Genomic DNA, 58,963 nt, shown 5'->3' on the forward strand with positions numbered 1-58,963 from the left:
TAGATATGGCTGAAGATGAGGATATGCCACTCATTCTAGGAAGACCTTTCCTTGCAACTGACCGTGCTTTGATTGACATTGAGAAAGGAGAGCTAATGTTGAGATTTCATAAGGAGCAAGTAGTGTTTAATATATTTGAGGCCATGAAGCACACAGATGAAAATCCCAAGTGTTACCGGATTGACATTGTTGAAGAAATAGTTAAAGATGACTCTTGTGAACATCAACCAACACACCCTCTTGAACGTGCAATTGTGAATTCTATAGCAAAAGGTGAAGATGATGAAGATCTTGAAGTAAGTGATTGTGTGAAGCAACTAGCAGCAAGCAAGCAAGAGTTGGGTCCGGTAAAAATAGAAGAATTAATGGGTAAGCACTCTATGGATGCTCCTATTTTGAGTGGAGAAGGAGAGAAAAATCCAGAATTAAAAGAACTCCCTTCTCACTTGAAATATGTTTTTCTCACTAAGGATGCCTCTAAACCAGTAATCATCAGCAATACCTTGACACCTTTGGAAGAAGAAAAATTAATGAGGGTGTTAAGAGACAATCAAGGAGCTTTGGGGTGGAACATTTCTGATTTGAAGGGTATTAGTCCAGTTTATTGCATGCATAAAATACACATGGAGGCTGAATACAAACCGGTAGTTCAACCTCAAAGGAGACTTAACCCAACAATGAAGGAAGTGGTGAAGAAAGAGGTGCTGAAGTTACTAGATGCAGGTATGATCTACCCTATCTCAGATAGCTCATGGGTGAGTCCAGTTCATGTGGTACCCAAGAAAGGAGGAATGACGGTGGTAGCAAATGAAAAAAATGAATTGATACCTACCCGCACCGTCACTGGTTGGAGAATGTGTATAGACTACCGGAGGTTGAATACCGCAACAAGAAAGGACCACTTTCCATTACCATTCATGGATCAAATGATTGAGAGATTAGCTGGCCAAGCCTTTTATTGCTTCTTGGATGGGTATTCGGGGTATAATCAAATTGCAGTGGCTCCGGAAGATCAAGAAAAGACTGCCTTCACTTGTCCATTTGGAGTGTTTGCTTATCGAAGGATGCCCTTTGGGCTGTGTAATGAGCCGGCAACCTTTCAAAGGTGCATGCTTTCCATCTTCTCTGATATGATAGAGAAGAACATTGAGGTATTTATGGACGACTTTTCTGTTTTTGGTAAGTCTTTTGATCAATGCTTGTTCCATTTAAATGCTGTACTTAAAAGATGCACCGAAACTAACCTTGTTTTGAATTGGGAAAAATGTCATTTTATGGTAACTGAAGGTATAGTTTTGGGGCATAAAATAAGTGCTAAAGGCATTGAGGTAGACCAAGCCAAGATAGAGGTTATAGAGAAACTTCCTCCACCCATCAATGTTAAAGGAGTGAGGAGTTTCTTGGGGCATGCCGGTTTCTATCGGCGGTTCATAAAAGACTTTTCTAAAATTTCCAAACCCCTCTGTAACCTCTTAGTCAAAGAAAATGAGTTTAATTTTGATTCTGAATGTCTAAATGCTTTTTCTTTGATTAAAAACAAGTTGGTGACTGCACCAATAATCATTGCACCCGATTGGAATTTACCTTTTGAACTTATGTGTGATGCAAGTGATTATGCTGTTGGTGCAGTCCTAGGCCAACGCAAGAACAAATTTTTTCATGCAATTTACTATGCAAGCAAGGTTTTAAATGAAAATCAAGTTAACTATTCCACAACTGAAAAGGAGTTGCTTGCGGTAATCTTTGCATTGGAAAAATTTCGTTCTTATCTAATAGGCTCCAAAGTCATTGTTTTTACAGATCATGCAGCTCTCAAATATCTCTTAACTAAAGGGGATTCAAAGCCTCGACTGTTGAGGTGGATCCTATTATTGCAAGAATTTGATCTTGAAATTCGTGACAAGAAGGGAGTCGAGAACGTGGTAGCTGACCACCTCTCAAGGCTGGAGAATGATGAGGTAACAAAGAAGGAGAAGGCCATCAAGGCCGAGTTCCCTGATGAACAGCTGTTTGCTATTGGAGAAAGACCTTGGTTTGCTGACATGGCAAACTTTAAGGCCGGCAACATAGTTCCTGATGATCTGACCTACCCTCAGAGGAAAAAGTTCTTCAAAGATGCAAACCACTACTTGTGGGATGACCCATATCTGTTTAAGGTAGGTACTGACGGTTTGATTAGACGTTGTGTTGCAGGTGAGGAAGCACATAGTATCATGTGGCACTGCCATAGCTCAGCTTATGGAGGCCACCACATTGGAGAAAGAACAGCTGCAAAAATTTTGCAAAGTGGATTCTGGTGGCCCACCCTTTTCAAAGATTGCCACGACTTTGTCACAAGATGTGACAGATGCCAAAGGACAGGTAACATATCAAAGAGGAATGAAATGCCCCTAAAAGGAATCATTGAAGTTGAACCATTTGATTGTTGGGGTATTGATTTTATGGGACCATTCCCTTCCTCTTACTCTTATCTCCATATTCTAGTCTGTGTTGATTATGTCACAAAGTGGGTTGAAGCGATACCATGTGTTGCTAATGATGCCAAAACGGTTGTCAACTTCCTTCAAAAGAATATTTTCACTAGGTTTGGAACCCCTAGAGTATTGATCAGTGATGGGGGGAAGCATTTTTGCAATAATTTTCTTGAAAATGTGCTCAAAAAGTATAACATTAAGCACAAAGTTGCAACTCCCTATCACCCACAAACTAGTGGTCAAGCAGAGGTTTCAAACCGACAGCTGAAACAGATTCTGGAGAAGACAGTTGCGTCAAATAGGAAAGATTGGTCTAGGAAATTAGATGACGCACTGTGGGCATATAGGACAGCCTTTAAGACCCATCTTGGGTTCTCACCCTATCAGTTAGTATATGGGAAGGCATGTCATCTTCCAGTCGAGCTAGAACATAAAGCTTATTGGGCCATTAAGGCCTTAAATTTTGATCAAGTAGCCGCTGGTAAGAAAAGAATTTTGAAACTTAATGAACTTGAGGAGATGAGGCTTAGAGCGTATGAAAATGCGCTCATCTATAAAGCCAGGACAAAAAGGTATCATGACAAAAACTTAGTGCCTAGGGATATTAACTGTGGACAGCTAGTTTTGTTGTATAACTCCAGGTTGAAGCTGTTTCCTGGGAAGCTCAAATCAAAATGGTCTGGACCATTCTTGGTCAAAAGTGTGTCACCATATGGAGCTGTTGAACTAGTGACACCTGAAGGAGATCGAAGTTTCAAAGTAAATGGACAAAGAGTTAAACCATACCTAGGTGGTGACCTACCAAAAGGAAGGGTGGCACTCATTCTGAAGGACCTCTGAGAATCCTTAGCAGTCAAGCTAGTGACGATAAAGAAGCGCTGGGTGGGAGGCAACCCACTACATGTTATTTTCAGTAATTTTTCTTTTGGTGTATTTTCTTTTTATTTTCTTTTTAATGTCGAAGTCCATTGAACTTATTTCCCTATTGTAATTGCTCCTGCACTTGTTTATTATTAATGAATTTGTTTTGTTTCATGTGACCTATTCCAGTTTAGTAACAGTTGTTTGATGAAACGGTATTCCAAAAGTTCTAAAGAAGGGGTGACTTGATTCAAAGGCGAAGTGTACGGCGTTGCTAGGTAGTCACATACTCCCAGAAATCTCAGCCATAAGGTTCATTGCCAAATCTTGTTTTTCAATTTACTTATATTTAGATTAGTTTTCCATGCAACTACATTTCTAGAACTTGCATTGTTTCTCTATTATTGATTGGTCTTTGTCAATTACACACTGAGGCAAAAGTGCTTGGTCCTGTGAGCCTTTTTGAAGCCTACCCTGTTTTAATTTGTTAAATTTATCCTTTCTTAACCAATTGTGAGCCGGTAGGATTAGAACTTTTTGTTCGGTGACAAACTACATTACAAGCCTAGAGACTTTAGGACTTGTCCCTTAATGAATTTCTGAGTTAAGGCATTGTAGAATGTTGCTAAAGATTAAGTTTGGGGTTGCTATTGGAATTTGCAACCAACTAAGTTTGGGGTGGGGGTACTAGAGAATTAGAGAACAAAAATGAAATTGACATGCAAAATACACACAAAAATGGTGTATCAAAAAAAAAAAAAAGAAGAAATTGAATGATGAAAAAGGGACAAAACATCTAAAATCCGAGTAACTTCAAACTCGAGTGTCCCTAAATGTTAAAAATGTTCTCTAGTACCTTTGCATTGATTGTATTTCCACAAGGTGAATGAAGGAAGGAATGAATTTTGTGCTTTAACTTCCGTAGGAATGCCTAACTCAAATTTTTTGTAGCCTACTTATCCAAATATATCCCACCTTTCACCTAAGCCCCGTTATAACCCTAAAGACCTCAAAAGTGTGTAATGATATTGACTTTTATTGGTATTTAGAAACTTTTCAAGCGTATGGTAATATGTAGACCTGCATGTCGACTGGTAGAACCCTGTTTCAATTTGATGCGAGGAGTTGTGAATTGGTGGATGCGAACAAGTCAAACTAGCTCATCTTTAGCTAGAAGGAGAATGAACTTTTGGGTACTATCGTTTTGTCAGGTAACTGTTATTTTACTGTCGTTTGTCACTGTTGCAAGCAAATTCCTTGAGGACAAGGAATGGTTTAAGTTTGGGGTTGTGATGACATTCTGTCATTACGTAATATTAGGGACTTATTGTGACATTTTGATAGAGTTCTTATGCAATTTCTACTGTTCTGGAGTGCAAAAAGCTTAAATGTTGAAGTCTGTTCGAAGGAAATCGCGCCACGCCAATTTCAAGCCGTGCTGCGATTTTTGAAGCAAAAATACACACTTCCTGTAAAGAGGAAATCGCGGCACGCCAATATACAAGGCGCGGCGCGATTTTGATGGGTCAGGCCCATGACTTCTATAAATACTGCACTCAATCTGAAGAACAAGGGTTACGATTTTGGAGAGCAAAGTGCGATTTTGAGACATCGGAGACGGCTAAAAGGGCGATTTCTTCAACCTTTTACCAATTCATGTATGTTTTAATTATATCATTGATTATGCTATTTGTAAACTCGATTATGAGTAGCTAAATCTCTTAGAGATTAGATCCGAGATGAATCTTTGTAACCCTAATTGACACATGTTGCTGTGAAACTCTATTTTGTTTATGAATTCAATTCTAGTTTATTCAATTCAATTGTTCTTAATGCTTTTTATATCTTGATCACATATAACTTGATTTTGTGAGAACGAATGACCACTGACCATGGCTTTCGACTTAGACCTAATTGAATTGTTCTAATAAACAGGGTTAGTCTAGGAATAGATAATCGTTTGTTAGTGATAATAGGTTAACGTTCGGTAAAACCTTCAAGAATTATTAGACCACCTAAGGAATTAGGGGCTGTAGTTTAAGAAGAGGGTCCTAACTCAAGGGATTGATTAGGGCTAATTTGTTAATCATCGTAAGCTAGAAGAGGGTTCATAACAAATAGGTGCAGTAGACCAATTAGGGGAACTTAGAGGATTCGACGGATCTGATCTCATCTTTCTCTCATATTTTCTTAATCAAATCTTTATTCTCTTTTATTTGATTTCATAAAATCAAACCAAATCTTCTGCCTAGTGGCAAACTAAAAATAAACTTTACACATCCTAATTATATAACGAAATTGAATTATTGAAGTTAAAAACAGTCCTCGTGGGATCGATATTTTTACTACTTCGATAGTATTTGGTGCACTTGCCAGAGATCTATCATTTACTTTTTTTTTGCGGTAATAATGCAGCGTTTTCTTAAAAAACTAATTGCGATATACTTTTTTTTGACAAAAATACTGTATACTTTTTAGTCTAGTAAATATTTTTATTATATATGACTTTAACAAAATAACAAATTATTATTTTTTTCTCCTTCAAAAAAAAAATATTATTTTTTTCGGTACCAACCAAAATGTATCTAGTTGAAACTAACTAATACCCCTATTCAATTTAGGAAAAAAAAAAAAAAAAACTCAGTACAATTCCTCAGATGCTTTTTGTATGGTGCTTAATTAAATTCACCATGTGTACCTTAAACCTATAATTTTATCAAAGTTTGTTATATCCAATAAATTTGTACATTTAGTTCACAACCATACAAAAAGTACCTAAAGAACTATACCAAAGTTTCCAGCGGGCTTCTTCGATTTATATGGAAAAAATACATTTTTTTATAGGAATGTCTAACAAACTTGTTGTCGTCACAAAAAAATAAAAATAAACAATCTATTTAATATCCTGGTTAATAATATCTTAAACAACCATTATAAGATGGCTATTTATTCTCAATCTCCATTTATAATTGAACTTTGCATATGTTTGATGCAAGAGCAGCACACAGTTGGGTTACGTAACACGAACAACAAAAACTTTGTTGCTGGATGAGATTTAACACGAATGACAGAAACTTTGCTGCTGGATAAGAAGTGTTTTGAATTGCGGTTTTGTTGGGAGGTAAATAGAATTATCAGTAGTGGCACAAATGGCTTGTTGAATTGCATCTTTTAACCCCTAATTCTACAAGACATTGAAAGCCTACTGTCAGTTTACTTATATGGTGATATGCGTATCCATATTAATTCCTTTAATTTATTGTTTTAGATACCAGATGAGTTGATGGAGCATTACTTGGCCAAGAGTGGCTTTCAATGTCCTGGTATGAGATTCTCAGTACCTCTATTCTTTTTCGTTCACCATTTTTACCGTATCTCTACAATTTGTGTGCATATAATGCCTACCACATTTCTCGATGTAACTTATAACACTAAAGATGTTTTATTCCACTACTAATTTTAGGGAATGATCTCATATCCTTTTTACATCCACAATAGCCGCCTTTCGTTCCTTATCCATAATAACGACTACCTCATTCCCCATAATGAATCGTTTTGGAAAACCTAATTATATTACTCCCTCTGTCCCTATGTCTAAGTCCCTTTTGCATTTTTTTACATTTTTTAAGAAAAGTTGCTAGTGTAATTAATGTGTCTATTTTGTGTGTTAATATTACCAAATTGTCCTTTGTTTGTATGTGTATTAACTTTGACTTTTCATATGTCTTGATAAGTTAGTAGTATTAATTAGGGGTATATTTAGGAAAAAAATAATAAATGCATATAGTAATTTGAAAAGGGGTGTACATATGGGGACAAAAATAAAGTCAAATGAATGTATAGATATAGGAATGGAAGGAGTATTAGATAAAAAAATTATTGGTTAGACTTTACTTATCTTCCAATCAAAGTCTAAATCATTGGGATTCCCTTCTCCGAAAACTTAGAAGGCTAACATCAAAATATCTAAGCGAACGTTGATGTTGATAAAAAAAACTAATTGGTTAATGTAGGTATGTATCTATATATATTTATGTAGATGAAGTTTTAAACACTATTGAAATTCACACTTACAACGTAAAGTTGAGAAACTCTGGTATTTAAATAAATTCATTAACATTTTATCTACATATTCATTTAAAATTCAAATGATAAAAATATCAAATGTTAGTAATCCATGATAATAAATTTATGAATTGCAAATAAATATTATGATTTTCTAAAAAAAGGAAAAACTTTGATTGCATGTAACCATTGAATAATTTTTTTTAGATTTAATTAATGGAAATGAGTCAGAAAATAAGGAGTGTGATGTTTTAGTAAAATATAAAAAATGTTAGTAAAATATAAAAAATGAGCATGATGTTATTGTAAAAGGAATGTGAAGATTAAAGTTGTCAAAAGAATATAATGTAATGCAACCAAAGTCAAAGAAGAAGTTGTGTACCTTACAAAAAAAAAATTGTGTAAATATGACACAAATATTATAGTTGTCAATGTGAGTTTTGTTTTTTAAGACTATTTAAATTTAGAATTGTTTCCTTTTTTAAGAACACATTTATTACAATTTTTGATATTTTTTAATGAGTCATAAATTTTGATTAATGTAGTTTTTTTATGTGATTTCTATATGTAATTTTTTTTTGTTGAACTTATAAGGATAGTACATTTGATGTACGATTAATTTAAAACTATTACGATGAACAAACAAAAATATATAAATTTGATATATATTTTTTTAGACATATTTTATTTTTTTAACGTTTTTATATATGCTTAAAATTATGCTTTTAAAAATTTATTTAATATATACAAACTTCTCAAATAAGTTGACTATCTGGAAAAATAAAAAATAATTTACATATCATTAATGCATTAAAATCATGTGATTCTCCTTATTTTCTCCAATAAATGTATAAGATAATTTATTAATGGTTTTAAATTATTTTAATCAAAATAGTGTGATTCACGTTACCTTGAAAACTAATAATATTTCTCTGCAATTAAAATTTGTTTTTCTTTTAATTGCATAAATAGATGAGTAACAATTATAAAATAGAATATATGAGGATCATATGCGTTAACTCTCTCACCTTATAATTAAAGAAAATAATAAAAAAGTATATATTCATCCTTCAAAAAAAGTGTATAATCAAATATGTTACGTTAATAAAATCCTTTATATAATTAAGTTTGTTAATATTGAATATGCCAACTAAATAAAAATGTGCTAGAAATGGATGTCTATGACTATTTTTTGACAAAAGATGTCTATGACTATTGAATAATTAAGTTTGTTAATATCTCATCAAACTAATATCTGTATAGACCAATTCTCATTTTATATATTCATTTATGCAAAGAAAAGAGCAAGATCATTGTGTTAGAAAGGATGAAGACAATAGGAAGAAAGAAAAGAAGAAGTAGATAAGATACATCAATAATTGAAGAAAATAAATCAATAATAATGAGCAATGTCCAACTCGAATTTTCTATTCAACCCTATAAATAAATTTCTATAATATTCAATAAGATCTTATCAATATTAGAATCTTAAGAAGAAAAAATCATAATACACATATGACAGTTCTTACAACCGTTTTTTGTAGATGCACATCAAAGTTTAAAATACAAAAGAAACACCACTATTTAGAATGTCAAATATCATTTACAACACAAATTGTATCTCTAAAACTGATTAACTAATCACCTGAATAGTTGTGCAAAATAATCATCACTTAAAAAACTAATAAAGTACATTCATTATAATCAAAGTGATTAATCCAATTTCTTCATAGTCATGTCATTCGCTGATTCTTTCATCATATTCATCGTTTGAGATCCACTTCTGCAACAACTAAAGAGAGAAAAAATGTTTAATTGTTTAATTGAAAGGAAGGAAAACATTTGTTTAATTGTTCTACCAATGGAAAAATATCAGAAATTGAATCAGTTTAAGAATTAGATCTATAAAAAAACATAAGAATAAGAAGAAAAAATGAATAAAATAAAATAGTGATCTTGAGAAAATTTTCAAATTTTTTATTATGATTCTCAAAATTGTGTAAAAATGTTAAAACTAAAAAGCACGATTTCTAGCAAAATTATGTGAAAATTATGAGTTGTAACTCAAAATGGTGTGAAAAGTGTGAGCCTCAAACACAATATTTATAGCCAACATGTATGAAGCAATCAATAAACTTATTCCCTTAATTTATGGATGTAGTAATTGAAAATAAAATCATACATTAATTTTCAAAAATTTATATGATTAAAATTAGAAAGAAAAATAAAACAAATACTCATGATACATACTCATGATACATAGATATAGATTAATCCATTAATTTCGAAAATATTTGGATTTTTTTATTATAATTTTTAACTCGGTTCTGAAAAAATAGAGGTCTATGTTTTTTTTAGTTATAATTTTTAACTCGATTTTTAGATAAAAAATAAAAAGAGGTCATTTAAAAAAAATCGTATCATATTAAGATTGTTTCGATGCATATTTCTTTGACCAAATCATATCAATAATATTCTTATTCAATTTGGAAAAACTATTACCATTTTCGGTTCGTATCATATTAATAATATTATTAATTTAGAAAATCAATTTAGAATAGTTTCATAAAATAAAAGAATAAACATAAAACAAAGAATCTTCTTTGTTTTAATGAATAATTCTTTGACCAAATCATATCAATAAATTACTGATCAATTTGGAGTAGCTATTGCCATTTTCGGTTCATGTCATATTAATAGTATTTTTGAATATCATTGCGTAAATTTATTAAGAATAAAAATAAAATAATAACATTAAATGTCAAATGCATGAGAATGTTTCGATTACTCCAAATGCATGAGAATGCTTGGTTTACTCCAAGGTGCCACATGTCATAAGAATACATATACATTGAGGTAACACATGTCAAGAACAGAGGAGAAAAAAATTATTTCCATTAAGGGACATGAAATAGGTCCTAAATTTATATAATATAGATACTTCACTTCTCTAAAGAGTTTTGTTAGCTTCAAGACCCTCTTCAAGTTAATCACTTTTCAACTTTTGCTTTTGTATACTCTATTTTCTTCCCTTCATTTCTGTAAAAGTCTTTGGTGAGAAAATCTTGAAGTGTTTTCAGAGCTTTCTTGGTTTCTTCACTTCGAATTATTCTGTTGGATGATTCAGAAATTACGTCGATGTCATTATAAAGTGAAAGAATTGAGGTTTCATAATCAAGAATAGCATAAAATGCTTCCATGTCTGCATCATCCAGATTAACAATTGGTGGTGTTTCTATAAAACTTGTGACATTGGATTTTTGCTGAGCTTTTGATCGATGATCAGAAGCTATCTATCATGTTTGATCCTACATGAACAGGAGAAATTTAAAGAATAAGGATTTAATTCATATACACCTTCAAAGTACAAAAAATATCACACCGTCAATCAATCATAATTGTCAGATAATTAAAAAAGTTGGGCTTTATGCATAAGTACTCTAAAGTCATCCATGTTATTGGTTGTGATTTGGTTACAGTGTAAAAAAATATTACACTGCCAGTGTATCAAAGTTAAACTCGAAAAGTAGATGTTGTGTTTTTGGTAGAACAATGATATGCATGTGTTTCCAAATGTTGGAAATTATGCAGAAAAGAAACTCAAGTTATTCAAAGTAAGAAATTTTTTACTTACTATAAAAGGCATAGGGTTCTGACCACACTGTAAATGCTATTGAATTATTTGTATAACCATACTCTTTGTCTCATTGCACGACACATTTTCAGCCATAAATTGAGGTATCTAACAATTGGTACTGAATCACCCATGTGACTTGTACATACATGTTTTAAATTCAATTATGGATCCTGTAATGTGGTAGGGCTAGGATTCATCTGCTGCACCTGTACAATAAATCATGAACACTTGCACGTAGCATTCTCTACATTACTTACAACTTGTTTTCCTACAAACTAAACTCATCGTCAATTAACTTCCGTTCAGCATCGAACGATAGTTAAAAGTTTTGAGTTGTTCGAGGTACCGTTGAGTAAACCCTAAGTGCTTAAAGAACAGTTTTCTCTAAACACTGGCGATCATAGTAAATCAGGCGTTACACCTATCAATTGTTTCGACAATGTTCCCATTTCCCAACATAATTGTGAGGATAGAACCTTATTGTTCCGACTTAAAATCAAAGATTGGTGTTTGGAGAAAGAAAAAAAAAAGTAAATAAATGATAAGAGTCGAGGCCAAAATGGTTTAAAAAAATAAATTGAATTTCATTGTAAATGCAACATACATCGTTTTAGGCAATTTATGCCAAAAAATTTGTGCATAAAAAATGGCTCACAAACTTGCGCTCTCCATAATTTTAAATCAGTAGTATTTTTTAACAAATGTTAACGAGTGTTTTGGGGCTTTTTTACACTGTTACACTTGTTTTGAATATTAAGTACCAAAGTACCATTGTTTTCAAATTAAGTACCAAAATGCCACTCTTTTTTGTGACTTTGACAATCCTTCCACCAAATGCATGACATGTGTACTTGGCAAGTGGGAGAATAATTCTGTTTTGTCTTTTGTGTAGCTATTTCATTTGGTTTTCAAATAGTTTTTTTATTTCTTCTTTGTTCCATTTTCATTATACGTTGTTTTTTTTTTAAAAATTTTATTAATTGTTTTGTTATAATAAAAAATGTAATTAAAGTTCCTATTTTATGTAATCATTAATTGAAGTTTTTTAATTGATTAAATAATTAAACTAAATTTTAATTAAATAATTAGTTATTTAATTAGTGATATTAAAGAAAAATGGAAAATAAAATTTGACACATAAAATATATTATAGATTACAATAATTTGACACATAAAATATATTATAGATTACAATAATTTGACCTTCCAATACACTACTTATCAAAAGAAGTAATTGGTATATAACAACAGATCAATTTCTTTGAGGAACATTAGTATTGTTAGGACATTTTTTCTTGTTGTGTCCCTCATTTCGGCAGATACTACATCTCTTTGGGTGTCTACTACTCTCCCTTTGATCCATTTCAGTATGAATTTGAGCCGACTGTGGACGACCTTTCGGATCCCTCCGCATGATTGGATTGTGGCACAATTCAATTCCATCATACTCTGGCCAGTAGGATTGATGAGGAACTGGTTGAAACTCCACTTGGTAAACGTTGTAAACATATTGTAATGTGTAACAGGGAGACACATACATCATGAAGTCATGGTGAATTTTCGAACAAGCAGCTATAACATGTGAGCAAGGATAATGTAATGCCTGAAATTCACCACAATCACACCATTTTTTGTCAAGGTCTACCATGAATGTGCCTGTTGGTCGGCCGCTTGGTGGACGAACTAACTCTTGAACACTAAAAATACTTTGTCCCCGATTGTGAATGTAGACTTGATGAGTGTTTGATATTGCTCGTTCTTTGGCAAGATTATCCATGACTTTATCCGAGTAAATTTTACCAGATGCCATCATTGCTCGGGCCTCACTCCCTCTCTTTACGAAAAGTTCAGTAGACCTGTAATAGGTTGCCTGAACAATTGGACTAATTGGAAGATTGCGCACCCCTCTTAGTACATTGTTCATGTAACGCCCTCCTTTTTATTTAATTATTTTAATTAGTTTTAGAATATATTTATATGATTGGTATGATTTACATGATTTATGTGATATTTTCTTATGTTATATGTTGATATTTACTAGCATAATATAATTGTTATTTGGTGTAGAAATATATTTGTTATTTGTTATAGATATATTTGTTATTTGATGTAGAAATATATTTGTTATTTGTTATAGATATATTTGTTATTTGGTGTAGAAATATATTTGTTATTTGTTAGAGATATATTTGTTATTGGTGTATTATTATTATTAAGTGGGGGAGAGATATATTTAATTTAGAAATAAATAAGATTATGAGGAATAGAGTAGTTTTGAGGTGTAAGAGAAATAAGAAGGGGGTTAGAATAGAAAGACGAATAAGTTGTTGGGCCAAAATAGATTTAGGAAGAGCGTTTAGTATTATAAATAGAGAAGCTTAGGTTAGAAAGAGTTTACCGGAAACCGCTTTTTGGAAAAGAGGAGAACAAGAAAGAAGCGAAGATGAGAGAAAAGTCAAGAGAAGAGGAGAAGACCTTAGGAAAGAAGAACGCTGCCGCTGATTCAAGAATTAATCTAAGGTGAGGGTGAGACTATCTTGCATTAATATTAAGTTGTTAAATCATTAGATTGCATCTAACAAGTTGGGGAAAGTTTGTGAGAATTTGAGAATTAGGGTTTTAGAGAGATTTGATGATTAGATGATGAAAACTTGTTGAATTGATGTAGAAATTGTATACAGTCCTTAGATAACCCATAGGATGATTATTGGATGTAGTTTTGAGGTTAAAACCATGAAATTGGATGAGATGTTGGTGAGTTTAAGAATTAGGGTTTAATAATTGTAATAGGTTGTTAATAGATTTGAGAACCCTTTGAATTTACATACAGTAAGTTGATGAATAATTAGTGTTCTAATGATAGGGCAATCATAGAGTAATGATTAGGATCAAGTTTGGAGAGTATTGGATCGAATAAGAAGTGGAAAAGATTTTCCCAAAGCGAAATCGCAGCTGAACTGCGATTTTGCTGTCAATGTGCAAAACGCGTTTTTATTGTCTCAGTTTGACAAGTTTAAGTTCCGAACTGGGTTTAGCTGTAAACACGAAAGTTGTAGGTATGGATGTTAGCTTTCTAATGCCGTTGGTCTCACGTCAATAGGCTTTATAGAGCTTGAGTTATGGTCAAATTACTGCATGTAGGTCACAGTGAATTTTTATGGACTTTCAGCACAACTTTTCCGAATTTAAAATAAAAACTGGTATTGATCGGTACAGAATTGGTCTTAGGCGTAAACATGAAAGTTTTAGATAATTTTGTTAGCTTTCTAGTGGCTTTGGTTTTATGTGAAAATAATGTTTGGTCTTTGAGTTATGATTAAAATACTACAGGGAGGTCTTAGCGAAATTGTACGGTGACAGCATTCTCTGTTTCATGTTTTTGCGTTTTGTTCATATGTTTCTGTTTTGAATTGATCTTTGTTCTAAACATGAAAGTTGTTGATATTTGTGATATCTTTCCAGTAGCTTTGGTTTGACATGAAAATATGTTGTGGATAATTTATTATGTTTTTACAAAGATACATAGTGAATTATTGTCGATGTTTAAATACGATGTTATATGAAGTTGTTTATGATTGATGAATATGATGTTTTAAGATGTTGTTTATTATCATTTGATATTGTTATATTATGATATGACATGAATTATTTATGTGATCCATATGTTGTCAAGATGTTAAGATGTTAAGACGTTAAGATGATAAGAGTTGTTAAGTCGTCGAGTCGTTATGAAGTCATCAAGTTGTTAAGATGTTATGTTGTCAAGATATTAAGATGTTAGGATGTCATAGATGTTCATAAAGTTTCTAAGACGTAAGATGTTGAGTCCATGCATACTCATTTAAAGATGAGGGCTCATGCCCTGGAGCTTTTGCTCAACCACGACGATGGAGCTTTTGCTCAACCACGACGATGGAGCTTTTGCTCAACCACGACGATGAGGGCTTATGCCCTAGGAGTATATTTATGCTCAACCACGATGATGAGGGCTTATGCCCTAAAATGGTACCACATGCATTTGCATTTTCATGATGATCAAAGATGGTTTAAGACGTTAAGAGTTGCATAGTCGAGTCTAGATGCATTGTCAGGTCAAGTTGTTAAGATGTCAAGTTATCGAGATGTTAAGATGTTAAGATGTCAAGTTGATGAGCTATTAATGAAGTGCTTTATGAATGATTATGATGCTTAAGATGATGAATGATTATGATGTGTATGATGATTGATTACGAAGTTGCTTATGATGATTGATTATGAAGTTGTTTATGATAAGATGCTATGTGATTTATGATAAGATGCTATGTGATTTATGGTATGATGTTATGTGGTTTATGATATGATGCTACATGTTTACTAATGATGATATGTGATGATGTATGTGATATTATTGATAATATAAGATGAAGTATATGACTAATATAGGAAGAATAGTGACACTAGTTAAGAAAGTTTAAGTTGTTAGATATGATTAATGAATTATAAGATGTTTAAGTTGTTGAATGTACTTTATATGATTTATATGCTTTATATTATTGTTTGAGAAATCTCACCCCTCTGCTTGGAAATGTTGCTCTTCGTATGGGTAACTTGCAGGTAACCAGGATTAGTTGCGGTCGTGAGTGGACTCCTCACAAGTGTGTCTTAGGTGCTCTGATACGTAATGGGATGAGATTATGTCTTTACTTTCTGTTCCTTACGTATTACTTTATGAATCTTTCAAGAATTGATGTTGAACTAAGTTTTATGAAATTTTATATTGAGGCCCTTGTGCCAAAGATTATTTAAGTCGTCAAACTATTCCGCTGCGAAGTTTTAAAGATTATGTTGTTATATTTTTGAAGGATAAATTATTATTCCATTTACGTTTTTTTAAGAAATGTGACATTCCGTTTTATGATGAAAAACTCTGATTTTATTTAAGAAATTTTTACGTTGTGAAAACGGGGTGTTACAGTTCACACACTCAGAAATGTTAGTTGTTATGTGGCCCCAACGTCTCCCTTCATCATGTGCTTGTAGCCATTGTTTCTTTGGAATATCGTCGACCCATTTCACAGCATCATCAGACCAATCCCTGATTTGATTCCTGTAGTGTGTGATGCTTGGTTGAGTCATTGAGTATCCTAAAGGCACAAAAATTAACGTTGTTTAGGACTTCATAAAATAAATTATATATGCTCGACAATATATAAGAAAAATACTAACCCATATTGGTTACTTTTTTTTTCATCTCCGTGTTCTTGAAAGTCCTCATGAAGTTTTGCGCTATGTGTCGAATGCAGAAGACATGATGCCAATTACTGTTTAGACGCCTAACAGCACTTTTGATTGACTCATGTCTATCTGAAATCAAGCACAGATCGGGTTGGGGCGTGACCCACAATCGCAAGCGTTGGAGGAAGAAAAACCATGCATCAGATGTCTCACCCTCAACAATGGCGTATGCTAATGGAATGGTATTGTTCCTCCCATCATGAGCCATTGCAATTAGTAATGTCCCACGATACTTACCATACAACCATGTTCCATCAACTGAAACAACTGGCTTACAGTAAGTAAATCCTTCGATGCATGGTTTGAAACTCCAAAAGAGACGTTTGAAAGTAGCCTTCCCTGGAACAACATATCCATCCTTAATAAAAGGCACCGTTTCAATATCAGTAATAGTTCCTGGAAGATAAGTTTGGAAAGCAAGGAGCCACCTTGGAAGTTCCGTGTATGAATCCTCCCAATTCCCGTAAATCATCTCTATAGCCTTTTGTTTTGCAATCCATGCTTTCCTGTAAGTAGTAGTATATGCGTACTTTGATCGTATGTGTGCAATGAGCACTGGAACTGAGATTGTAGAATCCTGCTTTACCATTTGTAAGATGCTTTGGCAAATGAAAGCTGAGGAGAGTTGTCGGTGATCTTGTGAAACCATTGATGATGCACAAGTATGTGGACCATGCAGTTTTGTGATCTTCCAGACATGTGATTTCTTGCTAAGTATAACTCTACATCTCCACATACAATTTTCGATGGGACAATGGACAATCCACCTAGTGGTATCAGAGTGTTCAACCACAAAGTCTGGGGCCTCATTCATATGGTATTCTTTTACGCACCGTATTGCCATTTCTTTCGTAGGGAATTGCATTCCCTCTTGTAAGTTTCCAGGTTCTGGAATAAGGTAAGATTGGTTTCGGGACATAGAGTGGACAAATTCATCTTCAACATGTTTTGTATCGTTGGAGGTCACATTACGAAAGTGTAAGGGAGGGTCAGAGAAACGAATGTCTCTGTCCTCATCGTCATTGACGGCATGCTGGGCAAAGAATGTCATCTTCATTCTCACTAAAATCTCCAACTTCTTCGTCATGGACACCGGCCACAACACTGACACGAACACTGTCATTTTGGTTGTCTAGGGGGAATGATGAGTTGAGGTCAATGTTGTGGGTGGATTCAGATGGTCGATGTGTTGATGAAGAGGGCATGGAGTTATGACTGGTTTGTGTTTCAATAAAAGGATATGAACTGGGTATGGAGTGAGGGTATGACGAAGGTGTTGGCTCAATATATGGTGGTTCTACATGGGTTTCATCACATGAGGCATCCATCAAACCTGCGTAAACCTCCATTGTTGAAATACCAAGACGCTTACATGTCATGAACATGTCAAACATCATCTGAACATCACCATCTCCTACAAGATTTAATGACTCATACCAGACAAGTCCTTGTGCAAGAGTTGTAGGGTATCGATAAACAAGATCCACCACCCTCTTGGAGTTGTCTGGTTGAATCCTTTTCTGGATACATTGGATAAGTCCATCCAGTTTGATGTTTTTCTTCACTTTAAACAAGGATGAATTATTGCATGAAAATACAACACCTTCTGTGTCTGTTCTTTGAACATGGCCGTCGTAATATACTTGGACAAAATATTCTGTTGGAGGCATGATTATGGGTTGGATTTCGTAAGATAGTTTCTAGTGTAGATGATGACGATGATGATGAGTTTAGATGTGTGGTGAATGAGGGAGGATGACATTTATTTATATTAGATTTAATTAAGATAACGCTGACGTCAGCGTAATCTGTAGATGCACTCTGATTGGCTGACTAAAATTTGGATAAGATAATGATGACGTAAGCGCTTTCGTCAGCGTAATCTGTAATCTGGGTTTGATTGGTTGACTGAGATTTGGATAAGATAATGTTGATGTATGCGATGACGTCAGCGTAATCCGTAATCTGAACTTGATTGGCTGACTGAGATTTAGATAAAATAATGTCGACATCATCATCCGCGTCAGAGGAATTCAAAATATGATTGGTTGATTGATATTTAGATGAGATAACGCTGACAAAGACTTAATAATTTGAGCTTAATTGAAATATAATTAATTAAAGGGTTAATTAAGTTTTTAGTCCCTATAAATAATCACAGTTTTGTTTTTAGTCCCTATAAAATAAAATCACACTTTTTAGTCCCTCTGACATTTTCCTTAAGCATTTTAGGGACCAAAAATCTTGATGGAAATTTTTGATAGGGACTAAAATGCTGATGGAAAATTTTTATAGGGACTAAAAATGCTGACGGAAAATTTTATAAGGACTAAAAAATGTGATTTTATTTTGTAGGGACTAAAAATAAAATTCTGAATATTTATAGGGACCATTTACTTAGCTAATCCTTAATTAAATAATTAATGTTTAATTAAATTTGAATTAACAATTTAATTAATATTTAGTTTAATTAATCAATCATTTATTTATACTTAAATTAAATGAAGAAAAAAGAAAGAAATTAGACGTAATAAACAAAAAAAACAAAGAAGGAAGAAAAACTAAAAAACTAAATGTAAACAAAAACAAAAAGAAATTTTACACAAAAAGACAAAACCAACTAATTTTCCTCACTTTTTTCCTTCTTTCAAGCCAATCACGTGTCCCACCACTTCTCAATTACAAAAAGAGTGGTACATTGGTACTTAATTAAAAAAGAGTGGTATTTTGGTACTTATTTTTCAAAATAGGTGTAACAGTGAAAAAAAGCCGTGTTTTGGTTACTTTTTAAGAATTAGTAAGAATTTATGAAAATGTATGTATTTAATGTATTAGAAGTCAAATTATTTAACGTTTATAAAAGTTATTTATTTATTTGAAAATGTTTAAAGAATACCATGAAGGAATTCATTAAGAAGACTATTTTTTTTATCAAGATAAAAATTGAACACATTAAAAGTTACTATTAATAAAAACCCACTTGAATTTGTTTGGTGGTATTGGCTTGAAACCTAAAAGCGTGATGTTTTTCAATGTTTCGTGTTCGATTCTCCTCGATGACAATTTAAATCGGTTAATTTAGCTTCTTAAAAAAAAATACTATTAATTTCTTAAAAAAAATTACTATTAATAGGTGTGAATTAAATTTATCCGAAAGTTTGTCTACTTTTTTTCTTTCTTTCTGGTGGTCAGAGAGGAGTCATTTTATAATGATTTTGTCGCAAAAGCAAAAGATAACTTTCCAAGATTTCATAAGAACCCCTTTGTCGCGATTTATGATAGTATAGTAAAATCCATTACCTTTTTTTTTTGACAGAAAAAAATCCATTCTACCTAAAAATCACGTAAATTGATAAGTTGATAAGATAAAATTTCTAAAAACGACGACGACCAAAGACCTCAAAAAGTTTGGCATAGTGGTCAACGACAACAAGAACATTAGTCATTACTATTATAAAAACTTTTAAAAGTCACGGTCCTACCTTAGGTAGTAGGTATTACATCTCCACGGTTTAAAGTTTGAACACATTGTTATAGAAACTCTTAAAAAAAAAAAAAAAAAAGAAGTCACGGTCCTACCCTACCTTCAAAAGGTGACAATACTTTTATTTTAGAAGCTAAAATAGATTTAAATTCCGAAAAATTTAGTCTCTCAAACATAAGTTGTGTCAGAGAAGAACTAAGATGATAAAGTATTAGTTACATCAATTTCCAAAACAAAGAAAGCTAGCGCTCAAGCCACAACAAGCTCGAACACCAAAAAACTACCTACTTACCTCAAAAAAAAAAAAACACAAAGAAACTTAAATAAAATGAAGCTAAGCAGCTGCTCCTAAGCACAAAATAGGATTAAGTCATCATGTGTGATAATTAAAAACAAAATTAGGATGGTTTGCTGTCAACCACCAGAAGAATTGTAGCTTAATTTTATCTATAAGCTGATGAACATAATTTCTTTTTTGTTGGAAGACTAGAGTTCCTGTCACGTCAAACAATCCAAGCACAAGAGAGCCAAATCAAGTAGAAAGTAGAAGAAATGGTTTTCGAGAAGCCACCTAGTGAACGAAATTGAAGAATATGTTCATGAACAGTAGCTGACTTGACTGAAGCCAATCCTAGTCAAGTATAAATATCGTACCAAATTTGTCCAAGAAAATACAATGCAAGAAAAGGTTATCAATATCCCTTCTCCTGATTAAGTTTCCTGTTGTTGGAAGTTGGTTACGCAATAAACGTCAGGCGAAAATGTTGACATTTAGAGGAACCTCTTTGTGCCAAATAACTGAAGCATGATCATTGTTGAAAGTTTGATCTCTTGATGTTAGGAAGTTGTAAACACTAGCAACATTGTATTTTGAAGAGGCATGAAGTTGTCAAGTCTACATGTCATTCACATTATCCTGCAAAACAATTGACCCCCCCCCCCCCCCCCCCCCCCCAAGCTTATAACCTAAGACGCCATTTTCACACCTCTTCGCCCTCCCCAAGCCTAGATAAAATATGGCTGTTAATTTAAGTCGACGATAATACTTCCCCTTAAAGCTCAAAATAAATAATCACTGTACTGCTTCTTCAAAAAAAATTGTCGCAGTACTAATTCTGTTAAAAAACAAAAGCTACAATATTACTATCTATGTTCCTTATTATATGACCCTTTTTGACAAAACACGGGTCTTAAGAAAGTTTATTATTGTATTAAATTTGTCGACAAATGATATATTTTTCCATATTTACCCTTCTATAATTAAAATCACAACTCATTATTTTTCTATATTAATTACCCACTACACCCTCCGGTCATTATCATAAGCAAAAATCTTCATTTTACATTCATTCATTAAATGATGTATGTGGTCTATAATAAAGACTATATGCATCATTAATTGAATGAATGTAGAATGTGGATTTTTGCTTATAATAGTGACCGGATGGTGTACTTTACTTGATTAATGCAACTAGTTAATTTATCATTGTACCGATAAAAGAAAAAGAACGTGAATGAATTAGATGACAAAGTTGGGTGATTGAATGTAGACTAGACTAGTGGGCAAGGCCATGGCAAAAAAATTTGGAACATGAATGAACATTCACTTTCTTTTTTGTTCAAAAAAATTTGGAATAATTTTTTTCCCAAAATTTAAATTATGGAGGCTCTAAAATTTAAATTTTTAGGAATTATTTAGTAAATTTATGGCGTCGTTCTTTTAGGAACAAGGAGCATGAAACAAGAGTAAACAAGGAGCATAAAACAATAGTGTGTGTGTGTGTGTATATATATATATATATATGAACTAAACATATTCATTGTGAAAAATTATATGCAACTTCAAAGAAGGGTAAAGAATGGTGTATGAATAAGAGTTACACCCCTTTTGTTTTCCCACGTAACACCTTATTGCTGTTCTTTTATTAAAAGAAAAAAGAATTAATTGCGTTACACCTCTTTTGTTTTCCCATGTAACAACTTATTGCTGTTCTTTTATTAAAAGAAAAAAGAATTAATTGCTATTAAAAAAATATATATGTAAAGGTTGCATCACCACCATTGGGGTAGCTCATCGCCGCCTCGGTTTTGTGTTGGTTGCTGGTTCACACTGTTGTAACGGTGGTTTTGCGCCGCTGTCATGGCAAGACATGTTTTGTTTTGTTTGGGTTGTTCTTTAAATTTTGTCAGATCGCAGGATCTGTTCACAATCTGTTTTGTCCTTTGTCTGAAACATCGTTGTTGGGGTGTGCTAGTGTCGATCTGTTGAAAGGCACGAGCCGTTCTTGTTCACCATTTCATAACAACTGTGTAGCTGCTTTTATCGTGGCGACACTATGCGTCTGCATAACATATGGTTGGTGGTTGTGTTCTTGCCTCTGATCTCTGGTTATTTCCAGATCTGCAGATATCTGCTGTTTTCAAGGCTTTTGGGTTGCTGCCACCATGCTATTGGTTCTATTGCTCAAAGACTAGTCGCAGAAGAATCCTTTAGTTGTGGATTCTTCGCTTGGTCAGAGTTTGTTGTGTTTGAAAGGACTTTGATGCTTGCTGTGTTTATTCCAGGGGGTTGTTGGTCTGTGAATGTATCTGTGTTGGCGGTCGGCTCATACACCATTCCATTGTGATCTTCAATCTGTCTCAATCATTTTTTGATTGAATTCATATAGTTTCAAATCCCTCATCAGTCTACCTGTTTGATGTTGTTCTTTAAAAATAACGGTATTAAAAAAATGATTTATTTAAAGAAAAAAGAGGTAACAAACAAAATTTTATAGTAACGAAAAAACAAGATTTTATAACGGGTTTTATAGTTAGAAACGGATAGAGTAAGAGTAATATTATTTTGACATGATATTTAACGTAAAAATAAAAGTCAAGAAATTTAATATCAAATTCCTAATTTAAATATTCAACACACTTTAAATATAGCATGCTTCCACTATATTAATAAATGGTTTGCTAACAAGTGCTCTAGATGTATTGTTTAAGGGAGAATGTTAATCAGTGCCCTAAATACATTGGTTAAGCATAAAAAATAAGTAAGTTTTTAAGAAAAAGTTGTGTAATCATTACTTGATCAAAAATAACATCTTATATTTCTAAGACAAAATTTCTATTTATAGATTTATTAACCAGTGCTCTGAGGGCATTGGTTAGCAAGATCCTTGTTTAAGGAATCTATAAAAAAACCAAAAATTGTCTTGAAAATAGAAATCAAACAATGTAAAAGTTATAACTACACAATTTTCATTGTAAAAGTTACTACATTTGAATGTTTAAACAATGTTCTAAGGATACTTGTTAGCTCCTTAAAAAAAAAAATACTTAGCATTTTCCATTAATAAACAATAAATAGACATGTTTTTCGTTTTTCTTTCATTCGCTAAAAATAGAATTCCTTTTTCAATAAATATAACAATCATTCATATGTGTGACTGTAAAAGTAATTATAATTAAAGTTAGACATTTTAATTCGATAATTACGATTAATTTATATTGTAAAAAAAATTACGATGATGGTGCATATAAATTAACCAATATTCTCGAGTTTTTCACAAGTAATCTTACAATTTGCAAGGCGTTAAGATAAGTTATAAAGTATTGTTTTATTTTATCAATTACAGGGATACAATATAATTCAATACTTATTACAACAACATAGGCTGGTAATACCTATATTAATACATTGTCCACCATGTGGATATCCATATTTTTTCTCACAGTCTGCATAGCAGCTTGGAGAACAAGCCCCTGTGCAACAATATTGGTGTGACCTTCCAATGCAGGGTCCTTTGTGTCTTTTGTCAATCCCTACGGTTGGAGTCTTCAAGCTAGTCACCCATCCTGAGCCAATATAAATAAAACACTTTAATCATTTGATTATGCAGTGTATAAATATTAATATAACATGCGTGATGTTGACTGGTGCCTCCGGAACACTGCTTAAGGATGCTAAAAAATGTAACTATTACCGTAAAAGGAAATATTTTTGCCATTTTTAGTATTAGTTACACACGTTTTAATGCAATAACTACTATATAATTTCTTTTTTTAGCATCCTTAACCAGTATCATGGAGCATCGATTAACATTTCCGATAACAAACCATAACAACTAGAAGATTTTTTTTTTTTTTACAAAACCTAACAACTAGATGATAAGATACCTTTTCTCCTTACCTGAAAACAAGATAAAAAAAATGCATGAAAGACCTAAAAGATAAGAATGATAGTTGTGAAAAGCCATTTTTATAGAATTTTTTTGAAGGATTGTAGAATTTAATCTTATATTTTATGTCTCGTAAAATATAAGAGTAACATTTTTTTCCATTATATAGACTTTGAAATGGTATTATTTTGAATTTAAAATAATATTATTAACATTTGATTACGATTTTTTTGACTCAAATAATTAATAAATAGGTAAGAATGCATTCATCATGTTGACCATATTTTTTGGGAATTCAATGCTAACTACAATATATACTATATAATACTAACTTTTCCATTGTTGCTGACCTAAAATCAAGATCAATGAAATGCATAAAACAACAAAATTAATATTGATAGTAGTAATAAAGAATATTTTATATCCTTTCGAGTCATGTCATTATAGTTTTTTTGAAACACAACAATTCTAGAGTGTTTTGATGTAATTAAAGAAGAAATCAAGCAAATCGGTAAAGCAAAGCATCTTGAAGATTTAGGAAGATTTGGGAAGACAAATAATGAATATTCAAGAAGCCTCTGAAGACGTTACAAAAGGGAGAAATTATGTTCGATGTCCCAAGACATCTTATATGGAAGAAAACACCCAAAGGACGAAGAACACATGCGATTACAGGCAAGAAAATGCACTAATGCACCTCCTGGGCATGAACTATGCACCCCGGGCATTGAAAATAACACTCAGGTGCCCCTGAGTGTATTCATGTGCCCCAGACATGGCAAAAATACACCTATGCACCCCCGGGCATGCTGACTGCGGGAAATAAATGTTTTCTTTTGCTACTTTTAAGTGGAAAAAGCCTAGTTTTGAGGCCCAAACTCAGGTGGAAACTTTGCCTATAAATAAAGTTCCACTCATTCAATATTATTCATTCATAACTAATCAGTTCAAGAGGAATGCAAACACTATGAGCTTCGAGGGAGGAGTCTATCTTCTCACTCTATGTTTTATTTCATTCATAATTTGTCTTTAGTTATCATGAGTAACAAAACTCTATTAGGGTAGGATTCTAAGATAAACTTCTATTTGATTTGTTGCATTATTTAATTTAAGTTTTCTTTTAATTTAAGTTTTTTATTCAGTTATTTTATGAATCCTATTTAATTTTAGGGTCATGTTAACTTGTGCCCTTAGGGCACATGTTAAGCAACCTAAATAGAGCAATTTTGCATTGAAAAACACAATATAACAACTTTTAAGAAGTTGAATGCACGCCTTTTAATAAGTGTATTTCTATAATGAGTATCTTAACATGTGCCTTGAGGGCACAAGTTAACATTAGCCTTAATTTTATTATTCCAATTATTTATTTCTTCTGAAGTGAACCAACCTGAGATAATGGTACTATCTAAAATGTACTAAAACGTAGAAATGGTCTTGTAATTGATATGAAAGGTCTCTGCTGACCACCATAGGATCCCCACAAAAACCGCAAAGCAATTTCAAGGATCATATAAATGGTCAGCAGTGACCGTGATAATGAACCACTCATAACTAAAATAAGAAAGAACATTTTTGAATGGATGATTAGTGAAGAATGAATGAAAGTGTTGAAGGATACAAGACTATTTATAGTCATAAAACATTCCTAGACTGTAACTACAGTCAAAGGAAATGTTTACAATGTCTAACCCGATAAAAAATTCAATTAGCACACCACAAACCCTCCAAACATTGCTTGTAACACCACAATCCATATTCTTGGATAGTTCGGATTATAAAATCTGAAATCTTCATAGAAGAATTCAGAATATATAATCTGAACAATTGCAAACTCCGTTAAAACTTAAGGTTTAGAGGGTTACATAGTTCATAACACAGGAAAAAAATTAAACGATAGGGAATGTGTTCCAAGAGGCTTTTTTGAATTTGATCTTAATGTCCTGTCAACTAACATATTTTTATTGGTAGGGCAATAAGATCAAGTTCATAACAACCTCTCGGTGTTCAGATCTGCCTGATAATTTTTCATAGTTCTTTGTTGTGTTTTACAGTAATATGGACCACAAAAAAATCTTGTATTTGCCTGATTCAGATTATAAAATTTAAAATTTCCCTAACCATACAAGGTACGAGTTTTAGACAGTCTTGTACCATTTCAGATTTTAAAATATGAACATTTTTTTAATGTTTTCAGATTATACAATATGAATCAGTTCAGAGTGTGAACGATGACTTGGTCAGCAAGGTTGAACAGTTTCACATATGTTTTGACTGATTGTTGACTGGTCATCAAGATTTTAACCCTTCTTTGACTTCGTTACACTCTCTGTTTGAGTCTACCCCTATTAATACACATCAATCCTTCACAAATTTTCATTCCATCTCATATTTTCTTCTTCTATTTTCTTCTACAATGTTCCACAGTTGGCCTTTCATACAAAGATTTCTTTTATTTTTATCTATGGTAGTATGAATGGTCAAAGGGTCCCGCTCTGCAAATTTGCACCCTCTGTTTGAGTGTAAGTTTGCTCTATTTGGGAGTAAGGTTTCTCATATGAGTCTCCTTCTCCCGATAGATTTAGTTTACCCCTCCTCTCCTTTTTTTCTTAGGATGGGAGAGGTAAAAAACATTATCACATCCTATTTCCCCCCCTCAATCTTCTTCTACTACAATTTTTTAATTTTTTTGAAGAAGCTAAATTAACCCACCAAAATTGGCATCAGAGATAATCGAACCTGAGACCTTGAGGAGGAGCACACTCCCAGGTCTCAAGCCAATACCACTAGGCCAACCCAAGTGGGTTTCTTCTACTACAAATTTAGTTTTGAGTGTCTAATAATTTCTTGAATTGAGCAATATCTTAATCTAAATGTACTAAGAAAGTAATGATCTTTTAATAAAATGAGAATTTGATTCATTTTTTATCTTTTTACATTTCTGTCTCTTTACGTTAATTTTATTTTTGGTCATTTTCAATTATGTCTTCTTAATGTTATATGCTCTGATGTTCTACAAATCTGGGCAAAACAAAGTTTCAGATTATATAATCTCAAACATAGTTCATATTATATAATCTAAACAAAGAGTATTTTGGGGAAGAAAATAGTGCGTGTCAGATAACATAGGATGGAAAAATTTGTCAGTTAAGTCTCATATACTCATTTGAGTAGAATGGACCCATGGACGGATCCACCCGATACAAATAGCGGACAATTGACCCCACTTATCTATTTTGTTCTAAACCAATAATAACGTGTTTTAATACCTTATCATCAAAAAATAAAAGATTATTTAACACCGACCCCACGTAGTAAAGAATTATGAATCCATTTGTTGGTTTCGTACTTTAGAGTGTGTTTCTTTTTTGTCTCAGGTTTAATGTTTTTTATGTCAATTTCAAAGAACTATTTTAACTTAAAAAAAAAAAAATAGTGATATCCCTACGTAATCCAATAATACTACTAAATGCAAACAAATAGTTATATAATATATACAAAACTTTTTGGGAGGATATAATATATAAAATATTAGTCCCTTAAAGAAAAAGGGAAATATAAGTTGGTAGATGAACAGGTTTATGGTTTAAGTTACGGTGTTAAAAAAAAATCAAGGAGTCTTCAATTTTTGTATATAAGATGATATAATTTGTGTAATCTACAATATATTTTTTTTTACTAAAAAATGATATTCATTCTTTTTGATCGGTGGAATATATTAATACAATACAAACTCAATAAAAAATATAAAAAAAAATGATGAATATACAAACAAACTTACAACATTTATGTTAGTAGCATAAAATTGTAAAATAAGTAAGACTACGTACAAATATGACTACAATTTATTGCTTAATGATAATGATATCGTCTTTTTTTTTCTATACATTTACATATTTTTGTATAAATATTTTATAGTAAAAAGCTACGAACCCACTTTTTGAAATTTCGTGATACCCCGAGCAGGCATCAAGGCTCAAAATCAAAGAGCGTAGACAAATATACTTACTGACTATCCTCCAACGAGGTCTTGAGACCAGCAACGGGAGTTCAACTCATGTTCTTGTGGGATATGGGACAACTCCTTATCAACTAGACTGCCTTAGTTGGCAGCCTTGCTAAATTTTTCACCTAGCTTTGCCCATTCAACTCTAATATTTGCCTGGATTTTCTTAGCCAATTCATGCTCATCTCTCAAACAATGTACTTGTTCCCTTAACTCATCTCTTTGAACCTTTAGAATCTTTGCATTCTCAAAGATTTCTCTCTTTGTATGAACAACCTTGTTCTTGGCTTCTTGTGAAGCAGCTATATTAGCCCTAACACCATTTATTAGTTCTTCTAGCTCCTTTTTTCTTTCCTCCAAAGATTCCAACTCATTGCACAACTCATTTTCTAAATACTTCACTTCTCTAAAAAGAGTTTTGTTAGCTTCAAGACCCTCTTCAAGTTCATCACTTTTCAACAATTTGGCTTTTGTATACTCTATTTTCTTGCCTTCATTTGTGTAATCATAACTCCAACAAGTGAATTGTCTTGAAATTTCTGTAACCATTGATCTTATTTCAACAGATATTCCATCTTCTGATGGTACATTTGTGAGGTAATCTAAGGTAGATTTCATGGTATTGTACTCATCAGGCCTTAAAAGAACAGAAAAGTCTTTGGTGAGAAAATCTTGAAGCGTCTTCAAAGCTTTCTTGGTTTCTTAGGATGAGAGAGTAAAAAAAAAACATTACCACAACCTATTTCCCCTCCATCTTTTTCTACTACAAATTTAGCTTTGGGTGTCTAATAATTTCTTAAATTAAGCAATATCTTAATCTAAATGTACTATGAAAGTAATGATCTATTAATAAAATGAGAATTTGATTTATTTTTTATCTTTTTACATTTCTGTCTCTTTACATTAATTTTATTTTTGGTCATTTTCAATTATGCCTTCTTAATATTATATATTAATGATGCTCCATAAATCTGGGCAAAACAAAGTTTCAAATTATATAATCTGAAACATAGTTCAGATTATATAATCTAAACAAAGAGTATTTTGGAGAAGAAAATAGTGTGTTTGAGAAAACATAGGATGGAAAAATTTGTGAGTTAGATCTCATATGCTCGTTTGATTAGGATAGGAATTTTGCTCTCCACCCAGCACGTTTTGCTCGCACCCTGCAGCCATGCCAAAATTGCCCTTGCGCATGTTAATTAACGCAAGTGTAATACTATGCGTTAGTTAAGTAACGTTGCGTGACTTAAGATGCGCAAGTGTAAAACTCTGCGTGAGTTAACTCACGCTGCGTGAGTTAACTCACGCTAGTTCATAATTCCAAAAGGACAATCACGTTTTTATTGCTGCCTAGCCAAAATGCATTTCAATCCAAAATCAGAAGTTGGTCAGGTTGCATTCAATGAAAAAGAAGATGGATGAGGTGGAGTTTTGGACAAACAACACATGTTAAGGAATTTCCACTTGTTCAGCCGAGAGTTGCTTGCTGCATGGTATAATCACAGGTGTTTATACTATATAAAATTCTCTTATATGAACTAGTGGATAGAACAAGGTTGCTTGCTGCATGGTATAGCATATATAACAATTACACATAAAGCACTACTAGCTGCCAAATGAATAAGATGGAGAAAATTCACATTTTCCCTAGCGTGAGTTAACTAACGCTGGGTTTATAACCTGTGTGAGTTAACTTGCGCAGCGTGAGTTAACGTGCGCAAGGGTAAATTTGGCATGGCTGCAGGGTGCGAGCAAAATGTGCTGGGTGGAAAGCAAAATTCTTAGGATAGACCCATGGACAGATCCACCCAATACTAATAGGGGACAATTGACCCCGCTTATCTATTTTGTTCTAAAGCAATAATAACGTGTTTTAATACCTTATCATCAAAAAGGAAAAAAATTATTTCATACCGACCCCTACATAGTAAAGAACTATGAATCCACTTGTTGATTTGGTACTTTAAAATGTGTTTTTTTAAGGTACATAGTTTGACTTCTTAAAAAATATAGTGATATCCCCACATAATCCAATAATACCACTAAATGCAAACAAATACTTATATAATATATATACAAATTCTTTTGGGAGATATAATATATAAAATATAAGTCCCTCAAACAAATAGTTCTCTATTTAAGAAAAAGGGAAATATAAGTTGGTAGATGAAAAGGTTTATGGTTTAAGTTACGGGGTTAATAAAATAAAAATAAAAAAGACATCAAGGAGTCTTCAATTTTTGAATATATAAGATGATATAATTTTTCTAATCTATAATATATTTTTTACTAAAAAAATGATATTCATTCTTTTTAATCGGTAGAATACATTACAAATTCACTAAAAATATAAAAAAAATATGATGAATATACAAACAAACTTACAACCTCTATGTTAATAACATAAAATTGCAAAATACGTAAGACTACAAATATGACGACAATTTATTATTGCTTAATGATAATGATATCATCTTTTTTTTTCTATACATTTATATATTTTTGTATAAAAATTTTATAGTAAAAAGCTATGAACCCACTTTTTGAAATTTCGTGATACCCCGAGCAGGCATCAAGGCTCAAAATCAAAGAGTGTAGACAAATATACTTACCGATTATCCACCAACGAGGTCTTGAGGCCAGCAACGGGAGTTCACCTCATGTCCTTGCGGGATATGGGACAACTCCTTATCAACTAGACCACCTTAGTTGGCAGCCTTGCTAAATTTTTCACCTAGCTTTGACCATTCATCTCTAATATTTGCCTGGATTTTCTTAGCCAATTCATGCTCATCTCTCAAACAATGTACTTGTTCCCTTAACTCATCTCTTTGAACTTTTAGAATCTTTGCATTCTCAAAGATTTCTCTCTTTGTATGAACAACCATGTTCTTTGCTTCTTGTGAAGCAGCTATATTAGCCCTAACACCATTTATTAGTTCTTCTAGCTCCTTTTTTCTTTCCTCCAAATATTCCAACTCATTGCACAACTCATTTTCTAAATACTTCACTTCTCTAAAAAGAGTTTTGTTAGCTTCAAGACCCTCTTCAAGCTCATCACTTTTCAACAATTTGGCTTTTGTAAACTCTATTTTCTTGCCTTCATTTGTGTAATCATAACTCCAACAAGTGAATTGTCTTGAAATTTCTGTAACCATTGATCTTATTTCAACAGATATTCCATCTTCTGATGGTACATTTGTGAGGTAATCTAAGGTAGATTTCATGGTATTGTACTCATCAGGCCTTAAAAGAACAGAAAAGTCTTTGGTGAGAAAATCTTGAAGTGTCTTCAAAGCTTTCTTGGTTTCTTCACTTGGAATTTTGCTGTTGGATAATTCAGAAATTATGTCGTTGTCATTGGAAAGTGAAAGAACTGAGGTCTCAGCATCAAGAATAGCATAAAATGCTTCCATGTCTGCATCATCCAGATTAGCAATTGGTGTTTGTAAAAAACTTGAAACTTCGGATTTTTCCCGAGCTTTTTCTTGATGATCAGAAGCTATCATGTTTGATCCTACATGAACAGGAGATATTTAAAGCACAAAGATTTTAATTCATATACCAAATGTTGTGTTTTTGGTAGACCAATGATCTGCATGTGTTTCCAAATGCTGGAAATTATGCAGAAAAATTCAAGTTATTCAAAGTAAGGAATTTCTACTTACTATAAAAAGGCATAGGGTTCCAACCACATTGTAAATCCTATTGAATTATTTGGATGATTATATTTTCAGTGACTTGCAAAAGTAAAACAGACTATCATACTAGCTATTATGCATTGCATTCTTCGTGCACGGTTTGGAATAGTAATGGACATTTATCGAAAAATAATGGAGCTGGATCACAAAATCGAAAAGGAAAATTGATACATATAAAAAATTTACACTGTCAACAAATCCCAACCAATTATGTGTCATTTAGAAATAGATATGAATGGTCAAACGATTACGATTTATTGACAAAAAAAAAAAATCATTACGCTGACTTTGTTTATGAGTTCAATCCGCAGCGAAAAGTAAAAGTTTACACGTCAATCCACAGCAAAAAATTTAGTTTACACATGTAGAAAACATAAAAACTCAAACAATAATACATATGCATATTGAACTGATGCGTACCTTTGACAACATTGTTGCCTCCAAAACATAGTAAAGGCATTGAATCATCAGTAACACTATCCAATGTTTTTGGATGCAATAAAAGTTTATCTTGATTATGATCCATCTCAGTGTGACTTGCAGCATTATTATAATCTTCCAAGTTCTTGAAACAGTAGAAATCATCATCTTTTTGGCTATTTTTGAAATCTCCAATTGACTTTATTCTTCCATCATTGTTTTTATCCAAATCAGAATCAATCTTCTCAGTTTCTCTGCTTGAATCTAAATCAAGATCAGGATCTTTAAATAGAATATCCTCCATATTAGCTTCTTCCCTACATATATGAACTCCACACCAGCTTATAGTTACATTTGATGGTCCAATTATTTTGTCACATGAAATCTCAATCTGATTCCAATCATCAACTAAATATGATTCAAGATCATTCATTCTGATGGATGGATGAGTCCTCAAATCATAAAGCCATACGTGATCTGTCACCATTTCTGTAAAGCATCTTGGTATTTCCAATTCATAAACTTCCTCACTGTTTATATAGAATCGGATTTCGCAGTTGAAACTCTTCTTCATTTCACTCTCTACTGCAAGAGCAAAACATAAAATAATTGCGGGAAATTTTTCTCTTACCCAAAAGGTCATATATTCTCCTTTGGTGATGTGGTCAAACCATTCTGGAATACTTGTTCCAGGAAGCATAACTTGTAACTCACATGCCTCAAAAGTTTCCTGTAAAAAGAAATATGAAATAATAAGAGCTGCAACAAAAGAAAAAATGTCGGAAGATTAAAAAGGTTTAACTGGTCTGTCTCTCAACAATTTGGAAATTTTTAAATAAGTCCCTAACCAATAAACATATATCTGATAAAAAATTATTTAAAAAGTTCATGGACTTTATTAGAAATTATGTAAAGTTTCATAGACGGACTAAAATTCAGGAAGTCAATTACATATTATAGAGAATGTAAGTTTATAAGTGGGGGAAGTCCTCACCTTACAAGTTGGTTTCGTAAGGGTTGAGTTAGTTACAACAGAATACTAAGACAAATTATAAACTTTGAGTTAGGGACCTATTTATAAATTTTCAAATAGTTCGGAGAATGAGGAAAACCTGGCTTAGTAATAAGTTTGATGACTCTGCAGTCAATGATATGCAGTTTCTTGCATTGATGTATTGTAAATTGGGAGGGAGGCATAGAACTTCTTGGAGCTGTTTGCAGTTGTCTAAGTGAAGCATTTCCAAGGCATGATATTCTTGAATGCACCTTGGCAGAGTTACAAAATTATTTCCTGAAAGGACTAATGATGCTAAATTTGGGAAACAGTTGAAAATTATCGGAAGATCTTCATCTATAAGACCACAATTTTCCAGATTCAATGATTGAACGTTACCGAAGGTAAGAGTAGATTGTCCTAATTCTCTCAATTTTGTCAAAAAACTTCTTAGTTGTGGACAACCTTCAATATCAAGGTTTCTAAGATTATGCAACATATCAATGTTTTCAGGAAGTTCCTTGAGACTCAAGCAAGATGTCATGCTTAATTCTTGAAGAGCAACAAGATTTCCAATGGAAGGAGGCAATTCTTCAATACCAGTCCCTTCAATAGAAATAGATATGAGATTATCCATTTTGCCTAAAATTGTTGGGAATGTTTGAAGACTTGAGCACCAATTAAGAATTAGACTTTTCAATGATGACAATTTGATTGCATGTGGAAAATCCTTCAGCTTAGTGCATCCATAAGCCCTCAACTCAATAAGTTTATCAAGAAATCCAACTGAATCATGAACTTGTTCTAAATTTGTACAATAGTCAAGATTTAGTTCGGTTAAATTTGGCACACCGGAAACGTCAGGTAGCTTTGTTAAGAATTCACAGTGACTCAAATCCATAGAAGTCAAAGAATCCAAATGCTGCAAAATAGATATGAAAAATTTGACAAACATTACTTCAACCTATGAAAAGCAAAACACTGCTAAAAATAGTTTAAATAGCAACGGAAGGAATATGTAAAATTTGTCTTTAACTTGGTCGCTAAGTGTTATACATGCCAAATTTGGTGACCAATTTTACTTTTTCCGTCTTTATTTTAAAAACAGATTCTGGTAGCAAAAGAAACAAAGCAATTAATGCATAAAATGATAACAAGAAACCTTACCTTGAATGGCTCTTGCATTGTGAAACGGCTACGCGACAAGTTGAGTACAGCGAGTTTCTTTGGATGAAAAGTAGATGGTAAAGTTGATGAAGGATACTCCATCCAATCAAGCAACCTTAAATTGTTTGGAAGATGTTGAGGGCTGCCATAAAAGTGCCCATTCCGAACTATAAGAATTTTGAGATTCTTCATCCTTTTGAATGAGTCATCTTTGAAGTGTACCATGTACTGATCAGGAAGATCTACCATCATGCCTTGAACTCTATAAGTCCCCTTTTAAACCAAAGCAAACATGAAAAGTTATAATTTGATAAAAGCATGTTGCAAATTACAATTATGTTTCAAAGGTCGACAAATTGTTAACCTTTAACAAATTACCACTTAGAGCCTGTTTGGTTTAGCATATTTGAGTTTATCTAATTGTATAAGCACTGGTGAGATTATTTGGTAGAGCATATGAAAACAGCTTATGACATTGCCAAAAGTAGTTTGCATCTTATTTCCATAATCTCTCCATAGAAGCTTATGAAAACAACTTATAGTATGTAAGAAAACAGCTTGACTTTATTTTATCTTTCGTTATAGAAAGGGATTATACATAAGTACTTCTTTTATAAGTGGTTATGCTATAAACTCTTAATAAAACTGTTTATCCAAACAGGGTCCATTTAAAAAAAAAAAAAAACAGTGAGAATAGCATATACATGTCTCTTACCGAATTTTCAGTTAGTACTTCAATAACATCTTCATGATTCCATAATCTACTCCGTTTTCCAGGCTCTAACGGCGAAACTTCTCTAACAACTTCCCTACCCATGTCTTGTATCAAATCATGCATTCGCAGTCGGTTATATTCATCAATACTTACAAGAGATCTATCAGTAAGTACACTTATACCGAATTTCGGAAAGAAACCACAAGCTTGAAGTGTCTTTTCAACATATTCAACTGTCTCACCCTTGAAGAAACATGCTATATCCAAGAAAATTTCCTTTTCATTCTCTTCTAAATTATCATAAGTTACTCTAAGTACATTTTGAACCTCTTTGTTAGGAATTTTTTCATATTTTGCCAATGCAGATTTCCATTCCTCAACTGTTTTACCAAACAGATTAGATCCCATTACTTTCAAAGCCAGTGGAAGTCCTTCAGCATAGAGAACAACATTGTTGCAAATCTCGAAATAGCCCTTATCAGTTGCTTTTCTTTTGAATGCATTCCATGTAAAGAGTTCAAAAGCTTCTTCATGGTTAAGTTTCTTAACTTCATATGTTTTATCAACTTCATGAGAAGCTAATAATTGTTTATCTCTTGTTGTTATGATTATTTTACTTCCAAAACCGAACCAATCACGTCCTCCGGCTAATGCATGAATCTGTTCCAATTTGTCAACATCATCAAGAATCAAAAGTACTTTTTTGCAACATAATCTCTTCTTTATGATAGGGATTCCTTTGTAAACATTTCCTAGCTTAATATTCTTTTCACCAACTGTTTCATAAAGAAGTGTTTCTTGAAGTTGAACTAAGCCTTGTCTTTGAGTTGAACTTTCTCTTATATCAGTAAGGAAACTTGTGACTTCAAATTGATTAGCAATTGAGTTGTATAATGCTCTTGCAATTGTTGTTTTACCTATTCCTCCATGTCCATGGATTCCAATGAAAGAAACTTCTTCACCAGGCTTTTCAATTTGCAAAAGTGATTTTACTTCTGATATTCGAGTTTCTAGTCCAACTGGGTGCTCAGCAATATGCAAAAGGGTGTGATTTAATTTGCTAGATACCTCATCAATGATCTTTAGGATAAGCTCATATTCATACCTAACAAGTTACAAGTTTCCACATAATTACTATCATGATTTTAGAAACATATCTACGGCTATAATTTGAGTCACGGCATCAAGGTTTTTGATGTCTTCACGATGTCAAGACGACCTTGATGTCCATTTAGACGCGACATCGTGGTTTTTTAGGCCATTGCGATCACAAGCATTTTTTATTGATTTTACATCAGCAGGACCATGATCGCGGCCATGATTTAAAACCTTGATTACTACAAAATATTTGGAATCAAAAGGTATTCATGTAAATAGTATTGATCTATGATATAAATAAGAATAGAATCAATAGATAGATAAATTAAAGGAAGAAAGATATATACATATATATTGTTACATACCCATTTTCTAAGCTCCAACCTGAAAAATTGGCTGCATCAAACAAGGCTTTTTCCCACTTCTTCAACCTTTCAACATCACCCTTGAATGTGACTTCATGTTTAGCCATTGCTGTTCCAAAACTTCCTCTTTGATGCCTTACAGAAGAAGGATCAACATAGTAGAAAACTGGAAAAACTAACTGTCCGTTTGTTTTCCAACATTCAAGAATCTTAGCAAGCTCATCAAGACACCAAGTTGAATTTGCATAGTTCTGAGAAAACACAATGATAGAAATTCTTGATTCTTCAATGGCTGTAAGAAGAGATGGAGATATTTGTTCTCCTCTCCTAAGCTCCTCATCATCTATGAAAACATTGATACCCTTTTGGTGCAAACCATGATAGAGAGAGCCTGTGAAACTTGTTCTTGTATCTTCACCTCGGAAACTAAGGAACACATCATAATTCCATCCATGTATCATTATGGTTTTGGCTATAGATGTCGAACACGATTAAAAGAATTTTAGGCTGAATCACGGACTAGGACGCATTTTCATAAATGAAAACAAAGATTTGACTTTGAGGAGCTATGCAATGTTTCTCCTATGAGTTTTAAGAATGTGCTAATAAACAAAAGCAAGTGTTGAGTTGTCTCTTGACTTGTTAAATTGATAAGTGTTAGATATTTTTGTGGCTGAATGAAAAAAAGTGGGGTGAAGCATGGTATCAAATGTTTATATCTTTTCATTTTTTTTTCACTCAATTCTCCTTTATTTTTTTACATTTTGGTGCATTTTCAATGTATTATACTTAATTCTAGTTTAATTTATGTACTATTCACTTCATTTTCGTGCTTGGATCCCAAGTTATGTACTATTCACTTCATTCAATGTATTATACTTATATTTATTTTAGTTTAGTATTGTTTAAGTTAGTTCATAACTTCTTATTTAGATCTAATCACAAGTGTCCTGCATGTATTATTTATTATTGTATGTTAGCTTCCATAAAAATACAACATGGTTATGAAAGAATAAATTGAATAGTACATCATGCATGATATCACATGATATCACATGGGTTGTTACACAAATGTAGTTGTACATCATAGTTTAGAGATAAAGAATGTGTGAACCATTGTGCTGCTAACTTCCAAAGTCAACCAATGAACAAATTGTGGGCCCATCCACTCAACCCATCTTGTTCCTTTATTTATTTATATTTTTTTATTTATATTTTTGTTCCTTTATTTATGTATGGCTTACATAAGAGTGGCGAAGATGTTAGCATTTTAATTATATTTTTGGATTAAGTTTAACTACTGTTCATTTGAATTAACTACTGAGTCAAGCTAGACACTCATTTTTCTTACATCCAGTAATCATATTTAAAATGTAGTTAATTCATATGAACAATGGTTAAACTTTAAGATTAAAATTGTGATTAATTCTACTACGTGAATGTAATCTAAATTTACTATCTAATCAATTGATTTAACAAATATTAACTAGATGTAAAAAATTGGGTATCAATAAAGAGGAATTTTTTTTCAAAAAGGCAGATATATAACAATAATAGACACACAATGAGTGCAAAAGATATGGTTAAAAGCTACAAAAATATCTCAATTCAGACACCAATAAAATTGCACACTGGGAGCTCTTATTACTGTAAACACCGCACTAAAATTTTAATGCTCCACCAAAAATATTCCAACACAGGCAATTCTGAAATGATTAATATGCTCCACCAAAAATATTCCAACACATGCAATTCTGAATTGATTCCAGTTATAGTGCCTAGATTTACTAACATGTTTGTTTATCTGTTTAACTATTGATGTAATTGTATATCTATATCATCGCATTTAATTATAATGTTTTTTTGGAGTACAAATGAATTTTTTTGTGTTGTCCGGGATACATACATAATATTAATGTTCGGATTATATGTATTGTGATTTTGTTGTTTTAGTATTACGTTTAGTTTGTTTGTCGTCTTGGTGTAGCGTTGTTTTGCTTTCGCATCTCGTTGTAGTGTTCATTCAGTGTAAATTCAATCAACGATTTTAGCGTATTCAACGTTCCAAATATGGAGCCATATATATTAGACACTTTATTTTCTTCATATTTATAGGTTTTGTCATGATTGTAGGCATTTATTTGTGTCCTATTAATATGATGTCATGAGTTTGTATGCATATTCGTCCGGTTCAATTTTAGCGATTTTGAATTTATATTGTTCAACATATTTTCTATCAATTTAAATAAATGAATGTCATTATTAATAAAAAAAAGAAAACCTACATCTTCATTGATACACGACCGAAATTCAAACCAAACCAACCTCAAAAAAGTTTACAAGAAGATTGTTTTCCTCATTTCTGAACAGTAAACGTAGAACAAATAAATATATTAATCAAGAGAGAAAAAAGAAAATATTAAAATATTTCTATCAAAATTTTATAAGAATTTTTTATAGTATAATCATCTTTAATTTTTATCTTCTATTCTCTAACTATTTCTATGAAAATTAATGTCTACCAAAAATACAATCTTACCCCTTTTTAATTTTTGACATGTCATCAAAATTATATCATTTTGTGTCTTTTGCTTCAACTTTCCCTCTTTTTTCTCTCTTAAAAACAAATTAAAACAAACTCACTTCATAAAACACACTAACTTGTCTATTCTTCAATTATGAAACATAATGTCCACAAAAAATAAAATCTTAGACCTTCTTAATTTTCTGACATGTCATCAAAATTATATCATTTTGCGTCTTTTGTTTCAACCTCCCCATATTTTTTTCTCTCTTAAAAACAAATTAAAACAAATTCACTCGATAAAACACACTAACTTAATCTTTTTTTTAAAAACAAACAAACTTAATCCTAATCAAAACAAATTTTCTTATTTTTTTGGTGGTGGCCGAGGTTCGAACCCCGAACCTTGCATATTTTAAGCATTGTCCATACCAACTGAGCTAAGCTCACGAGGACAACTTTTAAGTATCTAAAGAGTTAAAAATAATTTACAATCTATTATGTTTCTCTAATTCTCTAATTGTGAAAGTTAATGACCAGTAAAAACACAAATTTGCCCCATCTTAATATTTTGACACCTCAACATATATATTTACCTAATCTAAATTGAAAAAAATTCATTAATCACGGACACAACCCAGCGAACCCAGGGACGGGCTTGAAACCAGGTTACAAAAAAATATGAAAAGCGAACATCTACGAAGAAAAATTAATGGATCAACCATCAACACAACATCAAAAATCAAAATTCAAGTGCCAACAGCTCCTTGAACAATCAGCAGCCATAAAAGCTCTTTCGAGCTTGAAGAACCAGAGTGTAGGAAAACAAGACACCTTGAAACCTGCAGATCTCAACATATTTGGAAACAACAGAAAATCAAAGAAGTCAGACCACCATGTCATATTATAAAATAATATATTTTATTATTGTAGATTATTAATTATTATATCTTTTAGATATATGACTATAAAAAACATTAAAAAAAATGATAAATGAATCACTAAATAATATAGTTGTACAATTGAATCATAACGACATCTTTATCAATAATGAAATCTTTATTATTTTTAATATTTTCACATGTTTTTAGTTTACAGTTTAATAATCTTTAATAACAATTATTTCAATGATTTTATTATGGGCATATTACTCTTTAAAAAAATTATGGGCAAATTACACTAACCTCACGTAAAGGTCTTCTTAAATAACACAAACACCTGCTCTATTTTTTAACTAAACACTATTCTCCCTTTTATTTTATCAAATTGACAAGCACTTCTCTTATTATATAACACGGTTTAAACTTTATGTTAATTCTATTTTTTTTAGAAATTAACTTCTTCATACAAGTATGAACTCACTTAATTTTCGACAATTTTTCTATCCATTTTCACTTAGGTTATTTTACTCAACTTATTGTTTCTCGGTCAAGGTGGTTTAATTTTTAAACTCTAATACAATGAAACGGATATATTCAAGATTATTTCCTTTTCATTTATATATTCTCTTTTGATCTTTTCTAATTGCCGAAGTTTGATTATATTTTGTGGAAAAAACAAATGTTGTTATTGTTTCTCCATTACGAGAAAAAAAACTTCATTAACTTAATTGTGAAAAGAGAAAATATATACAAACAAACCAAAATGACTTAAATTAAATTGTATATTTTCAAAGTTATTGAAATGGATAAAATAAGGGGAGAATGATGTGTTTGGAAAATTAGAAGGGGTGCTTGTATTATTTAGGCTAAATTGCATTTTTGGTCCCTTAACTATTTAGGTAGTATCGCTTTGGTCCCTTAATTAAAATTTGATTTATTTTGGTCCCTTAACTTCTCTCCGTTACACATTTTGGTCCTTTCCGTTAGTTTAATTAATTCAAAAGCGTTAGGTTTTCTTCATCTTCTTATCCTCTTTTTCATATTCATATCATCTCCATCAACCTTCAACAACAAGAATCCCAGAAAAATTCCATAAGAAAATGAAGAAAACCTAACGTTTTTGAATTAAAACTAACGGAAAGGACCAAAATGTGTAACGATATAAGGAAAGTTTGACACAAAAATTTAAGGAAAGCAAATAAGGGTTAAATAACACAAAGCAAATAAGTGAAGGTAAAGATATAAGGAAAGTTTGACACAAAAATTTATACTAATTCATCATCAAATTGGTAGCTACGTCTAGTCCTTCGCTTTTAAAGAGATTTTCCTCAATACAATCGAGGAATTAAATTTAAAGTAAGTTTTTTCTTTATCAGAATTTAAATTATGGATCTCCAAATACTTAAGTCTTAACTTAAACCAGTTGAGCTATCTATCCCATGAGGTAAGTTTTGAAAGTATACAATAAACGCAACAAAAAAAAAAAACAACACAAAAATAAGAAATATTTTAAGCTTTATAACTAAAATAAATTTCAATAATTATAGCAACTTGTTGCGTTGTCACCGATATGCAATCAAGTAGAATAAACCAATTTTGACAATACAAAAAAAAAAAAAAAAATCCTGCGTATATTGAATGTGAAAATAATTTTCTAAAGAGATGATTAGTTTTTAAAAAGGAATATATAAAAATCAAGATTAAATTAGTGCATACAAATGGAAATGGTGATAGAAAACTCATTGGAACACAATAACTCTTTGAACACAACAGCGTAGCATTGAGATCATGGGGAAACACTTGGGTGACATTATGTCACCGTGACATTAAATCTGGGTCACACGATACACATTGTCACACAACATCTGGGCCACACAACACATACAACACATCTGGGCCATACAACACAACACCTTTGTGTGGCCCAGATTTAATGTCACGGTGACTTAATGTCACCCAAGTATTTTCCGAGATCATGTTGTTTCAAATACAATAAAGTACGTAATAAGTAGAAATTAAGAGACAACTCTGAAATTATTCAAATATTTACATTTAATAACAAATTCAAATTAGATCGAAATAACATAAAAATAGAATGGAGTACACCATTTTGCAAGAGTCTTTCAAAGAGTGATTGAGATAAATCTAAACTCTAAACCAACATAAATATGTTAGAGATACACCAAAACTCTAATTCATATATATGTCGATTAACGGATTGCAACATATAAGATACAAAGTATGGAGAAGTTTTTCTACACCCAAGACTTCAATAATTGACATGATATATCCAGTACACTTTCTTTGAACTAAAATTACAAATTACATTAAGATCTATTGATTTTTTTTTTTGAAGAAATTAAGATCTATTGATATTATCGGTTAAATTTACCTAACATCTCTATCTCAATTTCCGCTGCTACGTATGAGTGTGAGCAACCTTAGCTCTTAATTGCAACATTAAGCACAACTTGTTTGAATCGCTAATTTCCTAAAACAAAACTATACTCATTATAAAAACATGGAAAATGCTACTTCTCAAGAAAAATAGCTTCAAGAATTTTTCAAGACACAGTTGGCAAATTTTAATTGGATGATTTATTAATCCACTTCCTATTTTTCAGCCACACCTCCTTGAATTATGGCAAATAGTGCATTGTGATTGGCTACTCTTTATTCTTGAAGAATTCTTGATGTTATTTTTCTAGAGATATAGCATTGCTCTAAAAACATTACTATTATACAATAACTTCAAAAATTGAAGTAATATGATAAAATTAGTCTCATTAAACACATGCCTATATGTGCAAAGAAAAGGAAGCACTGCTGAGTGCTGACTCTTGAGGACCATCGGCGTTTCTTGCAAGATAAAGAGGTTCATGTATTCATAAAATTAGAACTTCATAATCTAAAAAAAAAAAAAAAGCAGTTAAAAATTGAATAAATGAAAAGCCAAAAACAAATTGATGTCATCTAAAAGTATTACATACAATGTAGGCACGAAAATACAAAAAATAAAACAATGGATTGGAATCCAAAAACACAAAACCTACCTGGTTGGATCAAATTTTGGAAGAAATCCTGAACACAAAAAAAAAGTGGACATCGGTTCCTTATAATCATCAAGGCATTTATAAGATGCTTTCTGTCTAAGTAAGAACTTTGAGAATAAATTCGAAATTGGAAAAAGACAACATTGTCAATTTCAATTTAATGTGTGTGACTAAATATGAATCATATTCTATTATTTATAATATGCATGTGACTAAACTATCATAGTTGATAGTGATTGACATACGTAATTGGAGTTTGAGCAACACCAAGCCATCGCAGCCATCATAGTTGTTGATGTTATAACCATGAAAGGAAATTCAACAAAGCATGACAGATCAGAAATTCAAGAGATTAACTTGTGAGCTATCTAAGTATGTACTTACAGTAATTTAAAAGCACCATATTAGCTCAATGATATTTGAATTGGTCCACATAAAAAAGAGAAAATACTCAATCACAAATATAGACATAAGCTTATTTGGCTACAATGTCTTATAAATTTCAATGTCTTAATCTAAAACTTGACTCACTTAAATGGAGCATCAAATAAAGGGTTGAAGAAGAGTATACATGTTGCACAAAAGAAAAGAAAGTGGACAACAACACCGCCATATTCCTATCTCGCCCTGCAAGGAGAAAAAAAAAAACTAAAATTGTGACCTCATTTTAGAGTCAAGCATCTGCATAAAAGAAAGTATTATTATTTTTATTTTTAAGGAAGATGTGAATACGAAAAAAAGATACACCAAAGGAAAAAATAGGAACCAACTAATGATGTTGTAGCAAAAAAAATGAACAAATAGAGAGAAGAAGAAAGAAAGAAGAGTGTGAGGGAAGAACTAAGAGAGAAAGATTAGGAAATAGGGAATTGGTAGCATGGAAGCTGATGAAGGAGTAAAGAGAAGGGATTTGGAAATATAATCAGTATGATGTGGGGAACAGAAATGGTCAAACACGGGTTCCTAACCTCATCTATACATTAAAGCTCTTATTCAAAAACTAAAAATTGATTTAATTAAAATAATTAAAAAAATAAAGAAAATACGAATATAGAAATAATTCTAATAATAGTATCTTTTAAAATAGTAACAACTCTCACAATTTGACAAATGGCAAACTTGCCAAAGAACTAAGTTTGCTTTATCACTTACTCTTAAAGCTTATTAGGTCTTGCCATCACTTAACCTAATTTTTCCCTCTAATTCTATTGTATTAATTGCTAATCACTTTAACCCTATAAAAATTTCCCTCTCAAATCAATGCCGGTTTGAATTTCAAATTTATTCTTTAAAAAATAAAGTGAAAAATCGGTGACATTATAAAGACTAGGAAGTAGCCTTTACATATTCTTTTCATTTTGAAAGTTTCACTTTTGTTTCCAACAAAGAATGGAAATTAATAAGCCTTTTAGTTTTCTATTTAGAATGCTGCACCGTTCAAAAAGATTTTCAATTATATTGGTAATTGTAGTTAGACTTTTCAACTACACAACATTCTCCAAAAATCATATTCCTGGCTTCAGTTGTTCTTTCCCACATTTATTCATACATGGTTTTGTCCTTCAACCATTATTTTGGTATTTTTCTTTTCCCTTCTCTTCAAATATCTTTTTTTTTTCCACACCATATATCTCACCTTTATTTTGCTCTTTTTTTTTCGCCATTTTTTTTTTATGAATTTCTTCTTCTCATTTACTTATGGTTTCTTCTTTGTATTTTGTTTTTGTTTTTTTCCGGGATGCATAGGTTTCAAAATGGGAGATCTTGATAGATGAGTACTATCATTTTTAACTTGCCTTGAGTGTTGGGGAAAATGGGGTGGACTCGTGAGGTTTCACCATGATGAGGTCCTAGAGTTTTTCTTTTGTTGTAGCTTTATTTGTGATCAGGTATACACAAATGTATTATTGTAGGTTCTATTAGCCTCTGTCGATAATCTTTCTTTCCCCAATAATGAATTTGTGATTAATTATTTATAGGTAAATTAATTTTATTTTGATTCTTCTTTGAACATTTTTATATCATGTATGTGGATAATATACACAATATGATTTTCTTTAAGTGATATCTACGTATTTCTTTTTCTCAAGATAAAACACAATATGTTCTTTTCTTCTTTATATACAATGTTAAAAATTAAATTTAAGTATTAAAAATTAAATTTAAGTAAAAGAGTAATTGTTTATTACTATTCTAGCATGATTATTTTTGAGGGATATTATTCTATCATGATTGATATGTACGTAATAATGACCCACTTAAATAGTTTTTTTTTTTTTTGAAGGAGCCCACTTAAATAGTTGAAACTCTAAGATTTTCAATGGAAGATTATTTTTTAGTTTTGTCACAATATTATTTTTTAAACTGATCATGTTACATTTTGAATTTGGGTTTACTAGATCTTTGTTTTTTTGGTTGAAGTTAAAAATAATGTTAGTGCCAACCGCTAAGTTGATCTATCTTATGGGTTAATTTTTTGTACAAACTGTTATGTTATGGTGCACGTATGTACATTTTTATTCTCATGACTTCATTTTTGAAACTATCAAAGGTTGTTGGCTCTAATATGTGGTTGCTTTCATTTTTTTTGTGAGGAATTGAAGTCTAAACTCTCTAATGTTGTTGAAGACAGCACAACCAACAAAATCAAGATGATGAAGTACAATTTTCTTTGACACGGTATCTAACTGCCATAAAAAAAAACGCTACAGCTGAGAGCTCATGTTTAGAGATTTGTCATGTCCTGACAATTAGCTTACATTTCATAGAATATGCAGATAAGAGAATGTTCAAATAAATCTTTGTCATGTTTTGATTTTTCAAAATGTTCATCAAAAACTCCTTCTCTTATATTTCTTTAAGATTGTAACTGATGTAGTTTGTTGCTATCTCTGCATCTCAAACAGTTAAACAAGCATTTACTATAGTGGTTTTGCGATGGACTTTTATATATGGCTGCACATGCAAGGCTTAGAATATGATGATCATATTCATGAGAGCAAAATTTTCAACTAACACGTTGTAACAAGTATTCTCATCAATATCCAGTTTTGTTTTTTTAGAGGATCTATATGAAGTAACAATTATAATTTATTCTTTAGCTGCTGAATTTCATAAGGACTCTATTAAACTATTGTTGTTATCCTACAAAATGATAGGATACAAGGTGAATATTGTGATGGTATAATTAAGTTTTATGATGTAAATTTTTTATCTTTTGCATTTCATCGTTTTTAAACAGAAGTTATTCAAGGCAAAAAATAAAGACAAGATTTTTTATTTGTAATTTTAATATATTTCTTATCACAACATTTATTGACAAATTTAATTTTAATTATTTAATTTTTATTTGTATGCTAATATTCTTTGAGATTAATTTGTTTATAATTTTTATTTTTATTTATAGTTTGTGTTAATATTTTTTATTTGTAAGTTCTTTGTAGAAACTAACATAAAAGAAGTGTCGTCCAGAATTGATTTGATTGCATGCATTTGTAAAACAGTTTTAAACCTTCAATTATGTAAATTAATGTTTAATTTAATACCCTTTTATTAGCATTTTTTTAAGGAGGAATTAGCATTCTAGACAGGGTAATATTTATTTTTATTTTTATAGATTTGTTTTTATCTTTAAATTATAAGTTATTTTATAATTGTATAATCATCATTTAATTAATATAATTATTAAAATTATAATTTTACTGCACGGGTTTGTTAAGCTAAAAATAATCCTTGATTATTGAAACATTCATTGGGTATTAAGTATTTTTAAATTTACATTATAACTACACCACCAAAACAATATACATTATGATATGATTTTAGCTCACAAGACCCGTGCGGCGCACGGGTCAGCAATCTAGTTATTATCTATAGAGATATTCATCAATTAAACTATTGAGATAATCTCCCTTGTAAATGTGTCTCTTGAGATGATTTGGCTTGTAAATTGATATGGAACGTGTGTAATGTGGATGAATTTTTGCGCATGACTTGTACTATGATATAGTAGTTGTAATGATTTCAAAATGATTCTTTTACGAGGGACCTTAAAATCTTTTCTTCGATATATTTGTATCTTCAAATTTGATTGAGACTTGCTTCAAAAAAAATCAGAGACATTTCTTCTATCAAAAAATACAATTGGTATTCTTGATGATTTGGCATTGACTTGTTGACCGGACGATCCAACCTTAAGTTCATCAATGATCAACCATATGAATTGAATTTTGAGAAGTTGACAAGATGCGACAAAAGAATTTTCTCAAACCATGCAATTTGGCAAATCATCAAGCGAAGTGATAACCATTTGATGAAATGACATCTAGAGTACATTAATAGTGTTAAGACTTGAGACCAAATAATAGATTACCAAGATTCTTTATTATTGGATTCCATAAGGTCAAATCCATATAAGTAATTACCACCTTTATTGTTAGTGGTGTTTATAACTACTTGTCCTCAATGAAAAAGACCATTACTTCTTAAATGTCTGACATTATTTGGCACAAAGCAGTTTTTTTAAGGTAAACCTTTTTGCTTGACGACTGCTTTGGAATTCCTACGAAAAATAACTTAATTACGTAGGGTGTGCTAATAACGTGCAACTTTTTGTGGGAGGATGCAGTTGTTATGACCATCTGTTTCTTAAATGTGATTTTTTTGGTATAATTCGGTTTTTTGTTACGCAAGCGTTAGGGATCAACACAGTTCAGTCGAAGCGTTTGTCAGCTCATTTTCTTCAATTCGGTCATCTACTAGGAGTGATTAAGAATTATAAATGAACTTTGTAGTATCTTTTATGGCTCTCTACTATTTGAGTCATTTTGAAAGATAGAAACATTTGACTTTTTCATTAAAAGGAGCAAAATCAACAACATTTTTAATAGATAATGTTAAGTTTCAGTACTTTTGGTGGCTGAAATATAAACGTGTTACGTTCCATTTCGACTATCACCCTTGGAGTCGTACTCCACTATCGGGTTTAACAGTATTTGCTTAGTTGATTTCCTGTTTCTTTTCGACTTTTTGGATTTTTCAATTTTGTTGTAATTGTTTGTACATTATATTTCGAAATTTAAATTAATATATATATAGATACATATATATATATATATATATATATATATATATATATATATATATTTATTTATAATAGTCAATGTTAGACCCAAAAAATTAAGTATAAAAAGATGCATGCAATATAGTTAATTATCTATGAATCTTGGAATATATTCATTGTATTAATAATTTTAAATTAATACTAAAATTGTTTATTGTATTCCCCTAAAAAAATTGTGCACTTTATTATTTTTATTCTTTGACCAAATTATTTTTTTTAAAGAAAAGATATATTCTTTGACCAAATCATGTTCACTATTGTTTGATTTAGACATATATTCATTGTATTAAATTTATCAATTATTAGAAAAAAAGAATTATTAAAACGATATATTTTCTAAGCCTATATAATAGAAATGATTTTAGTCTTACTTCTTACAAAATTGTAGTTTAAATTCTACAAAGATGGCTTTTCACCACTATCAATCTTATCTTTTGTGTGTTTCATGCATTGCTTTGGTCTTGGTTTCAGGTAATTTATCGTATCTTTGAGTTCTATATTCCATAAATAACTTACTAACTTTAATAAATAAAAAATTGTTATGGATTGTTATACTAATATTCATAAACTATAGTATATTCAATAATAAAGTGATTATCTTCTCAACAACATAGTGATGATATTATATTAATTTCAGGCTATGTTACTAGTTTGGAGACTCCAATAGTAGAGATTCGCCAACAATGCATTGTAGAGAGTACAAAAGAACTTTGTTGCATAACAGGTTGTTCAACATCATGCGCACAAGACTGTAAACTTAAAGGGTTTACGAAGGGTAGTGTGTGTAAAGATCACATAATTGCGAAAATATGTTGTTGTTATAGGTAATGGATTGTAATGGATTACTCTCTCCGTCCCTAAATGTAAGCACTATGTCTCTAATAAAAGAGTGTTTAGATATAAGGACAAAGGGAGTATATCATATCATTTGAATTGGGGGAATTGATGAAATAAAAGATGAAGTTTAACATAGCTTTACGTCTTGCGAATCATATTAATTTTGTGAAAAAACTAACATGGTTCAAATACATTTTCTTATGTTATAACTTTGGGTTTAATTTATACGCATTGTTAGTGTAAATATTTTTATACCATCAACCAATTATTTTATCCAAGCGTAAAAATAGAATGATTTCAATTATAACTACTTTAAAAGACATACATATGTGAAGAAAAAAAAACTATATAGACTATTTTTTGTACAATTATTTTGTCCAAGCGTAATGGTTGTGATTCGTAGACAGTGTAAAAGTGTGAAGAAAATAAACTATATAGACTATTTTTTGAAAAGTTAACCAAAAAAAAATACAAAACATATAATACACAATAAAATTCATGTTTGTCTTTTCGTTCTTTGATATTATAGCAGTGCTTTTTGCTATGGTATTTTACTTTCTAAAACTAATAAATTTTAATACATATATAAAAGATAAACTTTTAACTTTCTTCCCAAAAAGTTCTTAATTTATTTTTTTAAAAGTAATTATCCTTTCCTACATTTTTTTTACCGGAAAAAATTACATATATTTTGTTAGGCCTCGTATTAATATTCGCATTAGGCCTCGTAATATGTTGGATCAACCATGTACTCAGTTTTAGTGTTTCGAACGGGTGTCGAGTTTTTGTACACCACTAGTTAGAGGTCGTGCATGCGAATTTGGCAGGAGCAGGGGTGACACAATAAAATTTACGATTAAAAAATGAGTTAGTTTTATAATATTGTATTTTGATGTTAATATTGAAGTTAACAACATTAATTGGTGATGGCATAATAAGAAAGAAACACAAAAGAAGTATTTCACACCTAGACAAGAAACTTATGTGATCATTTCGTTATCGATAATTATGGAGGGAATGTGTGCAATCTTAGTCCCCTCACTTCCTCCGCAAACTTGCTATCAAATGGACAACAAGTAATCTCAAGGTTTTTGAGAGAGGTGAGATGTTGAAAGTGGTTGAGGAGTTCAAAATGTGCAAACAAATGTTCAATGATCTCTAGGGAAATGGTTGTGAAGTGATTGAAAAATGGCATCTTTTATGCCTAACTGAACTTGTTTCCACCCAAAATCTCCACTTCCACTTTTCAAAACCCTCCAAACAAAACATGAATTTGAAACCTTAAGTTAATCACCAAAGAAGACAATTTATGTGTGTTGCTTCATGTCATGTTCTTGTCGTGCATGTTACACGTACGACATATACACGCAACACGGCAGTCATTTCATAAGGACCAACTGTTTTTTTCTTCAATTCAAATGTTGAATAGCAAGAATACAATCAAATTCCTTCCAAAAAAAAAAATAGAGAACAATCAAATTGGTTATAAGTTGAGACATTCCTCATCCACGTTCTAAAAGTCAAATTCATGTCATCAATGCGCATAGAAATTTCAAAAGGGAAATGTGCATTAACAAACCAAACTCTTAAGTCTAACAACCAAACTAAATTCTTCCATATATGATCAATGGTCAAGAATAATACAAGATCCACAGTCTTTAATTGCATCAATTATTATGAAGAAAAAATTGTTGTTGGTATTCGCTCATTTCGACTATAGATCGTAGATGGTCTTTGAAATGACCAATTCAACCATATGTTGACATGTCATTTGTAAGACTGAGACGATGTTGAATTTAACGATAACCACACCAAGCCCCTTACTCAAAATATGGTGATAAAATGAATCACACTCAAACATTTCATCAAACACATGAAGTACAAACTTGAAGCAAATTGAAAATAACAATAGAACACAAATAAAGATGTGAAACAAAATAATCATAAAAACTTCAACACAATTATTATATCTCAAACAGAGAAGTGATGGAGCAACTAAAACACAATGTTTTCCTGGTGGCTTTCTAGGAGGGCGTTTGGAGATCCTTTGTTCAATTGAAATTGCAATCATAGATGCCAGAATTAAAGGCGGTGGCTGAGGTGGGGTTCGATCAACTAGAGGACAACTTGTAATGTTACGGGAATTCAAAAACACTATACGACAAACACTAGGGAAAACCCTATTGGGAGCGGCGCAAAGAGAATGACTAATTTCAAGGACCAATTGTTGTTTAACAAATATACTTGTCGTGCCCACTTAAATTACGAACTTGGATTCACTGTTGTCAGAGAATCCTAAATTCACACATTCAAGTAAATCTAGACCATTAAAAAAAATGAAATTGTTGACTATTAATAGCAAATTTTGAGATTGGACCTTGTAATTCTTTTCATTGGTTGAGATCACTTGTGCAACAAAAGGCGGGTCTTGTCCAAAATATTAGGGGGAGCGACAAATACTGACTAAAATATTTCAATCAAATGTTGTTATGTACACTTTCTTATGTTTGACCATTGTATCACTTCTAATCTCCAATGCACAATTCACATATCAATTACTGATAACATATAACATCACAATTTTAAAATTGTGAAATCAGGGACTGACTGATTTCACCAAGCTCAAATAAAACTAGGATTTCACAAGTCCACTATATCACACACAGTTTGTACCAAGTGCAATTTCATAAGAAGCAAAATCTAGTTTAACATTGTTGGAACAAAATGTGTTTAACAATGAACCTTAAAGAGTTTTGATGATAACAAGGTATTAAAAATTGTAAATTGGACTAGCTAATATTTGTTCAAGTGTACAGGACCTTAATTAAAAAGTTACATCATTTATTGGTTCTGAGTGAGCAAATAAAGAGCAAAAGGAAGCAACAAAATTGAAGCTTAGTGATTCTGAAGGCAACTCGCTCCTGAAGAGAAAAAGCGCTCCTGAAGTAAAGCCGCTCCTGAAGTTAGTAAAGTGCTTCTGAAGAATAGTGCTCCTGAAGAATAGTGCTCCTGAAGACAAGAGGTCCAGAAGCTACATCATCAGAAGCTGCGTTATCAGAAGTTGTATCAATCAGAAGTTGCATCATCAGAAGCTGCCTCATCAGAAGTCATTTCACCAGAAGCTGAAAATCAACTGGATTTGCAAAAGATTCAAGGATTGAAGAATCATCACTGCAAAAGCTGTCTATTGGATTCGAAAACACAACAAAAGATTAGTGGAATTTTGCAACGGTCATTTCAAAGGTGTTTGAAGGCATGTACTTGCAATTTGGACGAAAGCGTTGACATTGTACTTTGTACGAACTGTACAACCACCTTCTCCACTACTCTGCTTTGTGTCCACGCTACAAGACAAGAAAACAGCTCCAGAATACGGCTTCGCCTGCATAGATGTTCCTTTGGATAAGGAATGGATTTCAAATTGGTTCTTCATAGGACAACAACCAAATCAGGCAAAAGATCATTGGTGAAAGATCAAGCTTCAACAACGACTCTTTGATGTGCTGGCAATTTCACAACGTCTCTTTCACACCTCTATATAAAGGAGTGAAGACTTAGAGAATTGGTAATGCTGAACGTAAGACTCACAACATTTCTACAAGTGCCAAACCTCTGCTGAAATTGTTCTGCATTCACTTAGAATTTATGTGTCTCATATTCATATCTTAGAAATTCTTAAGTCATTGGGTATGTATCTGATTTGTATTGTAAGCACCTCTGATTGTATATCAAGTGTTCAACCTTAAACAATTTTCTGTGTAATTTTGTTTAGCTAGAAGTCTCTTGCAGTTGTGCTTGAGCAGGTAAGTCTCTTGATTGTGTTCTTGAGCAAAGGAAGTCTCTTGCTTGTGTGCTTGAGCAAAGGAAGTCTCTTGCTTGTGGGCTTGAGCAATTGTAATCAGATATTACTCTTAGTGAAATCTCCTTGGAAGTGCAAGGGGGACTGAAATACTTCCGGTTTGTGGAAGGAACCAGTATAATTGCTTTGTGTCGTTCTTCTTCTCTCTCTCTGTTTTATTCCGCTGCATTTAGATTCTGATAACCACTTCAGAAGCTGTTTCACTTAGCTTCTGACCAGTGTATTCAGTTTTTAGGAGAAACGAAGAATTTTCCAAAACACAATTCAACCCCCCCCCCCTTCTTGTGTTTTTCTCACCTTCAATTGGTATCTAGAGCCTTGGTCTGTTGTGTATCACTTAACCGTGTAACAGTCAAAGATCTGAGAAAAACATGTCTGGTTCTATTCCAACTCCTACTCCTGATGGAACTAGCTATAATAATGTCTCACATGATTATAGTGATAGTAAGAGATCCAGTGTTGAAAAAGTTCCAAAGTTCAATGGAGATGCTGAAGAATTTTCTTGGTGGAAAACCAACTTCTATAGTTATATCATGAGCTTAGATGAAGAACTATGGGATATTCTAGAAGATGGTGTTGGTGACCTTGTCCTTGATGAAGAAGGAGCTGCTGTGGATAGAAAGAAACATACTCCAGAGCTGAAGAAACTCTACAAGAAGCATCATATTATCAGAGGAGCCCTTGTCACTGCCATACCCAAAGCAGAGTACATGAAAATGAGTGACAAATCCACTACTAAAGCTATGTTTGCTTCTCTCTGTTCAAACTACGAAGGCAGCAAGAAGGTCAAAGAAGCTAAAGCTCTCATGCTTGTACATCAGTACGAGTTATTCAAGATGAAGGATGATGAAACTATTGAGGAGATGTACTCAAGGTTTCAAACCTTAGTCTCTGGGCTACAAATTCTAAAGAAGAGCTATGTTGCTTCTGACCATGTGAGCAAGATACTCAGAAGCTTGCCTGCAAGATGGAGACCAAAGGTGACTGCCATTGAGGAAGCTAAAGATTTAAACACTTTAAGTGTCGAAGATCTTGTTAGTTCTCTCAAAGTTCATGAGTTAAGTCTTAATGAACATGAGTCTACTAAGAAGAGTAAATCAATAGCTCTTCCATCCAAAGGCAAGTCATCAAAAGCTCTCAAAGTGGTTGAATCTGAAGAGGAAGAACAATCAAGTTCAGATTCTGAATCAGATGCTGCTGAAATGGCCATGCTCTCAAACAGACTTCAGTATCTGGCCAAGAAGAACAGAAAGTTTCTAACCAAGAGGAGCAACTCCAGAAGCTCAAGGAAAGAAGATCAGAAGGGATGCTTCAACTGTAAGAAGCCTGGACATTTCATTGCTGAATGCCCTGATCTTCAAAAAGAAAAGACAAAGGACAAGTCAAAGAAGAAGACAGTTACTGAAAAGATCAGGATCCTAAAAAGATCAGAACATGTACCTCAGAGTCTGGTGAAACCAAAATCTGAGGTTCTGAAGTCTAAGTTTCAGAAGAAGACAGTTACTGCTTCTGAAGTACCAAAACCAAAGGTAATGGTTAATCAGAAGTAACCCAACTCACAGAACAAGGTACAAGGAGTGAAGAGTAAAGCCTTAAGTACTAAGCTTTCAGGACCCATAGTACAATGGGTACCTAAATCTGAAAATGTCAATGATGCAGGTATGTCTGAGAGCAGCACCAAAGCAAAGATCATGGTACATAGACAGCGGTTGCTCAAGACACATGACAGGAGAGATACAGAATGTGAAGCTACTCCAGAAGCTAGAGATACAGGTTCCTGAAGCTACTCCAGAACCTGATCAGATAGCTGAATCTGAAGAAAGTCCAGAAGCTGAACCCACATCAGAAGCGCAAGATGAAACTGCTTCTGATGAAGCACAAGATGGCTCACATCAAGAAGATCCTCCCATAAACACTTTCAAGCATAGGTCTTCACATCCTGAGGAGCTAATCAATGGAAACAAAGATAGTCCAAGAAGAATAAGATCATACTTCAGACAAGAAGAGTCAATGATTGGATTGATCTCAATGATTGAACCTACAACAGTTGATGAAGCACTTTCAGATGATGGATGGATCTTAGTTATGCAAGAAGAGTTGAATCAATTTCAAAGAAATGATGTGTGGGATCTGGTACCCAAACCTCAGCACAAGAACATTATTGGAACAAAATGGGTATTCAGAAACAAGCTGAATGAGCAAGGAGAAGTAACAAGAAACAAAGCCAGACTTGTTGCACAAGGGTATAGTCAACAAGAAGGCATTGATTACACTGAAACATTTGCTCCAGTTGCAAGATTGGAAGCAATCAGGTTACTTCTTTCCTATGCAGTTAATCATGGCATAATATTATATCAAATGGATGTCAAGAGTGCATTTCTTAATGGAGTCATAGAAGAAGAAGTGTATGTCAAGCAACCTCCTGGATTTGAGGATATTAAATATTCTGACCATGTTTTTAAACTGAAGAAATCACTATATGGCTTGAAACAAGCTCCCAGAGCTTGGTATGATAGACTAAGTAACTTCTTAATCAAAAATGATTTTAAAAGAGGACAGGATGATACAACACTCTGCAGAAGGACTCTTGGGAAAGATATTCTTGTTGTGCAAATATATGTTGATGATATAATATTTGAAGGGTATTCTTGGGAAAGATATTCTTGGGAAAGATACTCTGCAGAAGGACTCTTGGGAAAGGTATTTGAAGGGAACAACTAATCTTGGACTCCTTTATAGGAAATCCTTAGATTATAAGTTAATTGGATTCTGTGATGCTGATTATGCTGGTGATAGGATTGAAAGAAAGTCAACCAGTGGCAATTGTCAATTTCTGGGTGATAATCTTATATCCTGGGCTAGCAAAAGACAAACAACTATTGTTATGTCTACAGCAGAAGCAGAATACATTTCAGCTGCAAGTTGTTGTACACAACTACTTTGGATGAAACATCAGTTGGAAAACTATCAGATAACTGCTAACAATATTCCCATTTATTGTGATAATACTGCTGCTATTTGTTTGTCTAAAAATCCAATTTTGCATTCGAGAGCTAAGCACATTGAAATCAAACGCCATTTTATCAGAGACTATGTTCAAAAAGGAATTTTAGATATACAATTCATTGATACTGAAAATCAATGGGATGATATATTTACTAAGCCTTTAACTGTTGAGAGATTTGATTTTATAAAGAAAAATTTGAACATGCACTTTGTGTCTGATTAAATGTTTGCTTGCTCCTGAATAGGATTTTAGGTTCTGAAGTTAGTTCAGAAGCAGTAATCCATCAGAAGCTTTTTATTAAGGATCTGAGGAAAACTCGCTTCTGATGATGACGTCAGCATCTGAAGTCCAGAAGCTGGATTTTATGCTTCTGAATAGTGGAGTTAGTGGAAACGTTGGGAGTTACTTTTTATGGTAACTTCTGGCCCACTAACTTGGTAGTTACTCTGAGAACTTCTGACGTGGCATATATGTATTTGTGTATAACTTAAAAGGGCAATGATGATTCACTAGCTTTGAAAGTATTTTCACGCGCACCCAATTTTGTCATTAATGTTATGTTTGTTTGTCTCTTTTGAATTGCAAACGTTTTTACTCTTAACACTTTGTCAATTCACACACTACTCACTCACAACAAACACATTTGCTCTCAAACCTATTGCGAAGTAAGCGCATTCTCTCAAACCTAGAACCCTAAAATCATCATCTTCTTCAAATCTTCTTCAATCATCAAATGGCGTCATCAAGCTCACAACGAAAAGTTTCAGAATCTACTTCTAGCATGCAAGGCGCATCAGAATCTGGGTCCGTGTACAAAGAGAAGACTATGGATATTCCATGGAAATCCTTAATAGTTCAAATAGAATCACCGGTGGATTTCGCTTCACTTAAGAAATACGAAGTGGACATGGAAGGTTTGGTAGATACTCAGAAGCTATCTGAGTACTTCAAGATGTTGAATGGGCCAATTTATGTGAACTTGGTCAAGGACTTTTGGTTAAGGGCCGAGGTGTACAATGGAAAGCCTGCAAAGGTCGTAAGTAAACAAGCTGGGTCAAAGAAAGGGAAAATGACCGTGGATTTGAATCCTACCTCTTTTGATAGCTTAGAAATAAGGTCTGAAGTGATGGGCATTCCTATAACCATCACTGAGGATGTTATAGCTAAAGCTTGTAGAGTGGATGCAGAGGGAAGATTCCAAGAAATAGTCAAGAAGGAAGATGTCATGCTAAAGAGCTACTATAACACGCTTCTGGGTGGGAACAAAGATGCTAAGCCTTATGAAATGGAGATTCACAACAGGATGTTGGTGAAATTCAGTAATGATTGCTTCTTTCAAAGAGCAGGAGGGTCTGATCAACCCTACAACCAACAGAAGCTAGCAATTTACTTCATGGCTATTTTTGATAAGATAAATTTCCCAAGATATATCATGGATCATCTCTGCTGGGCTATAAATGAAGGCACTGTTAAAGGAAGGAAACAAGTGCCCTATGGAAGATTGCTATCTGAAATCTTTTATCAAGGAAGGGTGCTGGATTTCTTGAAAAAGACAAGGGGTGCTTCTGACAAGTGCTTCAAAGTTTCTACTGCTGAAAGGACTATCAGTAGCAGAAGCTTATTTTCTATGAACTTTATCAAGAAAACCCCTGAAGATGAGAAGTGGATAGAGATGACTACTGCAGAAACTGAGATTATCAGGAACTTTCCTTCAATCTTTGAGGAAAGTAATCCTGAAATCTTGGCTAAATCAGTAGCTGAGTATGTCTTGGAGGAAGATGCAAGCACTCAGGAAGAAGCTGCTCCTGTTAAGGGAAAGAAAGTTAAGAGAGCTAATGCATCAGAAGCAGCTACTGATAAGGGCAAGCAAAAGAAGGATGCCAAGAGAAAGCGAGGGAAAGCTGAAACCGTTTATCACAAAGAAAAATTGGATGAAGCTATGGATGAGCTAGAAAAAGAGGAAGCTGAGCCCAAGCTGAAGAAGAAAAAGGCACCTGTTGATATGAAAATCTCTATGGTTGAAGTAACTCCTTCCAAGGCCAAAATGGCTAAGGAATATGCTGCTAATGAGATAGCAGATAGAAAGGAGAAGAAGAGAATTGGGGCTGCTTCTATTCCCATGAAAAGAAGTATAGGTAGTTCAGAATCCATTATCACCAAAGAGCATCTGGATAAAGCTCTTGATGGGTTAAAGGCAAAAGAGCACAAGCCCAAGAAGAAGGCATCTGAACTAACCTTCACTCCAATGGTTGTAGTGACTCCTGATATGGAGAAAGAAGCTGATGAGCAAGCTGTTCAGATGCTAGCTGAGATAAAGAGGAAAGAAGCTCAGTACAATCTGGAGAGGGATCAAAGGCTTAAGGTTTCAGGACAAGAAAAGTGTGATGAATTCTTCAAGAAGAAGTCTGAAGAAGTCAAGGAAGTGGTTGTTAAAGCTTCAGAAGCGTTTTTGAAAGCACCTGGTGCTACCACTTCAGAAGCTGGAACTACAGACAAGGTATGTCAGATTCCAGTCACCTCTACCCCCATCTCACCCTTTTCACCACCGGCAACTGAGCAAGAAGAAGACACGTCTGTCTTAGAAAATCTTGCTCTCCACTACTCTGGTGAGTTACCCAAAGACAAGCCCAACTCAGAGAAAGCCTCTGAAGCAACTCCAGAAGCAGCTGCTTCTGAAAATGTTGTTTCAGAAAGCCCCCATCAACAATCACCTGAACCACACAAACCCACATCACCTCCACAACCACAATCACCAGTTGCCAACATTGACCCCCAACTCAACATCCAAACACCAACTTCACCACAACAACCACCAACTGTTACTGAAACTGACTCCCCACTTAACCAACAACCAGAACAAACTTTTCCCAAACCAACTCCCATGGATATTGACAATCCTCAAGTCAATGTCCAAGCCTCAACCTCAAACTCACAAACTGCTTCTGACAACCCATCACTCTCAACTCCATCTCAACAAATCACCATTCCAGAATCCAACCATGTTCAAGACTCTACTCTTAGTGATTCTGACCTTGAAACCCTTGAACAACCACCCCTGGACATCCTGGAATCTGAACATATTGACAATGAGCTACTCAAGATCCTTTCTGAAATGCATGATTTGGTGGATCAAAGAAGGACAATTGATCTCACCAATGCATATGAAGAAGCATGGACATCACTTCAGAACAGAGCTGCAGAGTTAATAGAAGCTGTGAAGGCCAAATGCATCAGAATCAAGGAAGCT

At 32.6% G+C, this 58,963-nt stretch overlaps 2 protein-coding genes and 2 long non-coding RNA genes across 5 annotated transcripts; 1 reads left to right on the forward strand and 3 right to left on the reverse strand.

The window, feature by feature from the left end:
- Window positions 1-15,906: 15,906 nt before the first annotated feature.
- On the reverse strand, window positions 15,907-17,940 carry LOC146935534 (uncharacterized). The gene is made up of 2 exons (XM_085749062.1): window positions 16,243-17,940; window positions 15,907-16,160 (listed from the first exon to the last, which is right to left on the reverse strand). The coding sequence occupies exons 1-2, from the start codon at window positions 17,432-17,434 to the stop codon at window positions 15,907-15,909; spliced, it is 1,446 nt and encodes a 481-aa protein (XP_085605188.1). The 5' UTR covers window positions 17,435-17,940.
- Window positions 17,941-23,384: 5,444 nt separating this feature from the next.
- Window positions 23,385-25,127, reverse strand: LOC146935535 (uncharacterized). The gene is made up of 2 exons (XR_015030274.1): window positions 23,976-25,127; window positions 23,385-23,641 (listed from the first exon to the last, which is right to left on the reverse strand). It is a non-coding gene; the product is annotated as an uncharacterized LOC146935535 (long non-coding RNA).
- A 2,584-nt stretch (window positions 25,128-27,711) lies between these two features.
- LOC146935536 (uncharacterized) lies at window positions 27,712-37,122 on the reverse strand. 2 transcript variants are annotated; one of them, XR_015030275.1, is made up of 7 exons: window positions 36,434-37,122; window positions 34,971-36,075; window positions 34,256-34,528; window positions 33,207-34,010; window positions 32,095-32,824; window positions 30,586-31,490; window positions 27,712-28,607 (listed from the first exon to the last, which is right to left on the reverse strand). XR_015030275.1 is itself a non-coding variant. In XM_085750703.1 (6 exons), exons 1-6 carry the CDS (start codon window positions 36,892-36,894, stop codon window positions 30,679-30,681), a joined length of 4,185 nt encoding a protein of 1,394 aa, XP_085606829.1. In that variant the 5' UTR covers window positions 36,895-37,122; the 3' UTR covers window positions 30,395-30,678. The 2 variants fall into 2 exon arrangements, 1 of the variants encoding a protein (XP_085606829.1); XM_085750703.1 differs by lacking the exon at window positions 27,712-28,607 and having other exon boundaries at window positions 30,395-31,490.
- An 11,241-nt stretch (window positions 37,123-48,363) lies between these two features.
- On the forward strand, window positions 48,364-48,985 carry LOC146935537 (uncharacterized). The gene is made up of 2 exons (XR_015033087.1): window positions 48,364-48,484; window positions 48,651-48,985. It is a non-coding gene; the product is annotated as an uncharacterized LOC146935537 (long non-coding RNA).
- Window positions 48,986-58,963: the final 9,978 nt, after the last annotated feature.

Source organism: Medicago sativa, chromosome 3 (genome assembly GCF_051527215.1).
Source record: "Medicago sativa cultivar Bolivia chromosome 3, Bolivia_mono, whole genome shotgun sequence".
Taxonomy (NCBI): domain Eukaryota; kingdom Viridiplantae; phylum Streptophyta; class Magnoliopsida; order Fabales; family Fabaceae; genus Medicago; species Medicago sativa.

Bases quoted from the DNA above. Each gene is read 5' to 3' on its own strand.
- LOC146935534 (XM_085749062.1), bottom strand. From the start codon at position 17,434: ATGACAGTGTTCGTGTCAGTGTTGTGGCCGGTGTCCATGACGAAGAAG. The intron at 16,161-16,242 runs GTTAGTATTTTT...TTGTGCCTTTAG, and splicing joins AAAAAAAGTAACCAATATGG to GATACTCAATGACTCAACCA.
- LOC146935536 (XM_085750703.1), bottom strand. From the start codon at position 36,894: ATGATACATGGATGGAATTATGATGTGTTCCTTAGTTTCCGAGGTGAA. The intron at 36,076-36,433 runs GTATGTAACAAT...GTAACTTGTTAG, and splicing joins GGTTGGAGCTTAGAAAATGG to GTATGAATATGAGCTTATCC. The intron at 31,491-32,094 runs GTACGCATCAGT...CTGTTCATGTAG, and splicing joins AGGCAACAATGTTGTCAAAG to GATCAAACATGATAGCTTCT.